General features: G+C 35.9%; 12 protein-coding genes and 2 pseudogenes across 12 annotated transcripts in view; 5 read left to right on the top strand and 9 right to left on the bottom strand.

Moving 5' to 3' along the window:
* LOC137737397 (major strawberry allergen Fra a 1-3-like) overlaps positions 1-3 on the bottom strand; it is a 780-nt gene extending 777 nt beyond the window's left edge. Inside the window, exon 1 of the mRNA XM_068476856.1 lies at positions 1-3. This exon is cut by the window's left edge and continues 777 nt beyond it. The gene's annotated coding sequence lies outside the window, so the exon portion shown is untranslated.
* Positions 4-9,768: 9,765 nt separating this feature from the next.
* LOC137737383 (major strawberry allergen Fra a 1-3-like) lies at positions 9,769-10,717 on the bottom strand. The gene has a single exon (XM_068476838.1). It carries the CDS (start codon positions 10,456-10,458, stop codon positions 9,979-9,981), a length of 480 nt encoding a protein of 159 aa, XP_068332939.1. The 5' UTR covers positions 10,459-10,717; the 3' UTR covers positions 9,769-9,978.
* Positions 10,718-12,678: 1,961 nt separating this feature from the next.
* Positions 12,679-13,444, bottom strand: LOC137737031 (major strawberry allergen Fra a 1-3-like). Its single transcript, XM_068476377.1, has one exon. The coding sequence runs from the start codon at positions 13,339-13,341 to the stop codon at positions 12,862-12,864; it is 480 nt and encodes a 159-aa protein (XP_068332478.1). The 5' UTR covers positions 13,342-13,444; the 3' UTR covers positions 12,679-12,861.
* Positions 13,445-15,855: 2,411 nt separating this feature from the next.
* LOC137737038 (major strawberry allergen Fra a 1-3) lies at positions 15,856-16,651 on the bottom strand. Its single transcript, XM_068476387.1, has one exon. It carries the CDS (start codon positions 16,548-16,550, stop codon positions 16,071-16,073), a length of 480 nt encoding a protein of 159 aa, XP_068332488.1. The 5' UTR covers positions 16,551-16,651; the 3' UTR covers positions 15,856-16,070.
* A 2,141-nt stretch (positions 16,652-18,792) lies between these two features.
* On the bottom strand, positions 18,793-19,556 carry LOC137736897 (major strawberry allergen Fra a 1-3-like). The gene has a single exon (XM_068476212.1). The coding sequence runs from the start codon at positions 19,452-19,454 to the stop codon at positions 18,975-18,977; it is 480 nt and encodes a 159-aa protein (XP_068332313.1). The 5' UTR covers positions 19,455-19,556; the 3' UTR covers positions 18,793-18,974.
* A 2,326-nt stretch (positions 19,557-21,882) lies between these two features.
* LOC137737042 (major strawberry allergen Fra a 1-3-like) lies at positions 21,883-22,681 on the bottom strand. Its single transcript, XM_068476392.1, has one exon. The coding sequence runs from the start codon at positions 22,600-22,602 to the stop codon at positions 22,123-22,125; it is 480 nt and encodes a 159-aa protein (XP_068332493.1). The 5' UTR covers positions 22,603-22,681; the 3' UTR covers positions 21,883-22,122.
* A 2,520-nt stretch (positions 22,682-25,201) lies between these two features.
* LOC137737318 (major strawberry allergen Fra a 1-3-like) lies at positions 25,202-25,955 on the top strand. The gene has a single exon (XM_068476761.1). It carries the CDS (start codon positions 25,273-25,275, stop codon positions 25,750-25,752), a length of 480 nt encoding a protein of 159 aa, XP_068332862.1. The 5' UTR covers positions 25,202-25,272; the 3' UTR covers positions 25,753-25,955.
* Positions 25,956-34,165: 8,210 nt separating this feature from the next.
* On the top strand, positions 34,166-34,748 carry LOC137738163 (major strawberry allergen Fra a 1-3-like; annotated as a pseudogene).
* A 7,653-nt stretch (positions 34,749-42,401) lies between these two features.
* Positions 42,402-43,163, bottom strand: LOC137737044 (major strawberry allergen Fra a 1-3-like). The gene has a single exon (XM_068476395.1). It carries the CDS (start codon positions 43,094-43,096, stop codon positions 42,617-42,619), a length of 480 nt encoding a protein of 159 aa, XP_068332496.1. The 5' UTR covers positions 43,097-43,163; the 3' UTR covers positions 42,402-42,616.
* Positions 43,164-46,813: 3,650 nt separating this feature from the next.
* On the top strand, positions 46,814-47,603 carry LOC137736577 (major strawberry allergen Fra a 1-3-like). The gene has a single exon (XM_068475824.1). The coding sequence runs from the start codon at positions 46,912-46,914 to the stop codon at positions 47,389-47,391; it is 480 nt and encodes a 159-aa protein (XP_068331925.1). The 5' UTR covers positions 46,814-46,911; the 3' UTR covers positions 47,392-47,603.
* A 141-nt stretch (positions 47,604-47,744) lies between these two features.
* On the bottom strand, positions 47,745-48,681 carry LOC137736575 (major strawberry allergen Fra a 1-3-like; annotated as a pseudogene).
* A 1,826-nt stretch (positions 48,682-50,507) lies between these two features.
* LOC137736576 (major strawberry allergen Fra a 1-3-like) lies at positions 50,508-51,666 on the top strand. The gene is made up of 2 exons (XM_068475823.1): positions 50,508-50,993; positions 51,095-51,666. The coding sequence occupies exons 1-2, from the start codon at positions 50,810-50,812 to the stop codon at positions 51,388-51,390; spliced, it is 480 nt and encodes a 159-aa protein (XP_068331924.1). The 5' UTR covers positions 50,508-50,809; the 3' UTR covers positions 51,391-51,666.
* Positions 51,667-52,608: 942 nt separating this feature from the next.
* LOC137736191 (uncharacterized mitochondrial protein AtMg00810-like) lies at positions 52,609-53,070 on the bottom strand. Its single transcript, XM_068475513.1, has one exon. The coding sequence runs from the start codon at positions 53,068-53,070 to the stop codon at positions 52,609-52,611; it is 462 nt and encodes a 153-aa protein (XP_068331614.1).
* Positions 53,071-61,919: 8,849 nt separating this feature from the next.
* On the top strand, positions 61,920-62,898 carry LOC137736907 (major allergen Pyr c 1). Its single transcript, XM_068476222.1, has 2 exons — positions 61,920-62,182; positions 62,348-62,898. Exons 1-2 carry the CDS (start codon positions 61,999-62,001, stop codon positions 62,641-62,643), a joined length of 480 nt encoding a protein of 159 aa, XP_068332323.1. The 5' UTR covers positions 61,920-61,998; the 3' UTR covers positions 62,644-62,898.
* The last annotated feature ends 949 nt before the right edge of the window (positions 62,899-63,847 follow it).

The raw sequence follows: 63,847 nt of genomic DNA, 5'->3' as shown, positions 1-63,847 counted from the left end.
GTGTGGGAGGAGGTATGGTATTTATAGAGTGGGGCTGAAGGTTGATCAAAAGGTTTTATTATGCAAGTTCTTGCTTGGTTCTATTTCATTAACGTGGGAACCATTACTTTTTCTACATGGAATTTTGTATTTTGGTTTAAGGGGAAGGGAAGGACCAACATGATATTGAATAAGAAATTACCCAATTAATCACGAGGTCGACTAACCTCAATTATTTACATGGGTTTGCACTATTAGATTCCGTTTGATGATAAACAATAGTATGAATGAACCATGTGGGACTTCTAATAATTCAACTTTTGTTGTCTACTACTGTATAGTTGAACATTTTGAGTCATTTCCATTTGGCTGTGTGCTTAAATTGGTTAAAATGGACAAGGACTGTGCATTGGTATAACAGCATAAATCATACTTGTTACAGAAGGAATTATTTTGAGCCATTTCCATTTGGAGATGTGAAAGCCTGAAGCAAAAAGGTGGGCAATCAATGTCGACAAATTGCAACTAGCCAATGTTGAAATGCAAGTCAAGTCCCCCTAATTTTTTATTTTTTTCGGAAAACATCAAGTCCCCCTAATTTGAACTTCTGGAGTTTGACCAAAAAGGATTTTTGAACTTCTGGAAGTGCATACATTTGTAAGATACGTAACAATACTTTAGCTAATTAACCTCCGTAAAATTGATTGGAAAAGTTACCAACTTGGTTCATTTTTATGTTAGGGTGTTTTTGATATGGTTTGTATTAAGGTTTACTAGTTGGATAAGTATTATGATTACTTTCCCATCTGTAATCAAGGTTTAAGATTGGTTTATTATTTGTTTTAGTAAATTAGGTGTTTGGAAGTACATCTCTTGTAACTTTGTAGGTATCAAGTCTTAGCAAGATTGTAATTTTTTCGTTATGTAGTATGCTTGTCAATTTGTAGCTTTCTTCTTTCTTGTATGTCTATGGAATATTATTTAGTGTTTTTCAATAATTTTTTTTTGTCCCTTGATTTGTATACTAAATTTCCTATTGCATTGATATGCCTTTATGCAATACATGAGACTATTGTGGAAGAGCCAATTTCGCCTAATTCTTTTTCACTATTAAAAATAAATATATTGTCGACAACTAATTACATGCTTGTGAAGCTTACAATGTTGCGATTACTCCTTTCATGTATACGTACAAAATTTATATAGATCAAGAACATGACCTAAGAGGGGTTACTAACAAAGATATGAAAGTATATACAAAAGAGTAATCGCATATGTTGCAAGACAATGCTGAAAGAGAGAATTCACAAAAACCAATGCCCTTAGGCCTTCTCCTACCGACCCGGCCAAAGGATTATAGGCCAAAATATAGCCTGTTTTGACACGAAAACCGTCTCCAACCGAGAGTTAGGCTAAAGAGCTTGTGAGTTCCACCCGGTCAAAAATTAGACACCAGACCAGCGAGCTGGCCAAAACGAGCCAGCCAGCTAGCTTGATGTAGCAGCCCAAACACCAGACAAGTTCCATGCTTAATCACATGTTGATTGAAAAAAACAATATTGCAGCAGAACCTCTTCTAAAGTGATGCATCAACTTAATTAATTAAAGCAGATTTAGCAAAAAGTTAATTAATTAATTATCTCTTATTTTCGTACACAAAATAAACATTTTAATTGCATATTTTGCAAGTAATCCCATCCCCAATATTGCCTATTAAAATTTCATAATATTATATATGTTGCAATCCTATTGGATTAGAAATGTGGTTGTGTAATTCCTAGTGTATCTAAGAGTATCTTGTATATTCCCTTTAGTATTTTAATTCCTATTAGAGATGTAATCCTATTAGGGTAAGGATTATACCTATCCTATTACTATAAATAAAGGCATAAGGGGGTGATACAACGCACACCTCAGAATTACATATCTCTCTTCTCTCTCTGTTGCCGCCGGCCCTTCTTCCTCTCTGTCCTTTATACAGTTTAGTCAAATAAGCCTAAAACACGTTATCAGCACGCTCTTGTCAGAAACTAAGGAACTGAAGGATCGTAGGAGGAGACTCTATTCTACAAAATTCAAAGGCTTTCAATTGTTTTCTGCCAATCAAGTTCTTCTAAAATAAATTAAGATATTTGAAAAAACCTTGAAGCATGAAAACATTCCTCATGATGTATGAACCTCCTATATTTATATTTTTCCTTCCAATTATATATATTGTATATGTGTTTATATATTTTGTCAATATATATACTTATTCATGCAATACACAATTATGCTATGTGGAATTTGTGAGTCAAAGCATCGAAATTAACTTAGAAGCAATTAGGGTTTTTTTTAACCTTATAATTCAAAAAAAAAAACTAGGATTTTTTTGCGGCATCGCTGCCACACCATCGTGGCACCATTGCCGGACCACCGCGCTGGCCTGTAGCCCAGCCAATTGGGGAACGGTGTCGTTTTCGACACCCTGGACTAAGCACACAGCCTTTTGGGCTTACTGTCACTAAACCACAACTAGGCTTCGGCCTGGGTTGAATAGCACACGGCTTTGAAGCCCCGGTCTACACCCAAGCCCACTCTAGCTATGCTGGGCTTATCCATGATAGGGCCTGAAGCCCTGGTCCACACCAGTATGCCAGAAGCTTGCTGGGCTTTGCCCTTGCCAAGGCCCGTGACTCTGAAGCTAGCCCAAATGGCTGGGCTTATCTTTGCGGCCTAAAAATTGAAACCCAGCTTCAAATAGGGTTTCTTCGCACCACCCGCAAGCCAGCCTTGGGTTGGGTTGCCCCATGCACCAGCTTTGGCCCATAACGCCAGCAGCTTTGCTGCTGGACTTCTTAGTCACTCGGCCTATGGCCTACAACCATGTTCTGGGCTGCTCTGCAGCCACCCGAGGCCCATATGCCCCATTTAGGGCTTTGCCCTACTCACGGCACCCAAGTCTAATGTTATTGGGCTATGTTTTTCGAATCCAATGTTAATTTTTGGCATTCTAAATTATTTTAACCTGAATGTTATTATTATTATTATTATTATTATTATTTTGCTTATATGATCGACCCTGTATGGTCCAATCTATTGAATTAATTAAAGTGACCATCAGTCCATTAATCTGACAATTAATCCAAAATTATTGACCTGAAGTTCACTTTTTAGCATTAACGATTCAATAAATTATTTTGTTTCTTTGAACCGTTGACTATCTTTCATAGTCTCGAAGCACTCACACTTGGGTTCCTGAAATAATCGACGATGAGGAACCAATCGTGAAGCCAGACATGAAGCTCCATCTTACTGGAAAGAGTCTTAAAGCTACTATTGAGGAACCAATCGAAGATGAACCCGTCGACGAAGCTCAGAAAGCTATTACTATGATCTTCATCTGAAGACACATTTATGATGCACTGCAGATCAAGTACCTCGCAGAGGAAGATCCACGTACCCTCTGGCTCGCTCTAACGGATCGTTTTGATCACTAGAAAAACATTTACTTGCCTGAAGCAAGACACGATTGGTAGCATCTACGCTTCCAAGACTTTAAGTATGTGAATGAATATAACTCTAAATTTTGTAGAATGTGATCACTACTTAAGTTCTGTAAAGATGACTTAACTAAACATTATCTCCTTGAGATGACCTATTCGACATTCAATGCCGCCAATATTGTCCTCTACCAACAATATAGGGCACATAAGTTCACCAAATTTTCGAATTTGATTTTTGTTATACTTCTCGCTGTAAAGCAGAACCAACTTTTGATGAAAAATCATCAAGCTCGACCTACCGGCTCGAACGCTTAGCCTGAAGCTCATGTGACCAATTCTAGCAGCCACAACCGACGGAAACCCTGTTGTGGCCATGGTAATGAGATGCAAGGTCCACCATGGGCCTAAGGTCCGCAGAACAGAGGCCCATCTAAGGGAGGAAATTTGACCCATAAGCACCAACCCCCTGCCCTTAAGGCCCCAAACTTCAAGAACAAGGGAAAAGCTACCGTTCAATTGGATTCCACTGAAATGGACATGTGTTACCACTATGGATCAAAAGATCAATGGTCACGCGTATGTCGAGCTACCCCCGAGGCTATTGCCAAGTATTATTCTCGTTGTGAGACTAACTTTGTGTATGTGGAACATCCCAAAGATGCTACTACAACTCTGGAGGTTTCAAATTTTAAGGAAGCATCCGCTCCGATGGAAGAATAAAGTTTTATTTCTCTAAGACATGTTAGGGTGTTTTATACCCTTAGTGACCGAACCCACCACACGCCCTCCCCCTCCCCCTCCCCCCAAAAAAAATTTTAGGTTTATGGTTTAATTTTCGAACAATTTTTCTAAGTCTTTGGAATTGTTTGTTTGGTTTTGGTTTGTTTTGAACTATGGATATTATTTCTCGAGTTGATTAATTGAATGAATGGAATTATACTTATGCATGTGACCGATTCAATTAATTTATTTCTAGGTATGACTAGTGGGGAAGTTAGTTGTCTAGCTAATAGTGCCACCATGCACACCATATTATGTGAGAAACACTATTTTACTAACTTTGTACCTCAAAATGCACCTTTGACAACCCTCTCAGGTCCATCCAACCTGATAAAAGGATATGGAAAAGTCCATATAATGTTGTCCAATGGTACTGAATTAACCATTAAAGATGCACTTTATTCTCCACGTTCTGAAAGAATGTTGCTGAGTTTTAGAGATATTTAAGATAATCAATATCATGTTGAAACCACTGAAGAAAATGGTTCTAAATTTCTTTGTATTACTTCTTACAAATATGGCTGGAAGGGTATTCACGAAAAGTTGGAATGTCTCCTGAGCGGGTTGTACATAATAACCATTTGAGCCCTCGAGACATACCATGTGGTCGGCCTTATGGACACTCTTCTGCTTTGGCATGATTGAATGAGACACCCCGGACGAGATATAATGCACCGTATCCTCAAATTATCACATGGACATTATTTGAAATCTTATCCCGGCCATTCGCTTTGCAAAGCATGCTCGCTGGGGAAGTTGAACATTCAACCCTTAATTACAAAGATTATTCACGACCCCCTTAAGTTTCTTCAAAAGATTCAAGGGGATATTTGTGGACCTATCCAACCAACATGCGAGCCATTTAGATACTTCATGGTGTTGGTTAATGCATCGACACGATGGTCACATGTCTGCTTATTGTCCACACGCAATGCTGCATTTACGAAACTCCTAGCACAAATTATTAATCTTAGGGCTCACCACCCTGATTATCCGATTGAGTTGATTTGACTGATAATGCTTGAAAGTTTACATCACAGACTTTTGACGATTATTGCATGTCTGTTGGGATTGATGTTGAACATCATGTACCCTATGTTCACACCCAAAACAGCCTGGCAGAAGCTTTCATAAAGCACATTCAAACAATAGCTCGGACTTTGGTTATGAGAACCAACTTGCCGGTATCTGCTTGGGGCCATACAATATTGCACGCAGCTATGTTGGTCTGCCTGAGGCCCACCGCTACCCAACCTTATTCACCGTTACAGTTAGTTATTGGATACAAGCCTGACGTCTCGCATTTACGTGTGTTTGGGTGCGCAGTTTATGTGCCAATAACACTTCCACTATGTACCAAAATGGGTCCTCAGAGAAAAATGAGAATCTATGTCGGTTATGATTTACTATCAATTATTCGCTCTTTACCACACATTTTGTGGATTGTCACTTTGATGTGACAATCTTCCCGTTATTAGGGGGAGATAAGATCACTAATGTTCCTGTAGAATGCCACGAATTATCGTGGATTATCCCACTATGTCTCATTTAGATCCCCAGACCCTTCAATTTGAAACTGAAGTGCGATGTATTCTAGATCTTCAAAGCATCGCTCAAAGCATGCCAAATGCTTTTACTGATCTAGCAAATATGACGAGATCACATATACCTGATGCAACCTCACCTACAAGGATGAACGTACTTAACGTATGCCGTAACACCGTCGTGGAAGGCTGAACCGTCCTCAAGGGTGAGGTAGCGGCACCTCCCACATGGCAAGGTACATTGGCAGCTAGCCAATTGCCTACTCCTATCCTAAAGTGTGGCAGGCTCCCTGGTTCAAAGGATTCACAACCCCGGAGGAGGAAAACAACATAATCTAGTGACCCTAGTCTGAATTCGACCATTGCTTACTCATCTGTTCCAACGCATGAGGTTATTCTAGATTATGGTGATGTCTTAGATGAGACATACCGAACTTTTGAGAATTGCGATATTTCGGTCCATTACATTGTACTGGATGCAGTTTAGAATCAGAATGAGATGATTGTCGATGATGTATTCGCGTATACCGTTGCTTCCGACATCATGCTTAACGATGACATTGAACCATATTTCGTTGATGAATGTCAACGTAAAACAGATTGGCCAAACTGAAAACAAGCAATCCAGGTCGAACTCGATTCGCTCGTGAAACGTAAGGTGTTTAGGCTTGTAGCTCCTACTCCACCACACGTGAAGCCTGTGGGTTACAAATGGGTTTTTGTGAGGAAAGGTAATGAGAAGAATGAAATAATGCGATACAAAGCACGCCTTGTAGCGCAAAGCTTTTGTAAACGCCCTAAGATTGATTAAGAGGAGACGTATTCCTTCGTAATGGACGTTATAACGTTCAGCTACCTTATCAGTTTGGTAGTTTTTGAAAAACTGAATATGTAGCTTATGGACGTGGTAACCGCGTATCTCTATGGGTATCTAGATACAGAAATATACATGAAAGTTCTAGAAGGACTTCCATTGACTGGTGCAAATAATTTTAGGCCACGGAACACTCTCTTGATTAGATTAAGAAGATCGCTCTATGGATTGAAGCAATCCGGGCGGATGTGGTATAACCGTCTGAGTGAATATTTGACGAGTCAGGGTTATGTGAACAATGAATTATGCCCATGCGTGTTCATTAAGAAGTCACATTCTGGATTTGAGATCATTATAGTTTATGTCGATGACATGAACCTCATTGGAACTCCCGTAGTGATTGAGCAAATTGTCGTTCACTTGAAATCGAAATTCGAGATGAAAGATCTTGGGAAAACTCGATATTGTCTTGGCCTGGAGATCGAGCATTGTTCGGATAGAGTCCTAGTACATTAATTGAACTACACTCAAAAGGTGTTGTGACGTTTTAATGAGGATAAAGCGAAGCCTTCGAGTACTGTGATAGTCGTTCGAACTCTAAATGCTAAATGAGATCACTTCTGTCTAAAAGAGGATGAGGAAGAGATTTTGGAGCCTGAAGTTCCATACCTAAGTGCAATTGGTGTTTTATTGTACTTGGCTCAATGCACTAAACTCGACATCTCCTTCGCTGTTAATCTTTCGGCTAGATACAGCAACGTGCCTACATGCAGACACTGGAATGATGTTAAAGACATTTTCTGCTACCTTAAGGATTTGGGCTTGTTCTACACCCACAAATCCTTGAGAGGAGCTGCCGTCCCCTCGGTCATTGGGTTGATTCACGCCTCATTGATTACGCAGATGCTAGTTATCTATCTAACCCACATATGGCACGTTCTCAAACGAGTTATGTCTTTATTGTTGGTGACACCGCTATATCTAGGATGTTTACCAAGCAAACGCTAATTGCGACTTCTTCGAACCATGCTGAGATTCTCGCTTTACATGAAGCCTCGCGAGAGTGCTTTTGATTAAGAGCAGTCATGGAACATATTCGAAGCACTACTGGTCTTACTTCCATCGTTGACCTTCCTACGACACTCTTTGAAGACAGTGCAGCATGTATCAAGCAGTTAAAGAAGAGATACATCAAGGGAGACAATACCAAGCATATAGTGCTGAATTTCTTTTATTCTCACCAGCAACAAGATCATTAAAATATTGAAGTCAAGCAAATCCATTCCCAGGACAACTTGGCCGATCTTTTCACCAAGTCACTGCCTAAGTCTATTTTTCAGAAGCTCGTCTAAGGAATCGGTATGCGTAAATTATTTGAGTTAAATTGTTTGTAGTTCTCTTATTTGGAAGTTATGTCTAACTCAAGGCGAGTATCCTGAAGCATACTCACTTGATCTTAATGTGCTCTTTTTCCTACGATTAGGAGCATTTTTCCCATCGGGTTTTTGCTACCTAACAAGGTTTTGATGAGGCACCCATCCTAGGATGATCATACTCTGTTGAGTTCACTATTTTCATCATGTTTGACGTTTGTTTAAGCCTTTATCCATACTTCTCACTTTTCTCCTTAGTTTATGGGTTTTCCCCATGCCTTAGGTTTTACCATAGTGAGGTTTTGTGAATTTTACTACCAATGCATACTTTCTTTTAAATTTGAGACTCACATTCACCCATTGTGCCGACGACTTCATCAACTGTTCTATCTCATTTGTTGAAGATCTGATGCGACGTTTTGTTTGAGTATTTACACACTCAAAGGGGAGTGTTGCAGTCCTATTGGATTATGAATGTGATTGTGTAAATCCTAGTGTATATAGGAGTATCTTGTATATTCCATTTTGTAGTTTAATTCCTATTAGAGATGTAATCCTATTAGGGTAAGGATTCTACCTATTCTACTACTATAAATAAAGGCATAAGCAGGTGATACAACACACACCTCAGAACTACATATCTCTCTTCTCTCTTTGTTGCTACTGGCCCCTCTCCCTCTCTGTCCTTTATACAATTCAGTCAAATAGGCCTACAACAATATATATATTTTTCTTATATTATGTATTTTTTAAATATATTATCTTATGTACTTTTGCATAAAGAATTATACCATGTATGTGGACGGACTAATAATTAAACCTTAATTTGGGCTCAAAAAAATTAATGATACAACCAGGACGCATGCAAGAGCCAAAATATCGTCGGGGTTGGTCCAGTGGAATGTTGCATATATACGTAATTTAATTTATTTGATAAACCTAACGTTAAACCATTTAGTGACGTTGTTTTAGGTACAACCTTTTTTTATTATTGGTTGGTTATTGTTCGGAGGTTTTTTTCATTATAGAACATATTAAAAAATAACTCCATTCGGTTGGAGATGAGTTTTTTTTGTCAAAGAACTATATTTTGGCCTATGGCTCTTTGACCTCTTCGGTTGGAGATGATATAAAATATGGCATGACATTGTTTATTAAAAAATAATTTCTTGCAAGACTATAGGGCTAAACATGATCCTTGGCCCCCTCTCGGTTGGAGATGATTTTAGTGTTGCAGCGTCGTGCCAACTCAAGTAAATAAAAACTAAAAGCGTTAAATTCATTAGTAGTTGGGTCAACTCATTCAAAAATACCGTATGACATGTGTATACATTCATCTGTCAAGAAAGGGATCCTCTCCGGATCCCTTCCACCTAATCCACCAAGTTTGGTGATCTGGACCATTGAAATTTGATCCAACGGCTACAAACAGGGACCCACTTTAAAAGTTATAATAATTTTAACCATTCGATTAAATTTCAGTGGCTCAGATTACCGTATTTGGTGGATTACGAGGAAGGGATCGAGAGAGGATCCCTTTCCCATCTGTCATACCATAACTGTAAATGTTATATATATGTTAGGTCGACTCGTGCAATTATAAAATATGATGCATTAAATTGATCACGTATTAGGTGGTAGAATAAGATTCATTTGTTTTCTTAAATTAGTTATTGTGCAATCTTTTGGTGTAATTGACATGACATGTCACATCGAATAATAGCAGTCAAGTTAGAAAAATAAAAATTGAACATTATTCATTACCACGGTGCATAAAAAGACATTTGAAAATATATCATCAAATACGATTTTCTTCTTATTTATTTGTAATTGACATGACATGAAAGGAAGCACAATATTCACTCCACTCAGAAGCTCCAATCACAAGCCAAAACACTGTTTCAAAACTTAAAGAAAAAGGGAATGAAAACCACACATTGTTTGATGCCAAAAGAGCACACAACTACTTAATAATACTTTTTGTGGTAGCAGGCAATATTAATTTAGTTGTAGGCATCCTGGTGCTCCAAGAGGTAGTTCTCAATCAACTTGAAGAGGTGGGAGGCCTTCTCTTTGCCAGCCTTAACATGCTCTTCTTTGATCTCAACGTCACCCTTGGTGTGGTAGTGGCTGGTGCTCTTAATGACGCAACCGCTGCCGGAAGCCACCAACTTAGTCTCATAAGAGATCTTCTCAATTGTCTCAGAGATGGCATCTCCTTCAATCACACTGTACTTGTAGACAAAGTTTTCCTTGTCAACCCCATCAATTCTGTGCTTCACATAGCTGTATCTGCTACCTTCACCGAAGTTGATCTTCTTAATGGTTCCAACGCCGCCATCTCCTTCAAGGATCTCAGCGCTTTTCACTGCTTGTGGTGCAATCTTGGGGATGAGATTGTCAGCATCAAGAACAAAGGCATTGAACAATCTAGCAGGGGGGATGACGGAGGCGAACTCAGATTCGTATGTGAAGACACCCATGATTCTGAGATGCGTTTGGGAAGTGAGGAAAAACTAATTGATAAAGAGGAAGACTGAGGATGAAAGATGATGTATTGGGAGGTTTTGAGGTGTGAATAGCTGAAGAGGAGGTATGGTATTTATAGGCCGAGGCTGCCTGAAGGTGGATGAATCGGTTTATGCCATTTCCTTATTGTTTAATTGGTTCTATTCATTGTGACGTGGGAACCATTACTTTTATACATGGAATGGCTGTATTTTTGCCAAGCGAAGAACCATCTGCTAATTGAATAAAAAAAATATATAGCCATTTAATCCACGAGCTCAATTATTTCTATCCCACTGTTTTATATATAGAAGTTAAAATTTTGCATTTGCATGCAATGAGTGCTAATGACCACATTCTCTGACACTGTAGCTACTTTTACACTTTCTGTGAGAACCAGAGCATTGCAATTGGAATTCCTTTTCAGTAATTGACTAAGCTTTATTCTTTTCTATATTTTTTTAGTCCAAAACTGACACCTGTGTCTCAATCAACAATGACTGCCATTGGGCCATTGGCTATGAATTCAATAATTCTGATAAAGTGAACACTTCACCTTAGTTGTGGCAGGGCTAGCTTATCCGCTAATCATTTCATATTGTATACGCAAAAATGATCAGACGAGACTACAAAAATAACCACTTTGTTCTTTGTCGGGTATTGAGATTTGAAACCAAATTGGGCCGTTTTGTTGTCTCCTATATTTATCTAATTTTGTATATTCACAATCAAAATGGTCATTGGCTGTGTACATAAAATAGTTAATAGATACGATCATACGAGGACTGTGTATTAGGACATTGTTATAATTGAACATTTTGAATCTTGCCTTTTCCGTTTGAAGATGTAGAAACCCCACTTAAAAGGATGGGCAATCAATGTTGACTCAATGCAGCCATATGTTGAAATACAAGTCAAGTACCCTAATTTGAACTTCTGGAAGTGCATACTAGTTGTAATGTAGTAGGGATAACAATATTATGAAGCAAACAACAATTTGTAAAACAAGGTTTCACTAATTGGGCATTAGACACCAATTCATTTCTAATAATACTTGGGTACTCCCCTTTTAATTTTGTCCAATGATATTTTAAAACATTTTATTGTATTAAAAAAATGGACATGTTATTTAATTTTTCTTGAGCTTTGAAAAAAGATACACATGATATTTTTTTATTGAACCAAATCAGAAAGTGAGTACTTATGTATTATACATTCATTTCATCCCCATCAATGTACTAATTAACCTTAGTAAATTACAGTCGTACGGTTTCATAAAAGTTTTTGTTGTGAGGACTCTCAACAGTCTATATATAAGATCACTACAACAAAATGGTATGTTATTGAGGAAATCTTTTGGAGGAAACCTAGTTTTCTCACTATAGAACACTTTTTGCAAGGATATTATTTCGTCTTCGCAAAAACTGACCCAATTTTGATTGCAAGTCATGTCCTTACTCTAGCGAGAAATTTAAATGTTTTGGAAGAAAACGTTTCCTCGCTGTCGACAGACTCTTAGCTTGGTAATCTACCTTTACTCACTGTAGTGAGTAAAAGTTTTAGGGTTTAACAAAATAGAGACTTTGAGTGAGGAAAATTTTTTCTCTCGCTAAACTACGTTTTTGTTGTAGTGAATGTACAATTGGATCCACGTACATTAACAATTAACAATTCATCATACACCCTTTTGGACGGGTTTATTAAGAGGGTGTCTTCCGTATAAAATAAGTGGATCAGATTAGATTAGACCAGTCCAATTTGATATGAGAGGGCGCCAAACACCTAGCTCCATATTAATAGTCCTATCCAGTGCTATATACAACGTACCAAGCAGGGCCTTAGTGATTGATATATGTCTTGATAAATGATATATATCATCTATTTGGTAAAGTGTCTTTAATGCTCCTTTTGTAATTGATATATGTCTTGACAAACGAATGTATATATCATCTATTATCTGAATACTAGATGATACATACATTCATTTATCACATTATATAAATAAAAAAAATTGGTAATTGTCAAATTATATAATGGTTAGTCCAACTCGTGTTGTTAGAAAATATGATACTTTAATTTAAGAGCAATGTTAATTATAGTTTTAGATCACAATTGCAATACATTTTATGTGTCAGTTGATACGGTGTGTCATATCATGCCATGGTGCATGATAAGGGGAAACTTGCATACATATGTATATTATTCAAATCCATTAGTTTCTTTTTATTTTTATATGAAAAGACATACAATATTCACTCTTCAATGAAAAGCTCCAATAACAAGCCAAATTACAAGCCAAAACACTACTTCAGAAGTTTAAAAAACAAAAAGGAAATGAAAATAGTTGTTTGTTGACATAAGTTTTGATGTCGTATAATTTAGTTGTAGGCATCTTGGTGCTCTAAGAGGTAGTTCTCAATCAACTTGAAGAGGTGGGAGGCCTTCTCTTTGCCAGCCTTTACATGCTCTTCTTTGATCTCAACATCACCTTTGGTGTGGTAGTGGCTGGTGCTCTTGATGACAGAACCGCTGCCGGAAGCCACCAACTTGGTCTCATAAGAGATCTTCTCAATTGTCTCAGAGATAGCATCTCCTTCAATCACACTGTACTTGTAGACAAAGTTGTCCTTGTCCACCCCATCAATTCTATGCTTCACGTAGCTGTATGTGCTACCTTCACCGAAGTTGATCTTCTTAATGGTTCCAACTCCGCCATCTCCTTCAAGGATCTCAACGCTCTTCACTGCCTGTGGTGCAATTTTGGGGATGAGGTTGTCAGCATCAAGAACAAAGGCATTGAACAACCTAGCAGGGGGGATGACGGAGGTGAACTCGGATTCATATGTGAAAAGACCCATGATTTTGAGAAGTGAATGGAAAGTGAGAAAAGAATAACTAATGAAGAGGAAGATCTAAGAAAGAAAGATGATGTATTGGGAGGTTTCTTGAGATGTGAAGAAGTGAGGAGGAGGTATGGTATTTATAGGGCTGAAGGTGTGTGAATCAAAAGGTTTATGCAAGTTCCTAATTGTTTAATTGGTTCTATTCAATATGACGTGGCAGCCATTATTTTTGTACAAGGAATTTTGTAGTTTAGTCAAGGGAAGGACCATGTGGAAATTGAATAAGGTACCCAATTAATCCACGAGGTGGACTGGTTAAACCTCAAATACTTATTGTCTTGGTGTTCGCTACAAGTTAAAATTTCCATGTGCATGCAATGAGTACTTTAGAAATGATCAGATTCTCTCACATCAAGTAAACAAACTGACACCTTTTGTAATTTTGTTTGATAATTTTTTCTATATAATCGACGCTCCAATTTATTTGAACTATAAAGAGGAAGAGGAAGATTTAACTCGAACATTTGTGTATATAGGCTTCCTTCCTTCTTCCTTTCCAGTCAAATACCGAAACTTGGGTTTCAATGAACACTAGCTGCCAAGGGCTGTGACTAAACCTCATGTTGCGATCACTTCACATTTTCTTCCGCCCTCTATAATTTCATATCGTATGAGCATAAAAAATAGAGCTACATAACAGCTGTTATAATTGACAATACTGAAGAAGTTTTCTAAATCTTTGATGGAAACTTCATCTCTCCAATGTGCGATATTCTCCTCAACAGCCCTGTGTTTTGTTCTCGTTGATACTCAAATTTGAAACCAGCTTGGGCTGCACCGATAGGCTATATGATATGAGCAAGTTAACAGAAATTTTGTCTGGTTAAACAGTAATTTAGTTTATCTGAGACAATGCATGGGGGTGTGATAATTCAGTGTTTATCAAACACTAATAACAGCTGTTTTATCTCGGATTAGAGCACACAAAATATCCTTAATTGTTATATAAATTCTATATCTTAAGCCATTTCAATTTGTAGATGTGATCAAAACCCAACTGAAAATGATGGGCAAACGACATTGACCCATTGCAGCCTATTTTGAAATGCAAGTGTATATCCTAATTTGAACTTCTGGAAGGTGTATACTAGTTGTGAAGTAGTAGGGACAACCATATTCTGAAACAAGTTGGTTTGGTCAATTAGAGATCACACACCGACCCATTTGATGCCCAGTAGGGTACTTGCTAATTAACCTCGGTATTATTGTAATTCAAATTTCACTTACGAACAATCCATTTGAATTCGAAGAACAGAAAATCTAAGAGGAAGTGATCAACTTCATTCTTTTTCGGGTTGCCTTCCCTTGGTCCCCATTAATGAAAGGTACACCAAAAAGAAAAGCCTATACTGAATGGTTAAAGATTTCAAACCAATTTTTTGTTACATATACATAACACCTTTACAACAATTTTACAGTTAAAGATTTCAAACCTAGGGTTAGATACTTAGAATGATATTATTGATAATTGTAAGTTCTTATAAATGCATACTATAGAATATCATACATACAATACAGAGAAGTGTTAAGAGTATCAATCTCACATCATGAAAAACAGGAGCTTGCATGTGCTTATAATAATTGGGCAATTCCCCATATTGCCAATTGGTTTTATGATGGAACCTCAAGTTTCTTCATAGTACCAGAGCAAGTTGTCCCGTGTTTAAAGCTTAACGGCCACATGTGCTCGATATCTCCCTGTTTGTATGAGTTACATGTGAGGCGGTGTGTTGAGCGTATCAATCCCACATTGGAGAAATGGACTTTTGCATGTGTTTACAAGTAATTTGGTCACTCCCCATACTGAAAAAAAAAATGGTTTTGAGAAGTAGCATTATGCTTCTGCTTTTTGCTACTTTTCCACTTAAAATGACCTGTGACATTGTAAATAAGCGGACTTATCAAACACAAATTTTACTCGAACTTCTTTTCATCCCATTTAAAATGACCCGTGACTTTGCAAATAAGCAGACTGATCAAACACAAATTTTACTCGAACTTTTTTTCATCCCCGCTTTTAAAATAATTTAAGCAGTACCAAACCTTACCAAATTGATTGTACTGAACTTTTTTTAACAAATGATATTACCTACATTAAAGGAGTGGGGGATTGGGCTAAGCCTAACAATGGGCTGTCAATAATGTGGTAAAAATTCACTTTTGGTAAGAATCAAACCTAAGACTTCTCACTTACAAGTGAGGGAATACCACTAAACTGTAGTACTAAGTGACATTTATTGTATTTTTAGTTTGGCTATATTACTCTTAGGTACAATTGTTTTAGGTGTTCAAACATAAAATAAAATTGAAAAGCATCGAGTTTTACAAATCATAACTAATGTCTGAGCACTAACGAATTTGACCCGCAACCATTGAAACACAATTTGACCCGAACATCTTTGAATATGATATGATATTCAATCATAAACTAGGCTAAGAAGAATTAGATCATTGTTATCTGTATAAAAGTAATCGAATGTGGTTTCATTTATTGAGATTAAAATCAAACACAATATCACAATAGTACACTTGAATCATAACTTCAGATTGCGAATAAAAACTCCTTCTGTATGAGCAAAAGTAAAAATCGAAAGCCACACCGCTGAATAAACAGAAAAAAGTAGAGGACATAAAATTTGTTTCCCCAACTCTTAGCATGCAGAATCATATGTACATCGATGGTTTTAGTTATAGGCATCAGGGTTGGCCACAAGGTAGTTCTCAATGAGCTTGAACAAACCATGGGCCCTTTCTTTGCCAGCCTTAACATGCTCTTCCTTGATCTCAACATCTCCCTTAGTGTGGTAATGGCTGGTGCTCTTGATGACAGAACCGCTGCCGGAAGCCACCAACTTAGTCTCATAAGAGATCTTCTCAATCTTGTCAGAAATGACATCTCCTTCAATCAAACTGTAATTGTAGACAAAGTTATCTTTGTCAATTCCGTCAACCTTGTGCTTCACATAGTTGTATTCACTTCCTTCACCAAAGCCAATCTTCTTGATGGTTCCAACACCTCCATCTCCCTCAAGAATCTCAGCGCTTTTCACTGCTTGTGGTGCAATCTTGGGGATGAGATTGTCAGCATCAAGAACAAAGGCATTGAACAACCTAGCAGGGGGGATGACGGAGGCGAACTCAGATTCGTATGTGAAGACACCCATGATTCTGAGATGCGTTTGGGAAGTAAGGAAAAACTAATTGATAAAGAGGAAGACTGAGGATGAAAGATGATGTATTGGGAGGTTTTGAGGTGTGAATAGCTGAAGAGGAGGTATGGTATTTATAGGCCGAGGCTGCCTGAAGGTGGATGAATCGGTTTATGCCATTTCCTTATTGTTTAATTGGTTCTATTCATTGTGACGTGGGAACCATTACTTTTGTACATGGAATGTCTGTATTTTTTCCAAGCGAAGAACCATCCGCTAATTGAATAAAAAAAAATATAGCCATTTAATCCACGAGCTCAATTATTTCTATCCCACTGTTTTATATACAGAAGTTAAAATTTTGCATTTGCATGCAATGAGTGCTAATGACCACATTCTCTGACACTGTAGCTACTTTTACACTTTCTGTGAGAACCAGAGCATTGCAATTGGAACTCCTTTTCAGTAATTGACTAAGCTCATTCTTTTCTATATTTTTTTAGTCCAAAACTGACACCTGCGTCTCAATCAACAATGACTGCCATTGGGCCATTGGCTATGAATTCAATAATTCTGATAAAGTGAACAATTCACCTTAGTTGTGGCAGGCTAGCTTATCCGCTAATCATTTCATATCGTATAAGCAAAAATGATCAGACGAGACTACAAAAATAACCACTTTGTTCTTTGTCGGGTATTGACATTTGAAACCAAATTGGGCCGTTTTGTTGTCTCCTATATTTATCTAATTTTGTATATTCACAATCAAAATGGTCATTGGCTGTGTACATAAAATAGTTAATAGATACGATCATACGAGGACTGTGTATTAGGACATTGTTATAATTGAACATTTTGAATCTTGCCTTTTCCGTTTGAAGATGTAGAAACCCCACTTAAAAGGATGGGCAATCAATGTTGACTCAATGCAGCCATATGTTGAAATACAAGTCAAGTACCCTAATTTGAACTTCTGGAAGTGCATACTAGTTGTAATGTAGTAGGGATAACAATATTATGAAGCAAACAGCAATTTGTAAAACAAGGTTTCACTAATTGGGCATTAGACACCAATTCATTTCTAATAATACTTGGGTACTCCCCTTTTAATTTTGTCCAACGATATTTTAAAACATTTTATTGTATTAAAAAAATGGACATGTTATTTAATTTTTCTTGGACTTTGAAAAAAGATACACATGATATTTTTTTATTGAACCAAATCAGAAAGTGAGTACATCAATACTCACTAGTGAGTACTTAAGTATTATACATTCATTTCATCCCCATCAATGTACTAATTAACCTCAGTAAATTACATTCATACGGTTTCATAAAAGTTTTAGTTGTGAGGACTCTCAACAATCTATATATGAGATCACTACAACAAAATGGTATGTTATTGAGGAAATCTTTTGGAGGAAACCTAGTTTTCTCACTATAGAACACTTTTTGCAAGGATATTATTTCGTCTTCGCAAAAACTGACCCAATTTTGATTGCAAGTCATGTCCTTACTCTAGCGAGAAATTTAAATATTTTGCAAGAAAACGTTTCCTCGCTGTCGACAGACTCTTAGCTTGGTAATCTACCTGTAGTGAGTAAAAGTTTTAGGGTTTAACAAAATAGAGACTTCGAGTGAGGAATTTTTTTTCTCTCGCTAAACTACGTTTTTGTTGTAGTGAATGTACAATTGGATCCACGTACATTAACAATTAACAATTCATCATACGCTCGTTTGGACGGGTTTATTAAGAGGGTGTCTTCCGTATAAAATAAGTGGATCGGATTAGATTAGACCAGTCCAATTTGATATGAGAGGGCACCAAATACCTAGCTCCATATTAATAGTCCTATCCGGTGCTATATACAACGTACCAAGAGGGGCCTTAGTGATTGATATATGTCTTGATAAATGATATATATCATCTATTTGCTAAAGTGTCTTTAATGCTCCTTCTGTAATTGATATATGTCTTGACAAATGAATGTATATATCATCTATTATTTGAATACTAGATGATACATACATTCATTTATCACATTATATAAATAAATAAATAATATTTGGTAATTGTCAAATTATAAAATGGTTAGTCCAACTCGTGTTGTTAGAAAATATGATACTTTAATTTAAGAGTAATGTTAGAGAAATTATAGTTTTAGATCATAATTACAATACATTTTATGTGTCAATTGATACGGTGTGTCATATCATGCCATGGTGCATGATAAGGGGAAACTTGCACACATATATATTATTCAAATCCATTAGTTTCTTTTTACTTATTTTTATATGAAAAACATACAATATTCACTCTTCAATGAAAAGCTCCAATAACAAGCCAAATTACAATCCAAAACACTATTTCAGAAGTTTAAAAAACAAAAAGGAAATGAAAACCGTTGTTTGTTGACATAAGTTTTGATGTCATATAATTTAGTTGTAGGCGTCCTGGTGCTCTAAGAGGTAGTTCTCAATCAACTTGAAGAGGTGGGAGGCCTTCTCTTTGCCAGCCTTTACATGCTCTTCTTTGATCTCAACATCACTCTTGGTGTGGTAATGGCTGGTGCTCTTGATGACGGAACCGCTGCCGGAAGCCACCAACTTAGTCTCATAAGAGATCTTCTCAATTGTCTCAGAGATAGCATCTCCTTCAATCACACTGTACTTGTAGACAAAGTTGTCCTTGTCCACCCCATCAATTCTGTGCTTCACGTAGCTGTATGTGCTACCTTCACCGAAGTTGATCTTCTTAATGGTTCCAACTCCGCCATCTCCTTCAAGGATCTCAGCGCTCTTCACTGCCTGTGGTGCAATTTTGGGGATGAGGTTGTCAGCATCAAGAACAAATGCATTGAACAACCTAACAGGGGGGATGACGGAGGTGAACTCGGATTCATATGTGAAAACACCCATGATTCTGAGAAGTGAATGGAAAGTGAGAAAAGAATAACTAATGAAGAGGAAGATCTAAGAAAGAAAGATGATGTATTGGGAGGTTTCTTGAGATGTGAAGAAGTGAGGAGGAGGTATGGTATTTATAGGCCGAGGCTGAAGGTGTGTGAATCAAAAGGTTTATGCAAGTTCCTAATTGTTTAATTGGTTCTATTCAATATGACGTGGGAGCCATTATTTTTGTACAAGGAATTTTGTAGTTTAGTCAAGGGAAGGACCATATGGAAATTGAATAAGGTACCCAATTAATCCACGAGGTGGACTAGTTAAACCTCAATTACTTATTCTCTTGGTGTTTGCTACAAGTTAAAATTTCCATGTGCATGCAATGAGTACTTTAGAAATGATCAGATTCTCTCACATCAAGTAAACAAACTAACACCTTTTGTAATTCTGTTTGATAATTTTTTCTATATAATCGACGTTCCAATTTATTTGAACTATAAAGAGGAAGATTTAACTCGAACATTTGTGTATATAGGCTTCCTTCCTTCTTCCTTTCCAGTCAAATACCAAAACTTGGGTTTCAATGAACACGAGCTGCCAAGGGCTGTGACTAAACCTCATGTTGCGAGCACTTCACATTTTCTTCTGCCCTCTATAATTTCATGTCGTATGAGCAGAAAAATTAGAGCTACATAACAGCTGTTATAATTGACAATACTGAAGAAGTTTTCTATTTCTTTGATGGAAACTTCATCACTCCAATGTGCGATATTCTCCTCAACAGCTTTGTTTTTTGTTCTCGTTGTCTACTCAAATTTGAAACCAGCTTGGGCTGCACCGATAGACTATATGATATGAGCAAGTTGACAGAAATTTTGTCTGGTTAAACAATAATTTAGTTTATCTGAGACAATGTATGGTGGTGTGATAATTCAGTGTTTATCAAACACTAATAACAGCTGTTTTATCTTGGATTAGAGCACACAAAATATCCTTAATTGTTATTTAAATTCTATATCTTGAGCCATTTCATTTTGTAGATGTGATCAAAACCCAATTGAAAATGATGGGCAAACGACATTGACCCATTGCAGCCTTTTTTGAAATGCAAGTGTATATCCTAGTTTGAACTTCTGGAAGGTGCATACTAGTTGTGAAGTAGTAGGGACAACCATATTCTGAAACAAGTTGGTTTGGTCAATTAGAGATCACACACCGACCCATTTGATGCCCAGAAGGGTACTTGCTAATTAACCTCGGTATTATTGTAATTCAAATTTCACCTACGAACAATCCATTTGAATTCGAAAAACAGAAAATATAAGAGGAAGTGATCAACTTCATTCTTTTTCAGGTTGCCTTCCCTTGGTCCCCATTAATGAAAGGTACACCAAAAAGAAAAGCCTATACTGAATGGTAAAAGATTTCAAACCAATTTTTTGTTACTTAGAATGATATTATTGATAATTGTAAGTTCTTATAAATGCATACTATAGAATATCATACATACAATACAGAGAAGTGTTGAGAGTATCAATCTCACATCATGAAAAACAGGAGCTTGCATGTACTTATAGTAATTGGGCAATTCCCCCTATTGCCAATTGGTTTTATGGTGGAACCTCAAGTTTCTTCGTAGTACCAGAGCAAGTTGTCCCGCGTTTAAAGCTCAACTACCACATGTGCTCCATATCTCCCTGTTTGTATGAGTTACACGTGAGGGGGCGTATTGATGTATCAATCCCATATCGGAGAAATGGACTTTTGCATGTGTTTACAGGTAATTTGGTCACTCCCCATACTGAAAAAAAAAATGGTTTTGAGAAGTAGCATTATGCTTCTGCTTTTTGCTACTTTTCCGCTTAAAATGACCTGTGACATTGTAAATAAGCGGACTTATCAAACACAAATTTTACTCGAACTTCTTTTCATCCCACTTAAAATGACCCGTGACTTTGCAAATAAGTAGACTGATCAAACACAAATTTTACTCGAACTTTTTTTCATCCCCGCTTTTAAAATAATTTAAGCGATACCAAACCTTACCAAATTGATTGTACTGAACTTTTTTTAACAAACGATATTACCTACATTAAAGGAGTGGGGGATTGGGCTAAGCCTAACAATGGGCTGGCAATAACGTGGTAAAAATTCACTTTTGGTAAGAATCAAACCTAAGACTTCTTACTTACAAGTGAGGGAATACCAATAAACCGTAGTACTAAGTGACATTTATTGTATTTTTAGTTTGGCTATATTACTCTTAGGTACAATTGTTTTAGGTGTTCAAACATAAAATAAAATTGAAAAGCATCGAGTTTTACAAATCATAACTAATGTCTGAGCACTAACGAATTTGCCCCGCAACCATTGAAACACAATTTGACCCGAACATCTTTGAATATGATATGATATTCAATCATAAACTAGGCTAAGAAGAATTAGATCATTGTTATCTGTATAAAAGTAATCGAATGTGGTTTCATTTATTGAGATTAAAATCAAACACAATATCACAATATTACACTTGAATCATAACTTCAGATTGCGAATAAAAACTCCTTCTGTATGAGCAAAAGTAAAAATCGAAAGCCACAGCGCTGAATAAATAGAAAAAAAGTAGAGGACATAAAATTTGTTTCCCCAACTCTTAGCATACAGAATCATATGTAGATCGATGGTTTTAGTTATAGGCATCAGGGTTGGCCACAAGGTAGTTCTCAATGAGCTTGAACAAGCCATGGGCCCTTTCTTTGCCAGCCTTAACATGCTCTTCCTTGATCTCAACATCTCCCTTAGTGTGGTAATGGCTGGTGCTCTTGATGACAGAACCGCTGCCGGAAGCCACCAACTTAGTCTCATAAGAGATCTTCTCAATCTTGTCAGAAATGACATCTCCTTCAATCAAACTGTAATTGTAGACAAAGTTATCTTTGTCAATTCCGTCAACCTTGTGCTTCACATAGTTGTATTCACTTCCTTCACCAAAGCTAATCTTCTTGATGGTTCCAACACCTCCATCTCCCTCAAGAATTTCAGCAGTTTTAACTGCTTGTGGAGCAATCTTTGGGATGAGGTTGTCAGCATCAAGAACAAGAGCATTGTACAACCTAGCAGGAGCGCAGACTGAGGCGAATTCAGTTTCATATGTGAAGACACCCATGGTGATGATTGAGAGCTTAGAAACTGATCAAAGTAAGAATGAAATGTGAAGGAAGAAAAGAGAAATTGATAATGAAGGTATTTGATGGTGGAAGATATGGAGGTGGTATTTATAGGTTATTGGTGAGGGTCTGTCGTGTAATGTGGACCCCTACATACAGAGAAATTTGGACAGTATTTAGTTTCCCATTGGTTGTTTCCAATTTGAACATTTTAGTCAAAGAAAGGCACCTCTAGAAGTTGATTTTGTAAATTCCAACTTAATACGACTAGCTGGTGTGCTAATTAATAATGTGGAAATTTTTTTTAATAGAAAATGTTAACACTTGATGATCGGAATATTACAGCAGAGCTGGTGTGCTAAGTCTGTTGACTACTGACTCAATAATATCTTTATGGATTAGAATAAACCTAAGTTCCCTTTTTGATTCTATCTACAAATCTGAACTCTTTGATCAACGTAAGGACTGCCATGAAATTACAATGTTACTCGTTCCCAAGTGTATTATTCAAATGGGATCGCATGATCGGTTTAGAATATCGTCACATTAGTGTTTCTGAAAATTTGACATAATATTTATAGTGGGGTTGTTTGAATGAGCCTGAATATTGATAAACAACCAATCATAGTATTTGTACGTTATATAATCAACTCTATGCCACGAGTTTAGTTCCGTTATACACATGGTGCTTGTTTTTTCTCATTTATCACACCAGATGATGCACTAATGTAGTTCAAATATGTGGTCTCTCTAGTATTTTCCATCTACTAAATGTAATAGTCTCACTTAACTCTAAAGTTATATCATGACTTTATATTGCAATAAAAAATAACAGTACTTTTTCAATGCATTAGAAATGGTTTAGCTATAATTACAGCCAAATATAACTTTTGGCTGTGAATTTTCTTATGCATGGGAGATGGCTTAAATCTAAAGGAGGGAAAAAAGGACATTAAATCTCTTAACCTGCACGAGCCTTTTTATAAATAGTGAAAGAACTTGAAGTTCTGATTTTCTTTCACTATTTATATTTTCAAAAGATTTACAAGTAGTTTGCTCAAAAGAATTGATGCAAATTTAAGTTTGGGCCCACCATCACTTGATTATTCCTTTCAAGACATAATAAAAAATAATATAAATAAATAAATAAATAAAATTTAAAAACTTATCTTTTGACTAAAATGGGTATTTGACGTCACATTAAAATTGCTCATTGAAGAACTTTCTGACCAATATTATACATCTTCCTATACACCTCCGACTAAAGATGCTCCAAGGGAGGAGAATTCAAATTGATGTTTTACTTCTTTTTTATTCAAAAGAAGCTCAAAACTTTGAGGAGGCCAACTTGTTCAAAGTAATTTTGAAAGGTTCCCGCTGATCGTAATTCATGCCAATATTTGCAAGTTATAGGTTGGAACCAAGACTTTCATTAATATTTCTTGAAGAGGAGTATTACAAAAATATTAATATTTTTTAATTTTATTCCAACCGGAACGTCTTATTACTATTTTCCTATATATCAAAACGAAGCCAAAACAAAACACTTGAACATAAACCACAAATATGAACAAGTTTTAATTTTAGTTGTAGGCATCAGGGGTTAGCCATTATGAAAAAGATCAAAGAGTTCTAAGGAAATATGAAGAAAATTGTTGATCTCCAATATTCAGGTTTTGATTTGGAGTGAAGGGGAATGCTGTAAGTGCTATAGACAGACCACAACAATTGAGAGTCTGACCTGATGTGAACAGCTATGCCTGTAGATCATCAACCAGTTTATGCAAGTTGGTACTGTATAATTCTATTGTTGTCCCTAACACGACTAATATATGCACTTCCAGAAGTTCAATATAGGAATGACTTGACCTGCAATTCAACATTGGCTGCAACGCGTCGACTTTTAATTGGCCGTCATTTGGCTTTTCACATCTCCAAACTGGAATATTCAATTGTAACAAATATTATCCAAATACAGAGTCCTATTCTATTATATTCTTCAGATGCCCTTACGTCCGCAGCGACTTTACCCGTTGTGAATGTCCAAAAAGTATTAATAGAGAATATGACTAGACATACTCCAATAATACGTCAACAAAAATTGAATTATTGAAATGTCCAGTAAATATAACAGCGAAAGACACAAAGTGTTAAGTTCGGAGAGAAAATGATCTCTAAAACACCAATCACTTAGTGGTACGGTGCAATGGTATTTCTATTTACTTGTACATAAAAGATTTTAGGTTCGAACATATGGATGCAAGTTCAACAGCAATTTATTTTCTGCACCCCTTAGTATAAAAATATATCTTTAAAAAAATGAGGTGTGATCTCTAAAGCACTAATTGGTAAGCACAAGAAAAAATTGAGGTTAGTCCACCTCGTGGAGTAATTGGCCATTTCTTATTCAATTTCCAGATGGTCCCTTCCTTGATTACATTGCAAAATTTCCTTGTACAAAAGTAATGGTTCCCACGTCCATGATGAATAAAACCCATTAAACAATCAGGAGCTTGCGTAAACCTTTTGATCCACCTTCTGCCTCAGCCTATAAATACCAATATCCTCCTCACTTCTTCACAACTCAAAATCTCCCAATACATCATCTTTCTTTCTTAGTTTTCCTCTTCGTCGATTATTTTCCCACTTCACATACACATCTCAGAAGCATGGGTGTTTTCACGTACGAATCCGAGTTCACTTCCGTCATCCCCCCCACTAGGTTGTACAATGCCTTTGTTCTTGATGCTGACAACCTCATCCCCAAGATTGCACCACAGGCAGTGAAGAGCACTGAGATCCTTGAAGGAGATGGCGGAGTTGGAACCATTAAGAAGATCAACTTCGGTGAAGGTAGCACATACAACTATGTCAAGCATAGAATCGATGGAGTTGACAAGGACAACTTTGTGTACAAGTACAGTGTTATTGAGGGAGATGCTATATCCGAAACAATTGAGAAAATTTGTTACGAGACTAAGTTGGTGGCTTCTGGCAGCGGTTGCGTCATCAAGAGCACCAGCCACTACCACACCAAGGGAGATGTTGAGATCAAGGAAGAGCATGTTAAGGCTGGCAAAGAGAAGGCCTCTCACCTTTTCAAGCTGATTGAGAACTACCTCTTGGAGCACGAGGATGCCTACAACTAAACATTGTCTGCTGCTGCATTCATGTGTTATTCAGTCTCGTGTCATCTTTGCCGTCGAATATTGGTGTAGTTTTAATCCGTTTTATATTTTTTTTCCCTTCCAAAACAGTGTCGGCTTGTACGTAATTGAAGGTTAAAATTGAAGAGTGAATGTTGTATTTTCTTTCACTTGTAATAAACTCAAAATTAATGGATCTCATTATTCCTGCAAGTTTTTTTTTTTAATGCACATTTGTATTTGTTAATGTTATGTTCCACTTTCCTAACTCCTTTAGCTTACTGAACACACGAGAAGCGACATTTCAATTACCGGCAAATCATAACATTTGAATCTCTACCACATAAAAGCATAAAGTGATGAAATGAAAACTCTGATTTCCTTTTCCTTGTAAACCATTTGGTTCATACCATAAATACGCCCATGAGGTAACACACCCATGATGAGGATTTAAGAGCTTGTTTTTCCTCATCCTTATGTGGCATGACTCACCTCCATTTACGGTTCTTGCTTCTTGCATTCAAATTTTCTTAGCTTATTTGATTTTCAATTTTTAAATTAGTGTATATCATGCCATACAGGTTAGGTCCGCTATGCTAACGTGTGGTTTTATTTTTATATCTGACATATTTCTTTTGGTGTTTCAAAGCTTGTTTTGCAGGTTTATACCTTTTAGAGGGGTTAGGCTCTATGCTACTTCCCTCTTTTTCTTGTATTTCTCGTTTTGCTTTCAAGAAGAGTCAAGTTTATGTCCCTCCTCTTGTTTTGCTACTTTTTAGCTTAAAATGAACCGTGATTTTGTAAATAAGCAGACTTACCAAACAAAAATTTTACTCAAATTTTTTTATGCGTGCTTTTATAATAATTTGAGCAGTACCAAACCTCACCTTAATTGTATTTTTTTATGAATTCAGTGTTTTTTTTTTAACAAATGATATTATCTACACTAAAGGGGTGAGAGATCGAGCTAAGTCTCACAATGGGCTAGCAATAATGTGATTCAAATTCGCCTTTGGCGAGAATCGAATCTAAGACCTCTCACTTACAAGTGAAGAGAAATACCACTAGACCGTGGTACTAAGTAACATTTATTGTATTTTTAGTTTGCCAATATTACTCTTTGGTACAATTATTTTAGGGGTTCAAACATAAAAGAAATTGAAAAGCATTAGGTTTTGCATATGATAACTAATGTCTAAGGCCTAACAAATCAATAATGCAAAAATTATCGGACATCATGAACTAAAACATAAAAATAACATACTGCATCAAATCGACCGTACCGAATTTACCAAACCTAATGAACTAAAACATAAAAAATAAAAATTGTACCAAATTAATCGTACCGAATCTACCAAACCTAATGAACTAAAACATAAAACATATGAACCGTACCAAATTGATTGTACCGAATTTACCAGACCTAATGAACTAAACATAAAACATATGAACCGTACCAAATTGATCGTACCGAATTTATGGGACCTAAACTATATAACGTACCTAATTAAAATCACAATATAATAGACTGTGACAACCCGTCCCTAATTTTACGTTTTTATTAATTTTAAAAGCATGAATTTATGAAAATGCCCTAGAGGCAAGAACTTTGACTTCCGTTGAGCATCGGTTTGAGAGATGTGGGACTCATTCTTTTAGCATATCCTCGTAGTATTCGTTGGTACGAAGGCATAGGTGAAAGTCGTTTGCGAGTCTGGATGATAACGGTATAGTTACAGACGTTTGAAATTTATTATTTAAAGTTAGTTAAATAATTTGAGCTCCCATTTTGTGGGAAGGAAGCCAATTGGTTTTTAAGGGAAGAAAAGGGACCAATCAAAATAAAAGAAGGGTGGACCAATCAGAAATGAGGGGAGAAGAAAAGAAAAAAAAAAAAAAAAAAAAAAAGGGAGAAAGCTCCCAGCTTTCTCGTGCACGCCACCACCGCGACCACCCAATTTCCAAGGTCGATTCCGGCTAACTCTGGTGGAGTTTTTCGCCACCACCACCATCTTGAAGCTCTCATTCCCCTCTACAAAACTCACTCAAGAACCACCCTGATTAACCATGGTATATGGCGGTTGGAGGCCACAAATGTCGCCGAAAATCAACAGTGCTTCGGCCATTCTTTTTGATTTTTCGGCAAATCGGCAAAGTGATGGCCGATGCCACCACTTGGGCTTTGTAGCCCATCATTCCAGGAGCAAAACCCAACCAACCTTGACCCCGTTGGACCACCGTAGAAGACGAATCGACACCGGGAAGCTTTAGGCACCTGCCAGATTCGTGGGCAAAATTAACCATCTTCCATCCACTTTTGGACTTTATGGCAGTATGAAAGTTGTTCCTCTCTTTGAGATCTTCACTTCTGTGAAATTTGAGAATTTTTGGAAATAGTGGAATTTTCCAGCGAACCGTGGCGGTCGGCCACCATGCGAGGCAGCGCGTGGGCCGAGACTCCACCTGACCTTACTAGGATAATTTTGAAGCCTTGATTCCATATTTGACATCCGTTTAGTGAAATTATGATGTTTAATATAGTTTAATAGTTGACCACCTCGTTGGCCATTAAGAGGTCCTTGCATGAATTGACAATCCGATCGTTGGATCGTCACCAAACTTTAATACATTATAGTATGTAATATTTGAGGATATTAGAAATGTACAGATTGGGAATCTGACGTATGGACCTTCCTGAATTAGATTTGTAAGTTTATAAAATAAAACGTTGACCGCCACTTGATTTGGCAATTGGCGGAGATCTACCCGTTGGATCATAATGAAACTTTAGTATGATGTTTTAGAAGCACAATGTGAATCTTTGGAAGTTATGGATTGAAAATCCAATATGCGGATCTTCCTAATCGAATTTTACATGGTTGTAGACCTTACCGTCGATCTTTGATCAACAATTGACTTGTGATCAATGGGTCTCAAACTATTTTAGAATGTCCTTGATGATGTGCTTTATGTGAATTACGTGATATGAGTTCTGAGATGTGACTCGATAATTATTCTAGGCGCCAATCGTTTGGGACGCCTCGATGTGCATGCTAGAGAATCATAGCGTGGACTCTAGGTGAGTAGGTCTTTTCCTTTTATCGCTTGTGTGTGTGTGTGTATATATGACTGATAATTCCACAAACGTTTATAAATTGAATTTCATATAATTTCTGTTAATGCTTTGGAGGACTAGCGTGAACTACGAATGACTTGATCCTTGTTTAGGGTACGTAGGCAGTCTAACGAGACGTTAGATGCAGCCATACAAGATGTGAGATTAAATAATTGAGACAATAGCTTTGTTTGGGGAATTGAACAATGTGAGGGACATTGGTGTAAAATGTGAGTTTTAACCTTATGTGTTGGTGGTTAAATGTTGGTTATAAATCAATGTGTGAAGAATCAAGAAATTTAAGTAAGGAATCATAAGTATTGATAATTAATTAAACTAGTGTCTAGTTGGGCTTGTCACCAATGATTACCCCGAAAATAAATAGTTCGGGAGTAGGGAGTTACAGCTTATGCATTTTATGCCATATTATATATATGTATATAATTTCAAATGCTATGACATGGTTGAGTATTAGATTGCATCACAATATAACCATATGTATATTGCTTGCACATAATTATTGTGAATGCTTTGAAGGGCAAAGGTGAACGCATGACACCCAGGTAAGTTCAGGTGAGTTTATGGTATTAGCGGAAATGATTAAGTTATGGTATGACTATATTGATGTTCTAGGAAACTCCAACTTTGTCCTACTGGTTGCCTATGAATTGTACATGTTGTGTTGAGATGTGGTTAGAGCTCATCAACCTGCACCCCAGTGTTAGTGCTCTCACCCAAGGACATGGCCTAGCCTTCACGTGATCGTTCACCTCCCGCACCACACGCTCACCTTGGATCCAAATTTGGTGCCAGCTTGTTGTACAGACCACATTAGGTGGTTCCGACTCGTAGGTGACCTGCGATTCGTCGCACAGCCTTCATGTGATTGTAGCACTTGAGCGTACTTATTTACACCCAGCCTGTCGTACAGACCACTTTAGGTGGTTCTAACTCGTGTGTAGGTATACATATTGATGAGCTATTGACTAGCATGTTATTGAGCTTATTGGCTAGCATATTGATGAGCTATTGGCTAGCATGTTATTGAGCCTATTAGCTAGCATATTGATGGACTATTGGCTAGCATGTTATTGAGCTTATTGACTAGTATGTTATTGAACTATTGGCTAGCATGTTGATGAGCTATTGGCTAGCATGTTATTGAGCTTCTTGGCTAGCATATTGATGAGCTATTGGCTAGCATGTTATTGAGCTTATTGACTAGTATGTTATTGAACTATTGGCTAGCATGTTGATGAGCTATTGGCTAGCATGTTATTGAGCTTCTTGGCTAGCATATTGATGAGCTATTGGCTAGCATGTTATTGAGCTTATTGGCTAGTATGTTATTGAACTATTGGCTAGCATGTTATTGAGCTTATTGGCTAGCATATTGATAAGATATTGGCTAGCATGTTATTGAGCTTATTGGCTAGCATGTTATTGAACTTATTGACTAGTATGTTATTGAACTATTGGCTAGCATATTGATGAGCTATTGGCTAGCATGTTATTGAGCTTATTAGCTAGCTTGTTATTGAGCTATTGACTAGCATGTTATTGAGTTATTGGCTTATTATTTATGTTGCTAATGAGATGCTATGTCGTGGTATACTTTTGGATATACTATTGTTATACATTTGATTTCATACTTATACGTAGTATGATTTTCTGGAAACTATACAGGTTTTGCAACGAAGGGTTACTACCTTTGATAATTGAAATGATTTTGAAAATCTTTGTGTTGCCCACTCACACTTTCTACTTTGCACCCCTTCAGGTTCTGATAGCAAATTTCCGTATTGACGAGGACTTATGGCACTCCCCAGTTCAGGTGGCTCTTATGATGGTATAATTATTATCTTACCTTACTGTACTTTACTTATGCTCTGTATCACGTGTGAAAGGGGTCCATAACCGTTCACCGCGCACTCGCGTACTTAAGCACTTTTAGGTTTTAATTTATTCACATTTTATATACTATCACACTTTATGGCTTCGTCACCTTTCAGGTATCAGCCAGCACAACTCGATTTGGGATTCTAGTGGACATTCCAGATCGGGGTGTGTCATAGACCATACCTAAACTAGTACAACGTACCTAATTGTTATTTACAACACATAACCAAACGTACCTAATCGACCAACAGAACCAAACAATGAAATTCCCCACATAGGCCTTTCAGTAACACGTGGTATGCTTTGGAAAGTAGTCATGTCTATGCCAAGACAATTTTTAGATGTAAATTAGTGCATTCTCCATACAATATCATTATGAGAGCTTTCCAAAGTGTGGCAATGGAACTGGTTATAAATATTTCAAATTTTGAATAATTATAAAAAAAAAAAAAAAAAAGAGAGAGGTTACATTATAGACAAAAAAGATGACATTCTTGTGGAAAATGAAGATGGATATTACGTTTATGGGTGATAGTGAATCTACCGTTACATTTTAAAAAACTTTGATGGTGGAGGTTACGTTGCAAACAACGAATATGACATTCTTGTAAAAAGTAGTAAAATCTGTGATTTTGTTATAAGTAACATGTTATGGTGCATTAAAATAAAGCCTATATTTTCCATATTGTAAATATTAGTAATATCATCTCATTAAAGCCCTTATCTCTAAAAGCCTTATTTTACATATTGTATATTGCATATACTGTTCAATATATATAGCATGTTCATGCACACACAATTGATATGTCCAAATTTCGAATATGCAAGTTAGGTTATAATATGCTACATTGTTATGTTGAATTGTGTGAGTCAAAGGAAAAAAATAAAATAAAAAATAAAAATAGAAACACGAACTAGGGTTTCAAAAACCTAAATCGAAAAAAAAAATGATAAAATTGTAGGAAGTGCTCATTAACTTTAATTCAATTGGAGTCATGGTTATTCAACTAAAAATCCATAACCTAGTCCTTTAACTCATAAAAAAAATGCAGCTATGGTTTTTTCGTCAACTCCATCAGAATTCCGTTAAAATGAGTTATGTTGGAATGACTATTGTTACAATTAGGTTGAAGTTGAGGGACCACTATTCCAATTTGGTTAAAATTGAGGAACCATTTCTTCAATTCAGTTAAAGTTAAGGGACTATTGCTACAATTTTTCTCATTTAGTTTTACATATTTGCCTCTTGATTCAGCTTCACGTGCATGTCACTTGACTCATTTTTACGAAAGTTCTAACGGAGTTGATAAAAATGACCATGATGTATGTTTTGATAAGTTAAGGGACTAATGGTCATGAATTTTTAGTTGAGGAACCACTACTGCAATTAAATTAAAGTTGAGGGACCATTGCTTTCCTCAAAAAACATTTAAAAAAAAAAAAAAGAGGAAATCGCAGCTGAGCCGTGGCCTGAATGTGCACCGTCCATGCCACTCCGTCGAGCCGAGCCTGCACTCTAGCCTATGCTCCAAAAAAGCACCCTGCAGCCCTATGGGCTTGCTACGCGCACTGAGCCCGTCCAGTTTTTTGGGCTCCTTCTCCCTGCCAGGCCTGCTGCTGACACCTCGCTCGGGTCAACCCAGCTTTGCTGGCCTCCTCCTGCTCCTGCTGGGCTGCCTTCTTCTGGGCTCAAGGCCCACGCATGGCCCCCCTTTTTAACTGCAAAGCCAGCAGCATGTGTGTTCCATTCCATTTCTCCGGCCAGGCCAAATTTTTGGCTTGTTCTGCTTCCAGCCTGGAACCGAAAGTATTAAAAATTCCCGTAAATATAACAGCGCAAGGCACAAAAAGTGTTAAGTTCTAATCGCCCACTACCTCGTTAAAAGGAACTTACTGGATTGTACATCGTATAAGGTAGAGATTGAAGAAATAACGGAGATGAGTAAGGATAATTAAATGGTTTAATTATTTATGGCTAGGATTAATTAATATGTTAATTAATCAAACGAATAAGTTCGTTTTAGATCTCGGATTAGTTTTGGGCCTCAAGGCCCAATGGGCTTCAAATGTCAAGTCCAATAACTCAAGTTGTATGACAACTTGAAAACACGAAGGGTATGAAAGGCCCAATGAACCCACATGGTCGGGCATAGAGAGTGTGAGGGAGAATTGGTTTTAATTTCAATTATGCCACTCAATGTAAGTGGCTATAGAAAGGAAATTATAACTCATTCCCTCATAAGGTTCTCCACCTCTTCTAATTAGCTTGGGTAGCCATGACATACTACTAGGTGTCATTCATGGTTTATGAAAGGCCTAAAGGTGTATAATCACTAAAGGGAAAATTGAAAAGTAAGTTTCAATTCACAATCGCTTTGAAGAGTTCTGATCGTCCATTGCCTTGCTAAAAGGAACCTAATGGATCGTACACCACGTAAGGTAGAGATTCAAGAAACAACGGAGATGAGTAAGGATAATTAAATGGTTTAATTATTTATGGCTAGGATTAATTAATATGTTAATTAATCAAATGAATAAGTTTGTTTTAGACCTCGGGTTAGTTTTGGACCTCAAGGCCCAATGGGCTTCGAATGTCAAGTCCAATAACTCAAGTTGTATGACAACCTGAAAACACAAAGGGCATGAAAGCCCAATGAACCCACATGGCTGGCCATAGAGAATGTGAGGGAGAATTGGTTTTAATTTCAATTATGCCACTCAATGTAAGTGGCTATAGAAAGGAAATTATAACTTATTCCCTCATAAGGGTTTTCCAGAGAGAAAAGAGAAAAACACAAAAAGCTCTCTTTTCTCTTAGGAGGCCGGCCACCCTAGGAAGAATGTAAGAGAATATGATTTCTAAAGGTCTAGTGGTATTTCTTTTTACTTGTAAATAAAAAGTTTTAAGTTCAAACGTGTGGATGACAAGTTTAATATCAATTTATTTTCCGCACCCCTTAATATAAAAATATATCTTTGGTAAAAAAAATGATGTGTGATCTCTAGAGCACTAATTGGTAAGCACAAGAAAAAATTGTGGTTAGTCCACCTCGTGGAGTAATTGGCCATTTCTTATTCAATTTCCAGATGGTCTTTTCTTGATCAAATTACAAAGTTTCCTTGTAAAAAAAGTAATGGTTCCCACGTCCATGATGAATAAAACCCATTAAACAATTAGGAGCTTGCGTAAAGCTTTTGATCCACCTTCTGCCTCAGCCTATAAATACCAATATCCTCCTCACTTCTTCACAACTCAAAATCTCCCAACACATCATCTTTCTTTCTTAGTCTTCCTCTTCGTCGATTATTTTCCCACTTCACAAACACATCTCAGAAGCATGGGTGTTTTCACATACGAATCCGAGTTCATCCTTCACCCAACCCCCCCCCCCCCCCCCAAGCATGGGTGTTTTCACATACGAATCCGAGTTCATCCTTCACCCAACCCCCCCCCCCCCCCCCCCCCCCCCCCCCCCCCAAGGTTGTACAATGTCTTGGTTCTTGATGCTAACAACCTCATCCCCAAGATTGCACAATAGGCAATGAAGAGCACTGAGATCCTTGAAAGAGATGGCGGAGTTGGAACCATTAAGAAGATCAACTTCGGTGAAGGTAGCACATACAACTATGTCAAGCACATAATCGATGGAGTTGACAAGGACAACTTTGTGTACAAGTACAGTGTCATTGAGGGAGATGCTATATCCGAAACAATCGAGAAAATCTGTTACAAGACTAAGTTGGTGGCTTTTGGCAGCGGTTGCGTAATCAAGAGCACCAACCATTACCACACCAAGGGAGATGTTGAGATCAAGGAAGAGAATGTTAAGACTGGCAAAGAGAAGGCCTCCCATCTTTTCAAGCTGATTGAGAACTACCTCTTGGAGCACCAGGATGCCTACAACTAAACATTGTCTGCTGCTGCATTCATGTGTTATTTAGTGTCGTGTCATCTTTTCCATCAAATATTGGTGTGGTTTTAATCCCTTTTTTTATATATTTTTCCCCTTCTAAAACAATGTTTGGCTTGTATGTAATTGAAGGTTTTGATTGAAGAGTGAATGTTGTATTTCATTTCATTAGCAATAAACTAAAAATTAATGGATCTAATTATTCCTGTAAGGTTTTTTTTTTTTTTTTTAAATTTTTTTATTTAATGCAAATTTGTAGTTACTAATGTTAAGTTCCATTTTCCTAACTACTTTAATTTACTTAACCGATGAGAAGCGACATTTCAATTACCAGCAAATCATAATAATTGAATAACATTTGAATCTCTCCCTCATAATACCCTAAAGTGATGAAATGAAAACCCTGATTTCGTTTTCCTTGTAAACCATTTTGTAATTCATACCATAAATACGCCCATGAGTTAACACACCCATGATGATGATTTAATAGCTTGTTTTTCCTCATCCTCATGTGGCGTAACTAATTACCTCCATCTAGGGGTGCAACTCGAGCGAATTAGAATGTCAACCCAATCCTAACCCAACCCAACTTTTACAATTTGGGTTCAGGTTTGGGTTATATTTCATTCGGGTTCATTTGGGCTCGGGTTTAATTGGGTTGAGTTCGGGTTGCCCAACTTTTTTAAGTTTAATCTTGTAACAACTTAGTTTCCAAGAATTCCTAAAAAAATTAAGCCAAGTAGCATCAAAGCTACCTAACTTTAATTTCATAAATCCATCTACTATAAAGCTTTGGGATTTAGAGACTACAAATATAGATTGACCAATCAAAACCTCTTATTCCCTAAAAACTTAAGTAATTATAAAGGGTAATTTAAAAAAGAAAAAAAATATTAGAAAGCGTGTTGGTTTTTGGACTTGGCTCACTTGGGTGTAGTATGAGTATTAATTGATATGGGTTACAATCTAGTTAGATTGGGTTTGGTTAGTCAGGTTGGTTTAGGGATGGACGGGCAAATGATCAACCCAACTCAACTCAATCAATGAACGAGTTGAAATTGGGTTGGGTTCGGGCATGTTATAACTGAAAAAACATCCACTTGTTTGGGTTTAAAGTCGGGTTGGACATGGACGGGTTCGGATTGGCCCAACCCAAGTTGCACCCCTACCTCCATCCGCGGTTCTTCCTTCTTGTATTCAAATTTTCTTAGCTTATCTGCTTTTTGATTTTTAAATTAGTGTACATCACGCCATACATGTTAGGTCCGCTATGCTAATGTGTGACTTTATTTTTATATCTAACATATTTCTTTTGGTGTTTCAAAGCTTGTTTTGCATGTTTAAACCTTTTAGAGGGGTTAGGGTCTATGTCACTTCCCTCCTTTTCTTGTATTTCTCGTTTTGCTTTCAAGAACGGTCAAGCTTCTGCCCGCCCCTCCCTCTTTCTCTCATTTTGCACTTTTCTGGTTAAAATGACCCGTGACTTTTGTAAATAAGCAAACTTACCAAACATAAATTTTTTTCTAACTTTTTTCATCCATGCTATTAAAATAATTTGAGCAGCACGAAACTAAGAAACCTTTCTTTTCCTTAATGTGTCATCGATTCCTGGCTTTTTTACTTTTTTTATTTTTTGCTACGGGTGTTTTACATTTCTAAGGTTTTCTATTGTCTATTGATGTTCTGCTTTACTACTAAACCCATTGAAGATAAAGTTCTGCGAGCATATCGAAGCAGAGATTAAAGTCTCAAGCCAATTAGAACATTCAGTGCCATATTATGTGGAAATTAGTGTGGTTAATTAAACATGTGTTACATCTATTTTTTAACTTAAAACTTGCCGCTATCCAATTTGTATTTTTTTTCCTTCTACCTTTGAAGTTTTAAGTTTTAACATGTCAAATATTTTTCTTTTACTATTTAAATGACACTTTCCATTTATCTAAAGAAACAACGAAAGGGAATAAAACTACATTTGAGAGTGAAATGAAAGCAAAACTTTTTGTTCGAACTCATACGATCAGTTCGTTGTCTATCTGATAAAAGGAATGTGAGCTATCTTTGAGTACATACAGTAATCTGATGAATTTTCTTTGTTGATATGTGCATGTAAGAGCCCTAGCTGATTCTATTGTTTTTTTTTTTTTTTTTTCCCAATCTTTTTAATTTCTTTAGTGAACAGAAAAGATTATATTAACATTGACTTTATAAGTTCTTTGTTTTGTTTATTTTATGGTTTTAAGAGGTAAAAATTACAAGAATTACATACTTTATATGAAGAATGAAAACTGTACATGTAAAGCAACATTATAATCCATGTTAAGTGAGAAAAATAACATCCAATATATATGTTTGTAACAAAATAGACAGTGCAGTAGAGACTGTGCTTAAATATCATCAATGCATGTGGTTAGGCATATAGAGCTTTAGAGTATATCTAGCCCTTCTCTAATCACTATTGTTGTCTTCTGTGTTTTTTTTTGTTGATACTGTTCTGAATGCAGAAAGTATGAAGGCATGTTGTTAGTCACATATTCTGTGTGTGTGTTTTGCGTTTTGTGTTTTGTGTTTTTGAATGTGAATCTGTTGTTGTTTGTGCTGATTTGGTTAATGAGGTTTGTTTTTGTTTCAGATTAACTTTCTTCCCGTTAAGGTGGTACTTAAAACAAGCGGTGTTGGAAAAAGGTTGGTTTTTTGATCTTCTTAATCGGGGCTTTTTAGCTGTTTCAACAAACTTTTTATGGTGTGAAGGAAAGTAAATTAAATAGATCTGTTTGTGCATTGTTTTTGGTCATTGTGTTGGATTTTTTGTGTCTGGTTTTCCAATTTGGTATTTATAGGTCAATTGAAATTTGGTTTTTTTGGCTTCACTTGGTAACGGCTTTTCGTTGTTGGAATCATTTTTCTGTGCCGTTGTTTTGCAAGCAGAGTTCAAAATCTAAAAGCCATTAAGGTATTTTGGTTGATTTTATACTCTGTCTGTGTTTTGTTATGTAAGTGTGAGTGTGGATTTGTTCTTCTATGGATGAATTTAGCTAATCTGGTTGTTTTTAATTGCAGATTAATTTGTTTTCTGTTAAATTAATTGCCTACTCCGGCGCTGGAACCGCTGGTGTTGTAAAAAGGTTGGTTTTCCAATTCTTTTTTTATATGTTTTTTCAGTTGTTTGGATGGACCTTTTATAATATAGGTGAGCCTGAATTAAATAGATGTGTTTGTATATTGTGTTTTGTTCAGGTGGATGAAACAAATGAAGAGAAATGGTAAACATGGTGTTTGTCTGTGTTTTTAGAATAGTTCAAACATTTGGCAAAAAGGTTGGGATATTTTGAAATTCTCTGTTTTATTTGATTGCAAATTTTTTATTCGATGTGATTTTTGTTTTTATTAGAATTTTTCGCACTTTTGGCGTGTGCATTTCATTCAAGTATTTATCCATATTTTTAATGGTTTTGCCTTATTTGTCTTTCTATTTGGAACAGGACACTTTAATTGGAAAAAAGAAAAAGTTGAACTAGTTTATTGTCGTGGTTCGTTTTTGAATTGGTTGGGCTTTTGCTGAATTGGTAAGAAAATTTACTTCACGCACGGAAGTTGGTATATTTATTGTTATGAATTTTCTTGATCGATAGGGATAAATGTGTTTTGCTCTATGTTTGTGGAATGAGTATACATTCTGTGTTTCTGATGGAAATTTTGAACCTTTTCTTTTTAGTTTCTAAATTTTTAAGCTTTATGAGTTTTTTTATGCCAGTTTTGAGGAAAAGCATAACAAAGAAGAGTATTACTACGACGATGTGAGTGCCCTCTATCCTTAATATGGTCAAATGGGGGTGCAAATTTCATATTTTTCTTAATATGGTCAAATGGTATGCAAATTAGATTGGGTTAAGCTTTTGGATTTAACTCTCTCACTCTCTTTGAGTTTGGGTTCCATTTATGGTTTTCCTTCTTCGTTTCTCTATTTCAGTTTTCCTTTGGTTGTGACCCATCTTTATTGTTTTGTTCATTCATCTTTAACTGCTATCGGTATATCACAAGGCCCAGAGCAAACTGAGAAATTGAAAAACTTTTGAATACTCAAAGCTTGCCCTTTGTCTAATGTGCTCATAAAAAAGTCTCATTGCCACAAGGGGAGTCTATAAGACTGATGAGAGTCAAGTATCCATATATAAAACTATAAAACGATTGTGTATCCCATTATTTGGAATCTTAAGAAAGAACAATAATTTACTATTATGAAAGGTTTTAACAGTTAGTTTTGAGCCGTGATCCGGATTGGTAGTTTTAGACAAGTAACATATTCTCTTTATCAGAACGATGATTGGTAAGCTTGAGTACGATCCACGGTAGCTTTTTCTAGAAAACCTTAAGTGCAATTGTTCTTTCAAACAGGAGTTGCATATTCTGCATCTTCTACCTTTTCAGTATATTTCATTTTGCTATTCTCTTTTCTAATACTTTTATCAATTTCTAGATCGATGCTCATGCTGGTAGTGTTAATGATTTGGCATTCTGCAACCCGGCTAAGTAACTTTGTGCCATAACTTGCGGTGATGATAAGGCCATTAAGGTTGGTTTTGAAAAAATGGTGATATAATAGGTCGTACAAAACGGGATAAACTTCTACACCGATTTGTGTTTTATAGGTGTGGAATGCAGCTACTGGATCAAAGTTGTATACTTTCGAAGGTCATGATGCTCCCGTGCATTCTGTGTGCCCTCATAACAAGGAAAATGTCCATGTAAGGACTTCGCGTTTATCATTTTTTCGATCCCTTGATTTGTCTCTCTTCATTTGCCTTATATGAATGATTTACTCTGTTTTGAAATTCAGCTTATGTCTTTGTGTTTCAGTTTTTTCTTTCCAACATCAGTAAATCGTATTGCATAATTTTTGTGAAGAATCTATTCTTCAGCAGAATGTGCTTTAAAGAAAAAACAGTTTGTAAAGTCGGAGAAACAGCCAGGTGCCACTGTGTAAGATTCTAGGGACTGCTGAATTGGAATACTCAGAGAAACGATATGCATAGGGATCACTAATAATGTTTTTTGTGTGTGTATGTGTCTCATATGTTGAAGGTACCCTAATATTAGCAGTCAAAATGGAGCAATTTTTCTGGATATTTTGAGAGACCAATGGAACCCAACTCTGATCACTCCGCATTTCCTGCAAGGTGAATCGTTCATATCTTTAAACTTAATAGTTTTTACTTTTCCGTGTATATATTCTGTCTTGCATTCTTTTATTGGTTTTGAAACTATAATCGATTGTAGCATAGCACTACAACTTTCCATAAAATGGTTCCAATAATATAGTTTCATATATATTCATAAAGTGGTTCTAGGGATTCCAAGTGCTTCATTCACCTAATTTATACTCTTTCAAAAAGCTCAAACATCTTTCAATATAAATAAAATTAACCTTCTTTAACAATCTCTTATTGCTTCGTAACATATTTTTTTTATACGGTTACTAACCTCACGCGGGCCATATTTCTAGTCATAACTAATGCTTGAGGCCTAATGAATCAATAATGCAAAAATTATCTAACCTAATGGACTAAAACATAACAATTACAAACTGCTCCAAATTGACCATCTCGAATTTACCAAACCTAATGAACTGAAACATGAAAAATACAAACCGTACCAAATTGATCATACCGAATCTACCGGACCTAATGAATTAAAACATAAAAAATACAAACCATACCAAATTGATCGTACCGAATATACCAGGCCTAATGACCTAAAACATAAAACATATGAACCATACCAAATTGATCGTACCAAATATATAGGACCTAAACTATATAACATACCTAATTGAAATCACAACATAATAGATTGTACCGAAATTTCGAAAACTTCGGACGTAAACTAGCACAACGTACCTAATTGTTATTTACAAAACATAACCAACGTACCTAATCGACCAACAGAACCAAACAATGAAATTCCCCACACAGGCCTTTCAATTAACACATGGTATGCATTGTAAAGTAATCCTATTTCTACCTAGACAATTTTTGGTTGTAAATTAGTGCATTCTCCACACAATATCATTATGAGAGCTTTCAAAAGTATGGCAATGGAACTGGTTATAAAATATTTCAAATTTGAATCATTATAAAAATAAAATAAAAAGGTACAATATAGACAAAAAAGATGATATCTTGTTCAACATCCGGATATCCACGGACAAGGAAAGGTAGAGAAGAAATCTACTTAGAAAATGAAAAGGATGTTACAGTTATGGGTGATAGTGAATCTACGGTTACATTTTCAAAACTCTGATGGTGGAGGTTACGTTGCAAACAATGAATATGGCATTGTTGTAAATAGTAGTAAAATATGTGGTTTTCTTATAAGTGATATGTTATGGTGCATTAAAATAAAGCCCATATTTTACATATTGTAAATAGTAGTAAAATCATCTCATTTAATCCTTATCTCTAAAAGACCCTATTTTACATATTGTATATTGCATATACTATTCAATATATATAGCATGTTCATGCACACACAGTTGATATGTCCAAATTTCGAATATGCAAGTTATGTTAATATGCTACATTGTTATGTTGAATTGTGTGAGTCAAAGGAAAAAAAAAAAAAAAAAAAATAGAAACACGAACTAGGGTTTTATAAACCTAAATAAAAAAAAAAATAAAGAAGAGAAAATCACAGTTGTGCCGCCGCCTGAAGCTGCATCGTGCCAATGTGCCGAGCCGAGCCTGCAGCTCCATGTGCTTGCTACGTACACTGAGCTCAAGTCCAGTTTTTTGGGCTTCTTCTCCTTGCCAGGCCTGATGGTTGACACCTCGCTCGGGTCAACCCAGCTTTGCTGGGCTCCTGCTGCTGCTAGGCTGCCTTCTTCTCAGCTCAAGCTCCAAATTGATAACATTCGAGATTATACAAAATTATACACAAATGATCATTTTGTGGCTCTCTTTAGCCCTATGTCTCTTATAGTATAAGTGAGTTACCAAACTCATCTCATGTTTCATGTTGTGGGGTTAGCTCCACACCCCATGTTGTTGTAGATAACATCTGCTTTTCAAAATCTTAGTGAAAGACTGGATTTGCTATCTCATGTTTGCTTTTTGTAAAAAAAAAATACCAATTGAAGCAGAGGGTTTCTTCAAACAACAAGTAGCTGGGTCAACTATTCAATCAAATGAAATTGACCATGTTTCCCATCTCTTCTCGAGAAAAAAAGTGGGCTATGAAAAATTATGCTCAATTTCATATGCGGCAATTCCGCCAAGATCTCTTCTTTAGTTGGGGGGAAGAATCTGCATGAATCAGATTTTTTGAGGAACACATGAAGAGAGAATTGGTTAGATAATATGATCATGTCTTCTTAGGGTTATTCTGAATGTATAATACAATTTCAGTAGTAATATTCCATTTTAACTGGAAATGCAGTCAGACATTTGGGGTAGAATCAGCGATTAAGGAGTGGTAACTTAGGAGCCCCTTTTTTCACTGCAAAGCCGACAGCATGGGTGCTCCATTTCTCGGGCCAAGCCAAATTTTCGCCATGTTCTGCTTCCAGCCCGGAACCAACTGTTGGGGTGCCCACTGCTAAGCCCATTTTTGGGCTCCATTTCTCACTTGTTTGGCCCGCAACCATTCAAACCCAATATAACCCGAACATCTATGAATTATGATATTCAATCATAAATTACCTAAAAAGAATTAGATCATTGTTCTCTGTATAAAAGTAATCGAATGTTGTTTCATTTATTGAGATTAAAATCAAATACAATATTACACTTGAATCATAACTCCAAATTGCAAACAAAAACTGCTTCCGTATGAGCAAAGAAAAAATGGAAAGCCACACCGCTGAATAAACAGAAAAAAAAGGAGAGGATACAAAATTTGTTTCCCCTACTCCATAGCGTGCAGAATCATATTTAGATCGATGGTTTTAGTTATATGCATCAGGGTTGGCGACAAGGTAGTTCTCAATGAGCTTGAACAAACCATGGGCTCTTTCTTTTCCGGCCTTAACATGCTCTTCCTTAATCTCAACATCTCCCTTGGTGTGGTAATGGCTGGTGCTTTTGATGACAGAACCGCTACTAGAAGCCACCAACTTAGTCTCATAAGAGATCTTCTCAATCTTGTCAGAAATGACATCTCCTTCAATTAAACTGTAATTGTAGACAAAGTTATCTTTGTCAATTCCATCAACCTTGTGCTTCACATAGCTGTATTCGCTTCCTTCACCAAAGCTAATCTTCTTGATGGTTCCAACACCTCCATCTCCCTCAAGAATTTCAGCAGTTTTAACTGCTTGTGGAGCAATCTTTGGGATGAGGTTGTCAGCATCAAGAACAAGAGCATTGTACAACCTAGCAGGAGCGCAGACTGAGGCGAATTCAGTTTCATATGTGAAGACACCCATGGTAATGATTGAGAGCTTAGAAAATGATCGAAGTAAGAATGAAATGTGAAGGAAGATCAAAAGAGAAATTGATAATGAAGGTATTTGATGGTGGAAGATATCGAGGTGGTATTTATAGGTTATTGCTGAGGGCCTGCCATGTAATGTGGACCCCCACTGATAGAGAAATTTGGACAGTTTTTAATTTCCCATTGGTTGTTTCCAATTTGAATAGTCATAGAAAGGCACCTCTAGAAGTTGATTTTGTAAATTCCAACTTAATACAACTAGCTGGTGTGCTAATTAATAATGTGGAATTTTTTTAATAGAAAATGTTCTAAGACTTGATGATCGGAATATTACAGCAGAGCTGGTGTGCTAAGTTGACTACTGACTCAATAATATCTTTATGGTCTAGAATAAACCTAAGTTCCCTTTTTTATTCATTACATATCTACATATCTGAACTCTTTGATCAACATAAGGACTGCCATGAAACTACAATGTTACTCGTTCCCAAGTGTTTTATTCAAATGGGATCGCATGATCGGTTTAGAATATCATCATATTAGTGTTTCTGAAAATTTAACATAATATGTCACATCCTGATCCGGATCCCCATTACATTCCGGACTCGATTCCACCGTAGCACGGTATTGTCTGCTTTGGGCCCCAACCACGCCCTCACGGTTTTGTTTCTGGGAACTCAGACGAAAACTTCCCAGTGGGTCACCCCTCATGGGAGTGCTCTCGCGCGCTACTCGCTTAACTTCGGAGTTCCCATGGAACCTGAAGCCAGTGAGTTCCCAAAAGGCCTCGTGCTAGGTAGAGATGAGAATATACATATAAGGCTTACAGGATCCACTCCTCTGAACGATATGAGATGTTACATAATATTTATAGTAGGTTTGTGTTGAGTGAGCCTGAATATCGATAAACAACCAATCGAGTTAGTATTTGTACGTTATATAATCGACTCTATGCCACGAGTTTAGTTCTGTTATACATATGCATGCTTGTTTGTTCTCATTTATCACACCAAATGATGCACTAATGTAGTTCAAATATGTGATCTTTCTAGTATTTTCCATCTACCAAGGGTAATGGTTTCACTTGACTCCAAAGTTATATCATGACTTCATATTGCAATAAAAAATAACGGTACTTTTTCAATGCATTAGAAATGATTTAGCTATATTTACAGCCAAATATAACTTTTGGCTATGAATTTTCTTATAGCTTAAATCTAAAGCAGAAGGAAAAAAAGGACATTAAATCTCTTAACCTGCACGAGCCTTTTCATAAATAGTGAAAGAACTTGAAATTCTGATTTTTGGTAGAACTTCAAAGTCTTTCACTATTTATATTTTCAAAAGATTTACAAGTAGTTTGCTCAAAAGAATTGATGCAAATTTAAGTTTGGGCCCACTGTTAATTGATTATTCCTTTCGAGACATAAAAAGATAATTAAAAAAAAACTTGACTTTTGACAAAAATGAGTAATTGACGCCACATTAAAATTGCTCATTGAAGAACTTTCTGACCAAAATTATACATCTTTGAGCAGCTTTAGTCGGAGGTGTATAGGAAGATGTATTTTGAAAGGTTTGTGCTCATCGTAATTTTAATGTGACGTCAACTAGTTCAAAGTAATTTTGAAAGGTTTGTGCAAGGTTAATTTTCATGTGACATCAAATACTTATTTTAGTCAAAGTAATTTTGAAAGGTTTGTGCTGATCGTAATTTATGCCAACATTTGCAAGTTACAGGTTAGAACCAAGACTTTCATTAATATTTCTTGAAGAGTATTACAAAAATATTAATATTTTTTAATTTTATTCCAACTAGAATGTCTTATTACTATTTTCCTATAAATCAAAACGAAGCCAAAACAAAACACTTGAACACATACCACAAATATGAACAGGTTTTAATTTAGTTGTAACTTGTAGGCATCAGGGGTTAAGGCCATCTCCAACTGAAGGGTCCATATGGTCAGAGGGTCAAAAATCGTCTCCAACTGAGGGCTAGACCAGAGGGCTCTGGAATCTGAAATGGCCCCACGGAATCCCAAAGGGCCAAAGGGCTAGAGGGCTGGCCACTTCCCGACTGGCCATATTTTTTTTTTTTTGCTTATGTTGGATTTCCTGTCGTTTATAACCGATAGGAATACATTATATTACTAGTATAAATGTATTACTGTCGGTTATATAATCGAAAAGAATTCTTTGAATATTTTTTTAATAGTTTTATTATTATTTTTTATTTACAAAAATTTTCCTATAACTTCTACTTTTCATATATTTTTTTTAAATTCTATTTTTTTCCTATAACTTTTATTTTACAAATTTGTTTCATTTTTTTTTTTTAAATTTCATTTTTTCCTATCACTTCTATTTCACAAAATTTGTTTCATTTTATTTTAAATTCTATTTTTTTCCTATAACTTCTATTTCACAAAATATGTTTCATATTTTTTTTAATTCTATTTTTTTCTATAACTTCCTAAGCCATTATACAACTTTAAATTAAATTAAGTAACATGAAACAATATTAATAACATTAACAAACATAAAAATTATACAACATAAAAAAAAATTTAACAACATGAAACTTAAACAACATTTAAGTTCTAGTTTTTAAATAATAAATTATGTTTGGCCCTATTGTCCTTTGGCCCTTGGTTGGAGACAATTTTTTGTGATAGGGCTAAAACGAGCCCTCTGGCCCTTTGGCCCTCGGTTGGAGATAGAGGCAAATATGACCATGTACTGTTCATTAAAATATTAATATCTTAGAAAATCTTGGAAGGCCAGATGACTAAAACGAACCCTTTGATCAGCCATCAGTTGGAGATTGCCTAACCATTATGAAAACGATCAAAGAGTTCTAAGGAAATATGAAGAAAATTGTTGATCTACAATACCTGATGTGAACAGCTATGCCTGTAGATCATCAACCAGTATATGCAAGTTGGTACTGTACAATTCTATTGTTGTCCCTACTGCCTCACGACTAGTATATGCACTTCCAGAAGTTCAATTTAGGAATGACTTGACCTGCAATTCAACATTGGCTGCAATGCGTCGACTTTTGATTGGCCGTCATTTGGCTTTTCACATCTCCAAATTGGAATAGTCAATTGTAACAAATATTATCCAAATACAGAGTCCTATTCTATTATCTTTTTCAGATGCCCTTATGTCCGCAGCCCGTGACTATGCCCGTTGTGAATGTCCAAAAATTATTAATAGAGAATATGATTAGAGGTACTCCAATAATACGTCAACAAAAATTGAATTATTGAAAAGTCCTGTAAATATAACAGCGAAAGGCACAAAGTGTTAAGTTGGAAGAGAATATGAACTCTAAAATACTAATCACTTAGTTTTATGATGTAGTGATATTTCTATTTACTTGTACATAAAAGATCTTAGATTCGAACATATGGATGCAAGTTCAACACAAATTTAGTGTAAAAATATATCTTGAAAAAATATATCTAGAGCACTAATTAGTAAGCAAAAGAAAAAATTGAGGTTAGTCCACCTCGTGAGTAATTGGCCATTTCTTATTCAATTTCCGGATGGTCCTTTCCTTGATTACATTACAAAATTTCCTTGTACAAAAGTAATGGTTCCCACGTCCACGAAGAAGAAAACCCATTAAACAATTAGGAGCTTGCGTAAACCTTTTGATCCACCTTCTGCCTAGCCTATAAATACCAATATCCTCCTCACTTCTTCACAACTCAAAATCTCCCAATACATCATCTTTCTTGCTTAGTCTTCCTCTTCGTCGGTTATTTTCCTACTTCACAAACACATCTCAGAATCATGGGTGTTTTCACATACGAATCCGAGTTCACCTCCGTCATCCCCCCCGTTAGGTTGTACAATGCCTTTGTTCTTGATGCTGACAACCTCATCCCCAAGATTGCACCACAGGCAGTGAAGAGCACTGAGATCCTTGAAGGAGATGGTGGAGTTGGAACCATTAAAAAGATCAACTTCGGCGAAGGTAGCACATACAGCTATGTGAAGCACAGAATCGATGGAGTTGACAAGGACAACTTTGTGTATAAGTATAGTGTGATTGAGGGAGATGCTATCTCCGAAACAATTGAGAAAATCTGTTACGAGACTAAGTTGGTGGCTTCCGACAGCGGTTGCATCATCAAGAGCACCAGCCACTACCACACCAAGGGAGATGTTGAGATCAAGGAAGAGCATGTTAAGGCTGGCAAAGAGAAGGCCTCCCATCTCTTCAAGCTGATTGAGAACTACCTCTTGGAGCACCAGGATGCCTACAACTAAACATTGTCTGCTGCTGCATTCATGTGTTATTCAGTCTCGTGTCATCTTTGCCGTCAAATATTAGTGTGGTTTTAATCCGTTTTATATATTTTCTTCCCTTCCAAAACAGTGTTTGGCTTGTGCGTAATTGAAGGTTTTGATTGAAGAGTGAATGTTGTGTTTCCTTTCATTTGCAATAAACTCAAGATTAATGGATCTGATTATTCCTGCAAGTCTTTCTTAATGCAAGTTTGTATTTGCAAATGTTATGTTCCACCTTCCTAACTCCTTTAGTTTACTGAACGCATGAGAAGCGACATTTCAATTACCCGCAAATCATAATAATTGAATAACATTTGAATCTCTACCACATATCGCATAAAGTGATGAAAGGATAACTCTGATTTCGTTTTCCTTGTAAACCATTTGGTAATTCATACCATAAATAAGCCCATGAGGATGGTGGAACATAACATTAGCGAATACAAACTTGCATTAACAAAAACTTGAAGGAATAATCAGATCCATTAATTTTGAGTTTATTGCAAATGAAAGGAAACACAACATTCATTCTTCAATCAAAACCTTCAATTACGTACAAGCCAAACACTGTTTTGGAAGGGAAGAAAATATATAAAACGGATTAAAACCACACCAATATTTGACGGCAAAGATGACACGAGACTGAATAACACATGAATGCAGCAGCAGACAATTGGCATCTTGGTGCTCCAAGAGGTAGTTCTCAATCAACTTGAAGAGGTGGGAGGCCTTCTCTTTGCCAGCCTTAACATGCTCTTCCTTGATCTCAACATCTCCTTTAGTGTGGTAATGGTTGATGCTCTTGATGATGCAACCGCTGCCGGAAGCCAACCAACTTAGTCTCGTAACATATTTTCTCAATTGTTTCGGAGATAGCATCTCCCTCAATCACACTATACTTATACACAAAGTTGTCCTTGTCAACTCCATCGATTCTGTGCTTCACATAGCTGTATGTGCTACCTTCGCCGAAGTTGATCTTCTTAATGGTTCCAACTCCACCATCTCCTTCAAGGATCTCAGTGCTCTTCACTGCCTGTGGTGCAATCTTGGGGATGAGGTTGTCAGCATCAAGAACAAAGGCATTGTACAACCTAACGGAGGGGATGACGGAGGTGAACTTGGATTCGTATGTGAAAACACCCATCATTCTGAGATGTGTTTGTGAAGTGGGAAAATAACCGACGAAGAGGAAGACTAAGAAAGAAAGATGATGTATTGGGAGATTTTGAGTTGTGAAGAAGTGAGGAGGATATTGGCATTTACAGGTTGAGGCAGAAGGTGGATCAAAAGGTTTGCGAAAGCTCCTAATTGTTTAATGGGTTTTATTCATCGTGGACGTGGGAACCGTTACTTTTGTACAAGGAAATTTTGTAATGTAATCAAGGAAAGCACCATCTGGAAATTGAATAAGAAATGGCCAATTACTCACGAGGTGGACTAACCTCAATTTTTTCTTGTGCTTACCAATTAGTGCCTTAGAGATCATACATCATTTTTTTAAAGATATATTTTTACATTAAGGGGTTCAGAAAATAAATTGGTGTTGAATTTGCATCTATATGTTTGAATCTAAGATCTTTTATGTACAAGTAAATAGGAATACTATTGTACCGTAACACTAAGTGATTAGTATTTTAGAAGTCATATTCTCTTCCAACTTAACACTTTGTGCCTTTCGCTGTTATATTTACAGGACTTTTCAATAATTCAATTTTTGTTGACGTATTATTGGAGTATCTCTAATCATATTCTCTATTAATAATTTTTGGACATTCACAACGGGCATAGTCACGGGCTGCGGACACAAGGGCATCTGAAAAAGATAATAGAATAGGACTCTGTATTTGGATAATATTTGTTACAATTGAATATTCCACTTTGGAGATGTGAAAAGCCAAATGACGGCCAATCAAAAGTAGACGCATTGCAGCCAATGTTGAATTGCAGGTCAAGTCATTCCTAAATTGAACTTCTGGAAGTGCATATACTAGTCGTGAGGCAGTAGGGACAACAATAGAATTGTACAGTACCAACTTGCATATACTGGTTGATGATCTACAGGCACAGCTGTTCACATCAGGTCAGGCTCTCAATTATTGTGGTCTATATATAGCACCTACAGCATTCCCCTTCACTCCAAGTCAAAACCTGAATATTGTAGATCAACAATTTTCTTCATATTTCCTTAGAACTCTTTGATCGTTTTCGTAATGGCCAACCCCTGATGCCTACAACTAAATTAAAACTTGTTCATATTTGTGGTTTGTGTTCAAGTGTTTTGTTTTGGCTTCATTTTGATTTATTTTCTTTTTATGGAAATACCCTTAGGATTACAAGGACATAAATCTTATTCTTTCAGGACAGACGTTTTTGTATGCTATACCGTATATTATACGAACTGATCATGAGATTTGTGTACTGTCTTTCTTCCCACTTGTACTGCCTTTCTCCCCACTTATTATGCCATTATCCAAATTATGATTTGTAAGCTTGTCATGATCAAACAGCCTACCGACATTTAAGGTCGTCTTTTATGTCGAAGTTGAATACTTGCATCTACTTCCTTTTCTTGTATGATTAACCATGAATTAATTGGTGATGTTAGTTAATATATAGTTGATATCGATCGTATGATCATCAAGAAAATCCAAGTGTATTCACTATTATTCTACCCGTTGGAAATCACGATAATATTGAGTTTGATTTTGGACAATTATGCATTGATTCTATAAATTCTATTTGTGGCTTTCTTTGACTTAATACATTTATGCATTTTTATTTTATATTTTATGCATGTAATTTTTTTTGGGGTGTGATATTCACACATCCTATTTTACTTTTCACACACCTTTCTAATTTTCAACCGTCAGATTTAATGAATTGAAAAAAATCAACGGATAGAAATTAACAAGGAATGTGTAAGAAGTAATATGAGGTGTGTGAATAGCACATCTTTTTTTTTTTCTTTTTTTTTTTTTTTTTTTTTAACAAACGATATTATCCATACTAAAGGAAGGAGGTGAGTTTAACCTCACAATAGGCTAGTAATAATGTAGTTCAAATTCGTTTTTGGCGAGAGTTGAGCCTAAAATCTCTCACTTACAAGTGAAAAATAATATTCCTAGAACATAGTATTAAGTGGCATATTTTATGCATGCAATTGAAAAAATATTTCATTTTCATTTCACATGGAAAACATCCATTGTAAACTTCAAATTTTGTCCTAAATCCTTTACATATAGGGGATTACCGTACACGTACCCTCCATCCCAAATCTATAAATACCACTCTCTGGTGATAAAATTTTCTCACATCAACATCAATCATCCTCTTTGCTTCCTCCTTTCATTCTTAATTTCCTTGCTCATTTTCTAAGCTCTTAAAAATCATCATCATGGGTGTCTTCACATACGAAACCGAATACACCTCAGCCATCCCCCCTGCTAGGTTGTTCAATGCCCTTTTTCTTGATATTGACAACCTCATCCCAAAGATTGCTCCACAAGCAATCAAAACTGTTGAAATTCTTGAGGGGGATGGCGGTGTTGGAACCATCAAGAAAGTTAGTTTTGGCAAAGGTTTGTTTCTGTTGACTTGTTAATTTTATCTATCTAATATATATATTGATCGAAAATACTGGCTAGTATCTTAATTTCTAATTTATTTTTCCATTTGACAGGGAGTGAATACAACTATATAAAGCACAAGGTTGAGGGACTTGACAAAGATAGCTTTGTGTATAGCTACAGTCTGATTGAAGGAGATGTCATTTCTGACAAACTTGAGAAAATCTCTTATGAGATTAAGTTGGTGGCATTTGGCACTGGTTCCAATATCAAGAGCATCAGCCACTACCACACCAAGGGAGATGTTGAGATCAAAGAAGAACATGTTAAGGCTGGAAAAGACAAGGCCCTTGGTCTGTTCAAGCTTATTGAGAACCACCTTCTAGCAAATCCTGATTCCTACAACTAAAACCATCTAATTGGCAACAAACTTGTGTCTTGCTTTCTCTGTTTATTCAAGTGTGTGGTTTTCAAATTTTCATCATACCAAAGCATTTCTCTGACTTGCACTTTGGATATGATTAAAAAGCAATGCTGTATTTGATTTTAATCTAAATAAATAATATATATATACACACACACACACACACATATATACAACTTATATGTAAATTATTCGATGATATTTAGCCTTTGGAGTAGCCAGAGTTGCCAGACTCTGTGCGATTAGTCTTTCATCAAGTAAAAGGTGTGCGACTTCATGTAGATAATAATGCCGGATTTATGTGAATTTTTTTAACAAGGCGATAGTATCTGAATTTACGTGAATTGACAATTAATAAAATCAAGAAAAATTATAGAAAGCGATAATTAATATAAAATGGGAAAACAAGTAATTTTTAAAAATATATATAAGTAAAAGAAAAAAGGACTGATAGCCTTCGACATTTCCACCGTTATGCATTTACCAGTACGAATTAGTTTACTAAGACGTTGACTGTGAAGGAAGTTGATACGAGGAGTAGCTAACTCATCCTTCTGCTGGAGGAGCATTTGCAATGCGAGAGTATTGAATTTTATGGCTTAATCACGTATATTCCATAATTCTGGGTAAATAGGTACATACAATCATTGTTACAAAAGGAAACAAATAAAGGACATATTATCCTTTCTAAACAAGACACTAATAATAACAGAATATTTACATTGCTTTTCTCTTAAACATTGATTTATTCCAATACTCCCCCTCAAGTCGGAGCATAGATATTACTCATGCCCAACTTGACTAGCGCCTACTACACACGGCATGGGTAAGAATGTCTGCAAGTTGTTCTTCTGAGTTCACAAAAGGTATTGACACAATCTTCTTCTTCAGCTTTTCTTTGATAAAATGTCTGTCAACCTCCACATGTTTAGTCATATCATGTTGTACTGGATTCTCAACTATTTCTCTAGCGGACTTATTATCACAATACAACTCCATTGCTTCTGTTTGTTTAAAACCAAGACTCCAAAGTAACTTCTGTAGCCAAAGAATTTCACACACACCCTGTGCCATTCCCCTATACTCGGCTTCAGCAGAGGATCTTGATACTACATTTTGTTTCTTGCTTCGCCAAGTGACCAAATTACCTCCAACAAATGTAAAATACCCAGATGTAGACCTTCTATCAGTTACATCACCTGCCTAATCAGCATCAATAAAACCCTCAATCCTCATATGTCCATGACACGCATACAAGACGCCTTTACCAGGTGCAGACTTCAAATAAGCCAAGATTCTCGTTACTGCCGCCATATGATCCACGCATGGTGAGTGCATGAATTTACTCACCACACTTACAGCATAGGCAATATCCGGACGAGTGTGAGACAAATAGATCAGCCTCCCCACCAGTCTTTGATACATACCTTTGTCAACTGGTTTTTGATCTGGATAAATCCCCAAATAATGTTTTTCCACGATGGGAGTGTCCACCGGTTTACATCCCAGCATCCCTGTTTCTTTTAATAAATCCAGAACATATTTACGTTGAGACAAGAAAATACCTCTGGATGACCGAGCAACCTCCACGGCAAGAAAATATTTCAAATCTTCTGGATTCTTCATCTCGAATTCGGCAGCCAGGTTTCGCTCTAGCCTCATCATCTCTTATGTATCATCACCCGTTATTATCATGTCATCCACATAAATAATTAAGGCGGTCACTTTTCCACTTCTCCGTTTCACGAATAATGTGTGATCCGAGTGACTCTGATAATACCCAATTCTTCTCATCACTTGAGTGAATTTTCCAAACCATGCATGAGGTGACTACTTAAGTCCGTAAAGTGACTTTAACAATCTACATACTCCTGTTTTCCCTCCGGTATTGAACCCTGGAGGAAAATCCATATATACCTCTTCTTCCAAATGCCCGTGAAGAAAAACATTTTTTACATCAAATTGTTTTAGTGGCCAATTCAGATTAGTAGCTAAAGAGATTAGAACACGTACTGTATTCATCTTCGCCATTGGAGAAAAAGTTTCTTGATAATCAACACCATAAGTCTGAGTATAACCCTTTGCCACTAACCTTGCTTTATACCTGTCTACTAATCCGTCTGCCTTGTATTTAACTATAAAGACCCATCTACACCCAACCGGTTTCTTCCCTTTAGGTAGCTCCGTTACCTCCCATGTATCATTCTTATGTAATGCCATCATTTCTTCATCCATTGCAGCAGCCCATTTAGGATCCTTCAAGGCCTCCTCAACTCTGGTTGGTGCTTGGATTGCTTATATATTATTTACCCAGGCTTGGCGTTCCAAGGCAAGGTTCAAGCACGACACAAAATTAGCAATTGGATACTTCATTTTTCCTTCAGGAGAAAATCTATCAGGAGGAACACCATGATTTTGCCTTGGTGGCAACTTATATGTACTCACAATGTTATCTGGACTAGTTACATAAGTATCAGTAGTACTTACCTCAGGGATATTCAGAGGAGACATATTGGGTAGCACTATCGAAGTCGAGAGAGAGAGGGTTGCCGATTCGGTAGGCAATGGCGTGACTGGCTCGGCAGCTTCATGCCGACTTTCTTCATCACATTCGGCAAGCTGTTGTCGAGAGGGCTCAAGTGGCTGAATAAAACTCCAGTGCTCGGCAGGCTCTTGTTGTGAGCCTTCACTACTCATTTCTGCAGTATGCCGAGAGTTTTCACAGCTCTCTTTTTCCCTTGAGCCACATATTTCCAACCACCTAAGATCATCGATAATATTCTCTCCCTAGTGATCAGAAGGTGATGGAATTGAAACATAGAAATACTCGGACTCCGAGAAAGTAACATCCATGGTCACATACATATGGCGAGTTTCTAGATGGTAGCACTTATACCCTTTTTGTTATGGAGCAAAACCAAGGAAAACACACCGGTGGGCACATGGATCCAACTTACTACGATGAATCTTATGAATATGAACGTAAGCCACACACCCAAAGACATGGGGAGTAAGGGTATGGGTGGACACAACTGGAACAAACTCCGTTAACACTTGGAGAGTTGTACGAAAGTCCAACACCTGGGATGACATACGGTTAATGAAATACACAGCATAAGTGACTGCATCATGCCAGAACCGGTGAAGTACGGATGCACTAATAAGAAAGGCACGGGCAGTCTCCAAGATATGATGGTTTTTTCTCTCTGCAACCCCATTTTGTTATGGGGTATGAGGACAAGTAGTTTTATGCAAGATTCCTTGATCCCGAAGAAAGTTAGACAACTCATAACCAATATATTCACCTCCATTATCAGAACGGAGAACCTTAACAACAAAGGAATATTGTGTTGCAACCATTTTGGAGAAGGACCGAAACACCATACTCACATCACTTTTATTTTTCATCACATAAATCCTCGTCATACGTGTGCAATCATCTATAAAGGTAACAAACCACTTAATGCCAGACAAAGTACTAATGGGAGAGGGACCCCAAACAAACCACTTGATAACACCCTTTTTGCCACTTTCTGCCACTTTCTGATGCTTTTATGAGCAATTTGAGGCGCAAGAAATTCAAGGTTATAGAACTGGAAGATTGAGCAGCCCAACTTGACCATCTCTCGAACTTTGAAACAAAAAACTACCAAAAAAATTGCATAAATTGATCCATACTGAGGCCCTTATTTCAATAATTTTTTTTTTTTTTTTTTTTTTTTTTTTTTTTTTTTGCTTTGGTTCTGAGATGTCAATTTACAAGAGGGTAAAATTGGTATCAAATATTTTATAAAAAAAGTGGTTGGGCACATAAGAGAGTGAGATGGATTTATTAGCACTCTAATTTATATAAGATTAAGTACATAAAACTTCGCCACCGTCATAAAAAAATAATAATAAAAAAAATCCCCTACTTTTAGTATCATTCTAAATTAATTCTACTATTTTCAAACATTCCAAATAAGTATCCAATCTTTTTGAAAAGTCAAATTCTTAACCACTATTTAAATTTTCCATCTTAGGCAAATTTAAAGAAAAAAATAGAATGAAAGAAAAAACCCATTGAACCCTAGCCAGCCGCAACTTCTTCTCACCACCGAGGCACTATCGCCCTCCATCCACCAACAGTCACCACCACCCACATCACTTCTAAACCCAACGCACCACTATCGACTCCATCCTGCAACTCAAGCTTCCAACATAGAGAAGAATGTCCTAAACATGGTATGAACTGCCATGAAATGCATCCACCATCATCCTCACTGCAACCATAATGAAGATGAGCATGAGGGAACCAAGTGTTTAATGTCTAATAAAGAATTGGAGGCTCTACTAGCTGAAAATTGGCGGATGAGGAACTCGCTTGAGCAGAATCTCAAGCTCCTCGAAAACCTATCTGAATTATGAACGACCTTCTTTATTAGGCGACTACCTTCTTGAATTAATTTGATTTTAACTTTTGCTCCAATTTAACACCTTTTTATGGCTTCTTCATTTTATAATTTATGTTTCGATTTTAGTTTGGAGGCAACTGATATTCTAATCATTCTTGGTCACTACCCAGTTGATGGGTTCTGACCGTGGCAGGTTCAGCTTGGAGGTGGAGGTGACATGATTTTTCTTTATTTTGTTTTTCATATTATTTGTTATTTTAATCTTCATTTTATGACGTTATTTTATTTTTAATTCTGTTGTCCAAATAAGCTTATTAGTGGGGACTATTGTTACCACACATACAATTTTAACGAAAAATATTAACTGGAACTTTACTATTGTTACCACACATACAATTTTAACGAAAAATATTAACTGGAACTTTACAGATGTGACTTTTAATATGTTGATTACTTATTTGAAATATTTAATTAAAAATATTAAAACTAACTTGAAATGACATTAAAAGAACAAGAGTTTTATGTACTTATATATTTTTCTTTTTATCGGGTGTCTTTATTATGACAGACCAAGAAAAAACATGTTTGGATGATTATGTATGTTAAACATAGACGCATTTTGAGGACAATTAGCGTGTTGGATGTATCAAGACAAATTTGCGTTTGGATGTACCAAGACAAATTTTGCGTATTGGATGTACCAAGACAAATTTTGCGTATTGGATGTACCAAGACAAATTTTGGTACCAATTGCAAGTTGGACGAATATGATTTGAAACGAGGACAATTAGCGTGTTAGACATATAATTACTTGTTACCATTATTATCGATTGACCTTTTAAAATGATGAAACGAATATGATTTGAAAAATTAATTCTTACTTGAATTCCAAGTTTCTATATTTAACTTTATCATATTTTGCTTCACCTTACACAGTAGGTCGGAAAAAGTGAGTATGATTATATATCAATATATTTAACTTATATAAGAATCACATTTCTATAGTAAACTGGAAAATTTGAATGAAATACTAATTTATTGAATTTATGAGTTCCATGTATTGGACACATGACTTCAATATATAAAACTCATGAGTATGGTACAAATATACATGGAGTATACTCCAGGAACCATAAATTTTTTGTTGCTAACATAGATTCATAGGTCTTATAAGTTGCTAGTCATTTCCATCCTCTATAAATGTTTGTTAAGCTAATTGTGCAGTACAGAAGTAGATATTTCGGGTCACTATGGGCAATAAAAAGGCAGCGCAGCGCATCAAGGCAACAGGCAAAGTTTTGAAGCATAGAAAAATCAAAGGTATCAATAGCCAATGTTGACTGCCAGTTGCCATTGCTGAAACCAAACCCAGTAAGTCCGAAAAAGGGAGAACAAAAAAATTCCCTCAGCTACATAGATTTCCTGCATTACCAACAAAAGAACAATTTTAAGATAAATAAAATAAAATAAAATAAAAGATGTGATCGTAATTCTTTAGATTGAAAATAATATTATGAGGAGCAGTTGCCGGTCTAGTATGCTGAAACAGCTTCTTACACTCGAAATTAGAAAGACCCTTATCAACTAGTGACTAAACTATGGAAAATATACCTAGTTTGGTATATACGTTATATTGTCATACTATAAATTTGTATTAGTAATTATCACGTTATTTTTTGTATAAATGTGATACAAACTACATTATTAATCAAGTACTGGAAATTGTACGGTAATTTTTTTCTTTCTAAATAAATAAAAAAAGAGTATCGGTGCAAGTGATGAATTGTTCTATAATAAGGCATTCATCTTCAATCTACTGTGTTTCGAATTCAAACATCCTCATCTCTAGTGTAAATTAAAGTAGTAATATTATTTTAGTATAAAAAGAAAAGATAACATTACTCTTTTTATAATAAATTATTAGTGGCTTCATGAAATTATTATGCATTGTAATTTATATTTGTCAGCCATTTACCTTCACATTTAATGGTGTTACAACATGACGTTACTATTCAACTTTAAATTACAAAAAATGTAAATCATACTATATTCGTCAAAGTTTATAGTTCAATGTTACGTAATAATACCAATAAGGTTATGCCTAACAACGTAGAATGATAATGTTATTATTGCAATTAGATTAGTGCTACTTTGCCGACACCTTTTTATACTGTTAAGGTATACTACAATTACATTACAAGATCATCGACAGTATTGAAATGCAATCAAAGAGTTTTTTTTTTTCTGCAAAAGAATATACTTACACTAAAGGGACGGGGTAAAATAATTGGGTAAAACGAAGTTCATGGCCCAACACTTGCAAATGGTGAGGGCTTTTCGTTATGGGATTTGCATAAAATTGGGAATATCCCGGGCAATGAGGAATATCCGAGTTTAAGACAAACTACGTTAATCTTTATGTCGATGTGGTGGGACATGTGAAAAATACAGCTTTTTCTTATTTTCCAAAAGTCTTATGAAGAAAAAAGATCATGAAAACATGGAACTTGATTTAGATCGGTAAGGATGATAGCATAGATGTATTTTGATTCAGTAACAGAGGCGAACATGCATGCAATTACTTTTATCATTTGCACTGTAGAATTGCATATACTTTCTAACAAATAAATGTATACCGGTATACGCCCACACATAAAGTGCATGTGAAACGTTTTATTTTTGTTTTTAAAATTGAATGAGTGAAAAAAAAGAGAGAGAGAGAACGTGTGGTGAGGAGAGAAGGAGAGAAGGTTTTTTTTTTTAAAAAAGTTAGAAATGTTAAAGTCACATGTTGTACACAAAAAACAGTAAAATTTTATTTTGTAAAATTATATTACTACCCTTAATTTTTGTTGTTGTGATAAAAAGATAAATAGTCTTTTTCACCATTTTTAGTTGACAAAGACAATGATATTAATATTTAGTTTAGATAACTAACTATTTGACTCTTACCAATTTTTTTTAGCCAATTTGAAAAATAAACACTCGAATAATGAACTGACCTAGGCGATGTTGATTGGAAGATGATTATCTCCGGATCTACTTTGTGGGAATCCTAGATATTTTCATATTCTAACCGTTTATTGTATATCATATGGTTAGTTTTCGTCAAGTACTATTTGTGTTTAATTTTAAATAAAAAAAGTGAAATAATTTCTGAGTGTACGATACCTAATAAATAACTAAGATATGAGAATTCTTAAAATCCTTACAATTTGAATTCGGATGAGATCCAATTCCATGTTAATTATCTCCTCAAATTCCCCTCAAGTTTTCAAGCTGTCTAAAAAAAGGAGGAGGATTCTCTTCTCTCATAATCTTTCTCCCCTTCTCTTCCATGCTATTTGAACGGTCACGGTTAAATCACGTTAATATCCTATATTGATATTTTTTTTATAAAGATAATGAAACAAAAAACAATGTATGAGAGGAGAGGAGGGAAAAGAATTATACTTCCTAAAAAAAGGATAAAGTCTGTAAAATTTGACTAGTTTTAGAAATGTCCCATTAGGACTGCCGACCGTATTATATTCGTGCCTAACCTGCAATAATTGTTTACAGGAGCTTATCTATAAAAAAATGATATTCTTATCAAATATTAATATATTTTTTTTTAATAAAGATGGGACGTTAGTGGTCCATATTTTTATATCATTACTCGGTCTATATTGTTAAGTCGGTTCAAACTTACTGTGCCAATAAAACTAGAGAGTTTTAACGTACTATTCACTTTTAATGAAAAATTATATTTTTATATTTTTTTTGGTAATATTTATTACATTTTTATTTATCATTTTTCATTAAAGTTAAATTTTTTTTGAACTTTTTGTTAATTTTCCTATAAAACTATTTAGTCAACTATGATTAGTTGATAGAGCAACAAAAAAATTACTAATTGGTTGTACAAAATACAAAAATTAGTAATGGGTTGTACAAATCTATTGAATTCGTGATTATATAAAGGTCGTAAAAATAGTTTAATAAAACAAAAATAATAATTGATTATTGGCAACGAATCAACCATATTCGATATACTTTCTTTAGAGATTAATTGATTCCAGCAGATCCTTCGTTGCTAGGGAACTCATTATATAAGCAATACTTTGGGGATTTTATTATTGAAAGAAGCAAAAACGTTATCATGCATGTTATAAGCACGTTGAATCCTGTTTGTATGACGACATTCCTCCAGCTTTCGGCAGAATTATTGCCCAATTTTTTTTATTTATTTATTTTCTTCTGGTAAGGTAAAGTTAATTGGTCACATGCATGGGATAAAAATTTGAATCTACATGGTCAGCTGTAATTGTGAGACACGTTGTTGCCGTCCATATGTGGTATTTGGTAATGCGAACTACTCCATTAATCCAATCAATTGCTTCATGCATGAATGAAGCGATTGAATTTTGGTTTCTCTGCATTATTATATCAATCTCATTTTTCTCTAAATTAGCCTATAACTTTGGATTAATCTGTTTTTGGTTAACAGCGGGGCTGCCAACAAAGAGAAATTATAATAAAATATCACTTGATCTAAAGATCCCTACAACGTTTACCATTAAGAGATGTCGACAAGAGATAAATCACTTGATCGAAATAAATTGGACTAAGTAAACACGATATACTCAAGTTAGCTAGTTTCTCAGTCACAAAATTTATCTCATGAACTTTGGATTTTTTTTTCTCTTTGTACAAATCCATCCCAAGTATAACTAATAAGATGTACCATTAGTTATTCAACATTTGTGACGACTATTTGATTCCAAGTAAGTTAATAAGGAGTTTACTTCTATTCTCAAACGCAAGATAAAAAATTTACCCCATAATAAGAAATTGTTCAGAAAGCAACTGGAAATTGATAGGCAATGTTGACTGCCACTTGCCATTTTTGAAATAAAAAGAAGTCTTCAGCACCCCTCGCTCATCCTCTCTCAAATTAAAAAAGAGAAAAAAAAATTACCACGATGATAATTAACCAAACCAAAGTAAAAACGTTTTAACATTTATAAATTATAATTATTGATCAATTTTGTCACAACTTGTGAATGTGTGTACTTTTTAATTCTTCGGTTGCTTTTTTCCCGTGAACTATGTCTGATGATTTATAAAGCTCCAAACATGTTATTTTCAAAAAGCATCATCTCCATCTTGCATTCCTACTTTTTGCCATCTAATTAAAATGAGATCTGCCAACAGTTATTAGAATCTGCAAAAGCAGCCTAGAAACTATATGCATGCACAGCCAGAAATGGGGCCGATCGGGAGTAATTGAAGCTAATAATCTAAGGTTGTTCAGATGGATCATTTTAACCTTATGGTCCTTCAAGATATTAATATTTTAATGAACAGTACAAGGTCATATTTGCCTCCATCTCCAACTGAGGGCCAAAGGGCCATAGAGCTCGTTTTAGCCATGTTACAAAAAACCGTCTCCAACCGAGGACCAAACATAATTTATTATTTAAATTTAAAAACTACAACAACTTAAATTCAAATCCAACAACAACTTAAATTTAAAAACTACAATGATAATTGGCCCAAAAAACAAAAAAAAATTAGAACTTAAATTTAATGAATGGTTTAGGTATTTATAGAAAAAAAATTAGAATTTTTAAGAATTAAAAAAAAAAATTGGCACAAAAAACCAAAAAAAAAAAAATTTGAATACAACGGCTCTGTTGGTTATAACCGACAAGATTGCTCTATTTTTTTGCTAGTCCTTTGGTCCTTTCAGATTCTATGGGGCCCTTTAGATTCCACGAGTCAATTAGCCTAATCTTAAGTTGGAAAAGGTTTTTAAGTTATTTTCGACTCTCTGACGATCTTAACTCTTTAGTTTGAGATGACCTAACCATACATCTAGAAGCCTTTAGTTTCTTGGCTAAACTCTCACCGTCTCACAAAAAAGAAAAACCAGTTGGATTTTTTTTATTAATCAATTCAAGGGTGCTTTATTTGACCAAGTCAAATTTCTATTAAATATTGTCACTTGGAGTTATCCAACACACCAGTGACACAAATTTGTAATAAACATTTTAAATTCCTTGTAAATTTGGAGACATCGAATGATCAAATGATAATATGCCCCAAACTGTATATAAATACCACCTCCCAGTACTCATATCCAACACAATACTCTCAACCTTCAAAAAAACCATCATCCTTCCTTTGCTCATTTTCCAACCTTTTTTTAATCATCATGGGACTTTACACATTTGAGAACGAGTTCACCTCTGAGATTCCACCATCAAGATTGTTCAAGGCTTTTGTCCTCGATGCTGACAACCTCATCCCCAAGATTGCACCCCAAGCAGTCAAGCATGCTGAGATCCTTGAAGGAAACGGTGGCCCCGGAACCATCAAGAAGATCACTTTTGGTGAAGGTCAGTTAATTAGCATGGTTAATGATTTCGATGGTTTCGTTTAACAAATTTTATAAACACGTATACATGTTGATGTCAGACTATTACAGTGTTGGTGGATCTAGATGATTATATGCGGTCTGTATCCACAGTTTAATAATATTATATGTTTTATTTGTCTCGTAGGCAGCCAGTACGGCTACGTGAAGCACAGGGTCGACTCGATTGACGAAGCAAGCTACTCATACGCCTATACTTTGATTGAAGGAGATGCTTTGACAGACACCATCGAGAAAATATCTTACGAGACCAAGTTGGTGGCATCTGGAAGTGGTTCAACCATCAAGAGCATCAGTCACTACCATACCAAAGAAGGTATTGAAATTAAGGAAGAGCACGTGAAGGCTGGAAAAGAGAAGGCCCATGGTTTGTTCAAGCTTATTGAGAGCTACCTTAAGGACCACCCCGACGCATACAACTAAATTAATCACATGTATCTATGGTGTTTCCGGTGTGACCGTTACTATATGGTCAGTCGAAGGTTGTGTGGCTTTTCTGTGTATGTGTTTTTCCTCGTCAGTCAAAAGTAATAACCATGGTTTGGGCAGTTTGGGCTTGAAAAATAAGTGTTATGGTTGTGATGATCTTCTTGTATTGATTTCTTTGTTTGGAAAAAAGTTGCAGACTGAACAGAGTGTATTATCTTCTATAAATATAATTAAAGTACTTTTTAATCAGTTGATGTCTCACTTGCAAACATTGTATGCAGTAATAATTTTTTGGGTTAATCTTAATTTATTTCAATATTTGGTAGTTTTTTTCATCTCATAGTGGTACATAAAGTTATAATTTTATGACACCCTTATACATCCGTTTAAGTTATTAAATTTGCCGTTAACTGATAACATGACATTCATTCGGACAATGATTGAACGCCACGTAAATATAAAAAAAATTAAAAAAAAATTTTAATTTGCTTTTGTTTTTGGAAAATTTTTCTTTAATAATTTGGTTAAACCAAAGATTTAATTTTTCCGAATTCATTTGCAGTTTCCGTACACACAAGGTTATATACAGGAGATTTGCAGCTTCGTGATCGGCTACGAGGTGCTGCTGCTGTCCGATGGGAACGGCGATTTCATGAGGGCGATCGGCAACTTTACGGCGGGCTGCTGTGGGCTTTCGAAAGGTATCTGGGATTGGGGTTTTTTGATGTGGAGTCCTTGGAGGGTGAGACTGTGAGGGAGATAGGAGAGAGAGTAAATTTGGTAGCGGCTGAGGCTGGAAGTCGGGGCTTGGGTGGAGTCGAAGAGGGAGGGGGAAGGGTGAGTGCAGAGGAGAGAAGGGAGGCGCGTCGGAAGGGGCGAGGGAGAAGACCAAAAATTTTTTTTTTTTTTTTTTTATAATTAATTTGAATTTTTTATTATTTTATTTATTTTTATTTTTATTTTTTAATATCAACGTGTCATCCAATTATTATTCATGTGGATACCACGTCATCAGTTAATGACATATATAACAGCAACCTTAACGGATGTATGAAAGTATTCTAAAATTATAACTTTATGTACCACTTTGGGATGAAAAAAATTTCATTTACAAAATGTTGAAAATTAAGAAATTTTATGATTGTAAACTGAGATTAACCTTAATTTTTTCTTCTATTATTATTCTTTTTGAGTAACT

Source organism: Pyrus communis, chromosome 6, assembly GCF_963583255.1.
Source record: "Pyrus communis chromosome 6, drPyrComm1.1, whole genome shotgun sequence".
Classification (NCBI taxonomy): Eukaryota; Viridiplantae; Streptophyta; class Magnoliopsida; order Rosales; family Rosaceae; genus Pyrus; species Pyrus communis.
The sequence above is the reverse complement of the archived record's forward strand: the minus strand, read 5'-3'. Positions and strand labels throughout refer to the sequence as shown.

Excerpts from the sequence above, each read along its gene's own strand:
- LOC137737031 (XM_068476377.1), bottom strand. The coding sequence starts at position 13,341 with ATGGGTCTTTTCACATATGAATCCGAGTTCACCTCCGTCATCCCCCCT.
- LOC137736577 (XM_068475824.1), top strand. The coding sequence starts at position 46,912 with ATGGGTGTTTTCACATACGAATCCGAGTTCACCTCCGTCATCCCCCCC.
- LOC137736897 (XM_068476212.1), bottom strand. The coding sequence starts at position 19,454 with ATGGGTGTTTTCACATATGAATCCGAGTTCACCTCCGTCATCCCCCCT.
- LOC137736907 (XM_068476222.1), top strand. The coding sequence starts at position 61,999 with ATGGGACTTTACACATTTGAGAACGAGTTCACCTCTGAGATTCCACCA. Across the intron at positions 62,183-62,347 it reads GAAGATCACTTTTGGTGAAG|GCAGCCAGTACGGCTACGTG; the intron begins GTCAGTTAATTA and ends TTTGTCTCGTAG.
- LOC137737383 (XM_068476838.1), bottom strand. The coding sequence starts at position 10,458 with ATGGGTGTCTTCACATACGAATCTGAGTTCGCCTCCGTCATCCCCCCT.
- LOC137737038 (XM_068476387.1), bottom strand. The coding sequence starts at position 16,550 with ATGGGTGTCTTCACATACGAATCTGAGTTCGCCTCCGTCATCCCCCCT.
- LOC137737318 (XM_068476761.1), top strand. The coding sequence starts at position 25,273 with ATGGGTGTTTTCACGTACGAATCCGAGTTCACTTCCGTCATCCCCCCC.
- LOC137737042 (XM_068476392.1), bottom strand. The coding sequence starts at position 22,602 with ATGGGTGTCTTCACATATGAAACTGAATTCGCCTCAGTCTGCGCTCCT.
- LOC137737044 (XM_068476395.1), bottom strand. The coding sequence starts at position 43,096 with ATGGGTGTCTTCACATATGAAACTGAATTCGCCTCAGTCTGCGCTCCT.
- LOC137736576 (XM_068475823.1), top strand. The coding sequence starts at position 50,810 with ATGGGTGTCTTCACATACGAAACCGAATACACCTCAGCCATCCCCCCT. Across the intron at positions 50,994-51,094 it reads GAAAGTTAGTTTTGGCAAAG|GGAGTGAATACAACTATATA; the intron begins GTTTGTTTCTGT and ends TCCATTTGACAG.
- LOC137736191 (XM_068475513.1), bottom strand. The coding sequence starts at position 53,070 with ATGATGAGGCTAGAGCGAAACCTGGCTGCCGAATTCGAGATGAAGAAT.